Genomic DNA, 68321 nt, shown 5'->3' with positions numbered 1-68321 from the left:
GGCCTCGTGGGTGAGGCTGGTCCCATCCTGAGCTATGGGGGCAGTGAACACAATTGGGGGGAGGTGAGGCCCGAGGCCTGGGTTTAGAAATAGAGACTTCAGTGACAGAAAGGTCATGCATGAGAAGCAGGAGGTCCCTGGGAAGCTCGGGGATCTCTTCTGTATTCTCATGTGACTTCAACGTCTTACAATCTGGGGCCAGAAGGGGTCTCAGGCAGCATTCATTTAGCAGACGAGGACACTGACGCTTGCCCCACAGGGCCAGTCACAGTCTCAGGGCCCCAGCTTTTCCATCTATGAAATGACAGCATTGGACCAGGGTGGGGACCTTTTAGCCACAAGGCCACATATACCCTCTAGGTCCTCAACTGTGGCCCTTTAACTGAATCCAAACTTCACAGAACAAATCCTTTTATGAAGGGGATTTGTTCTGTAAAACTTGGACTCAGTCAAAAAGCCCCACCCAAGGACCTAGAAGGCCACATGTGGTCTTGAAGCTGTAGGCTCCCCACCCCTGGACCAGAGCATGGTGTCTTCCCCTTTTGTGTGTCTAGGGCCCCCTGGGCAGTCAGTCTGGGGAAACCTATGGACCCTTTCTCCCAGTCATATTTACAAATGCATAAAAATAAAATATAAAGGACTACAAAGGAAGCCACAGGCTAGTGAAAATAAAAATAAAATTTTTCCCCATCCAAGTTCATGAACCCTCTGAAATCTACTCCCAGACCCAGGGAGGTCCATGGGCCCCAGGTTAAGAACTCCTGGATTAAATTATCTTTAACATCTCTTTCAGTTCTAATAGTCCATGTTAGAGCTACATTCTAAGAGTTTATGTTCTAAGGTCCCTTCCTGCTCTGACATTCCATGCTTTGTGTTCTAAGGTCCCTTCCACCTCTGACATTCCATGTTCTATGTTCTAAGGTCCTTTCCAGCTCAGACAGGGCCTTCTACTTGTGACATTGCATGAGCCTTCCAGCTTTCATCATCAACCCTCATGTATTGTTTTTCTTTCTTGGGGCCCGGGTTGAGGTTGTACCTCCCTATCTTACCCAGGCTGGGGTGCAGCTGCCCCTCCCCTCAGCCCACAAACTCTGCCCTGCTCTGTTTCCAGCCTGGGTCAGCTCCTGCCTCAATTAGGCAGCTTGCTGCCAACCTCACCCCCCCGCCCCTGGGGGATCATCCTATTGGTACCCGATTTAGCTCAGACACCTGATCAGCTTTAATCCTTGGGCAGCTCTGGAGCTCAAGCAAGGCGCCAGCCTCAGGCTGCAGGGTTGGAGGGCTTGCAGGTGTTCATGCTCCCCTCCCCCAGCTCTCCTTCCTGTTCGGAGGCCCCATCCACCTCTGCTCTTCTCTGGTGTATGTCCCAAGGGGCCTCCACTTGTGACATCCCATGCTCCTCCATTCGAGTCTGCCTTGTTCCGAGTCACAGCTGAGGCTCCTCTCAGCCTCTGCCTTCATCCCAAGCTGGTGAATGTATGCCACGGTAGAAGGTAGCCCTCCTCTCCCAGGCTTCAGGGCCAAAGGCCATCCTATTAGACCGTCCCATTAAAGCACATGTCCATGGCTCTGATCACCAAGGTAAAAGGCTGAGTACTTCTTTCTTTTCTTTCTCTCTTTTTCCTTCTTTTCTTTCTCTCTCATTTTTTTATTTCTTCCTTCTCTTGCTCCCTCTCTTGCTCCTTCTTTTCCTTCCCCCCCTCTGTCTCTCTGTCTCTGTCTCTGTCTCTCTCTCCATCCTCTCTGTCTCTCTCTCTCTCTCTCTCCCCCATCCTTTCTGTCTCTCTTTCTCTTTCTCCCCCCATCCTCTCTGTCTCTATCTCTCTCTCTCCATCCTCTCTGTCTCTCTCTCTGTCTCTCTCTCTCTCCCCCCATCCTTTCTGTCTCTCTTTCTCTGTCTCCCCCCTCCATCCTCTCTGTCTCTGTCTCTGTCTCTCTCTCTCCATCCTCTCTGTCTCTCTCTCTGTCTCTCTGTCCGTCTCTCTGTCTCTCTCTGTTTCTGTCTCTGTCTCTGTCTCTGTCTCTCCCTCCATCCTCTCTGTCTCTCTCTCTCTCTCTCCATCCTCTCTGTCTCTCTCTCTCCATCCTCTCTCTCTCTCTCTCTCTTCTCTCTCTCTCCCCATCCTTTCTGTCTCTCTTTCTCTTTCTCCCCCCCTCCATCCTCTCTGTCTCTGTCTCTCTCTCTCCATCCTCTCTGTCTCTCTCTCTCTCTCTCTCCATCCTCTCTCTCTCTCTCTCTCTCTCTCTCTCTCTCTCTCCCCATCCTTTCTGTCTCTCTTTCTCTTTCTCCCCCCTTCCATCCTCTCTGTCTCTGTCTCAGTCTCTCTCTCTCCATCCTCTCTGTCTCTGTCTCTCTCTCTCCATCCTCTCTGTCTCTGTCTCTCTCTCTCTCCATCCTTTCTGTCTCTCTTTCTCTGTCTCCCCCCCTCCATCCTCTCTGTCTCTGTCTCTCTCTCTCCCTCTGTCTCTCTCTCTCTCTCTCTGTCTCTCTGTCTCTGTCTCTCTCTCTCTCTCTCTCTCTCTTCTCTCTCTCTCTCTCTCCATCCTCTCTGTCTCTCTCTCCATCCTCTCCCTCTCTCTCTCTCTCTCTCTTCTCTCTCTCTCTCTCCTCTCTCTTCTCTCTCTCTCCCCCCATCCTTTCTGTCTCTCTCTGTTTCTGTCTCTGTCTCTGTCTCTGTCTCTCCCTCCATCCTCTCTGTCTCTCTCTCTCCCCCCATCCTTTCTGTCTCTCTTTCTCTTTCCCCCCTCCATCCTCTCTGTCTCTGTCTCTCTCTCTCCATCCTCTCTGTCTCTCTCTCTCTCTCCATCCTCTCTCTCTCTCTCTCTCCCCCATCCTTTCTGTCTCTCTTTCTCTTTCTCCCCCCTTCCATCCTCTCTGTCTCTGTCTCAGTCTCTCTCTCTCCATCCTCTCTGTCTCTGTCTCTCTCTCTCCATCCTCTCTGTCTCTGTCTCTCTCTCTCTCCATCCTTTCTGTCTCTCTTTCTCTGTCTCCCCCTCCATCCTCTCTGTCTCTGTCTCTGTCTCTCTCTCTCCCTCTGTCTTCTCTCTCTCTCCTCTCTGTCTCTCTTCTCTCCTCTCTCTCTCTCTCCATCCTCTCTGTCCTCTCTCCATCCTCTCCCTCTCTCTCTCTCTCTCTCTCTCTCTCTCTCTCTCTCTCTCTCTCTCTCTCCCCCCATCCTTTCTGTCTCTCTCTGTTTCTGTCTCTGTCTCTGTCTCTGTCTCTCCCTCCATCTCTCTGTCTCTCTCTCCCCCCATCCTTTCTGTCTCTCTTTCTCTTTCTCCCCCCTTCCATCCTCTCTGTCTCTGTCTCTCTCTCTCCATCCTCTCTGTCTCTCTCTCTCTCTCTCCAACCTCTCTGTCTCTCTCTCTGTGTCTTTGTCTCCGTCTCTCTCTTTCTCTCTCCCTTCCTTTCTTTCCTAAGTCACCCAAGGGGATGACTTGGGTGATAGGCATGGCTTCTCTCCACCGGGCACCTTTCTATCATCATTCCTTGGGGTGGATTTATTCTCTGCCCCATGGGCTCTTCCTGGAAGAGCAATATTCAGTTTATTGACGCTTCCATTTCTGGCTGTCCTGTACTTTCCCCTTCTCCTCTGGGTGGACCAGTTGATCTCACAAAGGTTTAAAAATTCATGACTAGTTACGTAAGAAGCAATAAGCCTGAGCCGAGCTAAATACGAAGATTGCAAGGCGCAGCCTCTGAATCGTGTGTTATGATGCGCTTACATGGCAGCGTACAGAGTGTTGGAGTCAGGAAGACCTGAGTTCAAATCCTACCTCAGATCCTTGCTAGTGACGTGACCCTGGGCAACTCATTTAATTTATTTGAGCCTCAGTTTTCTCATCTATAAAATAGGGAGAATAATAGAACTTATGTCCCAGATTTGATCTGTGAGCCAAATGAAATAATAAATATATATGTGTATATATGTGTGTGTATATATACATATGTGTATATCCATATACATACACACACATATAGATGTATATTGCTGAGCAAGCCTTAAAGTGCCATATAATGTTGTTGTCGTTATCTGTGGACCTGGGGATGAGCAGAGTCCAGTCACTTACCTTTTTGATCCGTCATCGCCCACAAAGATGCCAAAATAATCATCTGAATTCACAGTCAGTCAACAAATATTTTTATGCACCTACTACATGCCAGTCACTGTACTAGGCACTGGGGACACTAAAAGAGGCTAAAGACGGTCAAGGAGCTTCCCAATCCAATGGGACTCGGTCGTTCTTCTGTTCAAACACCTTCTGCGGTTCTTCATCGTCTCTGGGAAAAACAGACTCCCTGGGCAGGTACTGAATGCTCCCTCCCTACGTCTCCAGTGAGGTCGTGTGAGGCCTGGATGTGAAGCCGGAGCACCTGGCAGTTTACTCCCTGTGCGGCCTTGGGGAAGGCACGGGATTTCTCCAGGCCTCCTTTCCCTTTTCCCTCCACTGTCATTGTTGTCTGTCCTTTGTTCTTGAAGAGGACCGTGAGGTCAGGGACGTGATACCACGGGAATTGGATTTAAGTGAGGCGGGGCTGTGCAAGGCCACCGGCCTCCCTCTGGCCTCTGGAGCCATCTGGGTCCGGGGACCAGACAGAGATCAGGACGACTGGAGAGGGAGACCTCGGCCTTTTCCAGGTAAGGCCTTGATGTCTGCACCAGATGACTGTTAGGGTCTAGTCTTCCCTGATCCTGTTTTCCACGTGGAGGTTCACATTTCTCCAATGCCTTCCGATGCCATACTGGACTGTGCGCTCTCCTCCAATCTCACCCTGCAGGCTCTCTTTCCTCATTCCCGGAACGCCCTCCCTCCTCCTGTCCATAGATTTAGGGCTAGGCCTTCCAGACCAATCCCCTCATTTTTACATATGAGGAAACTTCCACAGAGAGGGAAGTTGGCTCCCAAGGCCATCATTTTACAAATGAGAAAACGTAGACCCCCCAAGTCAGAAGGCAAGATTTAAGGCAGGGCCCTTCCTTTCCATTATACTCCACTTCCCGCCCCCACAGTTTGGGGCTAGGTTTTCTTTCTTGGAAGCCTAGCTCAGCTGCCTCTTTGCCCAGGAAGTACTCCTGGATCATCCCAAGGTGCAGATGGTCCTCTCTTCTCCCAAGATATTCTCAAATGAGACAGTGTTTGTAAGAAGTGCTTAGCACATAGTACGTGCTCTAGAAATGATTATTCCTTTCCCTTCTGGACTCTTAATTTTTTTTTTTAACTTTTTGTTGTTGTTTTTTTGCTAGACAATGGGGCTGAGTAACGTGCCCAGGGTCACACAGCCAGTAAGTGTCAAGTGTCTGAGGCCGGATTTGAACTCAGGTTCTCCTGACTCGAGGGCCGGTGCTCTATCCACTGCACCACCTAGCTGCCCACTAGCTGCTTATTTCTATATCTTCTTATGGCTGACAAAGAAGTCTCTTCTTGACCGCAATCCCAAGAGGTTGATTATGTAGGTGGAATTCGCAGGATTTCACAGAAGAAACTGAGTCCCAGAGAGATTAAGTGATGTGTAGATCTCTCTGCTCTAAGACAGTCTCTCCATCCACTCACGGCCTAGGGGAAGGGACAGGAAGGAGGCTGAAGCAGGAGATCCCCCCACCCAAACCCTTCCACTACTCTTCAAAAATTGCCTATGTAGCTACCTGGAGAAATAGTCAGTGCTTACAGCTGGGGTCCTGCTAATGTAATAAAAAGTGACAGTATCTAACGAAGCTAATTTTCAGTTTTAATGCTATGCCAATCAAATTATCCAAGAGGTACTTTTCAGAACTCAATAAAATAACAAAATTCATTGGAAAAACAAAAGGTCAAGGATATCCAGGGAAATAATGAAAAGCGGTAGAGAGGAAAGGGAAATAGATCTTCCAGACCTCAAACTATATCAGAAAGCAGTAGTCATCAAAACCATTTGGCACCAGTTAAAAAATAGAGAGAGAGAGATCAATGAAGCAGACTAGTCAGGGAGAATCAGAAACAATGGAACTCAATAACTGAGTGTTTGACAAACCAGAAAACATAAATTACTTAAGAAAGAAGTATTTGATTTTTTTTTATTTTTAGGCATTTGGGGTTAAGTGACTTGCCCAGGATCACACAGCTAATGAGTATCAATTGTTTGGTCTGAGGCCAGATTTGAACTCAGGTCTTCCTGACTCCAGGGCCAGTGCTCTATCCACTTACTACCTAGCTGGCCCTTATTCGAATTTTTTTTAAAGTGCTGGAACAACTAGAAAACAGGCTGGCAGAAATTAGGCTGCTCCACAGAGGAGCTGGAAAGTCAGGAGCCCTCTATAATGCAAGGCTTTGGAAGGACATGGTGCTCTACCCTCCAGGCCTCCAATCAGAGGAGAGAGAAGGTGTCAAGTGTCAAAAACTGAATCCAGCTGGATGATGAGATTTCAGGTGATCAGCTCATCTTGGGAAAGGCGTGGATGGAAAATGGAGTTTGGGACATGTTGAGTGAAAAATGCCTATAGGACATCCAGTTTTAGATGTCTGATAGAGATTTGAGCCAGGAGGCTGGAAAAAGTCTGTAAGCAGATGTAAGAACCATCAGCATACAAATGATTGAAACCACAGGAGTCAGTAAGACCACCAAGTAAGGTAGGATAGAGGGAGAAGAGAAGAGGGCCCAGGGCAGAGCTGTGAGGGGCCCCTGTGGTTAGAGGGCAGGATCTGGAGGAGGATGCAGCCAGAAGACAGAGGAAGAGCCATCAGAGAGGGAGGAGGAGAACCAGGTGAAAGTGGCATCACAGAAACACAGAGAAAAAAGGATATCAAGGAGGACAGTTGACTGACAGTGGCAAAGGCTTCAGAGAAGTCAAGGCGGATGAGGGAGGACCGATAAAAGGCCGCAAGATTTGGCAGTTGAGAAAACCCTGGTAATTTTGGAGACAGTAGGTGTGGCTGAATGATGAAGCTAAAGTCAGATTGTAGAGTTAAAAAAAAACAAAAAGAGCGGGAGGAAAAGAGAGAGAAGCATTGATCACAGGTAGGCTTCTCGAAGGTTAGCCATGAAAGAGAGAAGAGCACCAAGACTGTAGCTAGTGGGGGTGGTCAGATGGGGAAGGCACGTGAGGAGGGGGGATACAGACCTGTTTGTAGGTAGCAGGGAAGCAGCCGGTAGAGGAGGAGAGACTGGGAATGAGTGAGAGTGAGGATGAGAGAGGGGCAATTTGCTGGAGAAGATGGGATGGAATGGGGTTACATGGGCATTAAAGGGGTTTGTCATGGTACCTCTTCACGTGGGACGGGGAGATTGAAATATGGAGAAGGGGAGAAGAGTGAGCTCTCAGCTGCTTCATTTGGTGGATGTACCAACTACTCATGACGTCACTTGGGGTAACCAGTCCTTCATAGGAGATGAGCAGTTAATGGGTAGCTAAGTATCCTCCCTCCCTCACACCTGTCCCTGCCTTAAGAGTGATCAGGGAAAGCAGCGCTGATCTTGGGCTCCCGAAGTATTGCACCTCTAGATTACCAGTCTTGGCAGTGCGGAAGTAGATAACTCCAGTCCAATACCCCTCTTGGAAAATGATGAAGGAAAGAGCTAGTACCTAGCTGTGGCCCTCCTCTTGCTCCTCCAAAGGCAGGAATCCAAGTTTCCCTCGGAAAAGGGTGAACCAGATTCCGGATTGGATACCTCTAGTGCTAAACATAGCCAGCCATGTCTTTATATTTAGCCAGCAACCACACATATTTCTCACACCTACTTCTTTTGGACATTTATTAGGCACTTACTCAGCACTGGGGGATCCAAAGAAAGGAAAGAATAGGTCTTACCCTCCAGAAGCTCACATTCGAATAGGGCAGCCACCATCTGGTGACCAGGCATCTGGTTGTCCGCAGAGAGGAGATAAGGGAAAGGCACTAGCGGCTGAGGGAGATAAGGACAGGCCTCTCGCAGAAGGCACCCTCATTCTTCCAGTCTCCCAGGTCTTCAGCCTCGGTGTTGGCCTTGACCCCTCACTTGCCCCTGTCCAGGCACATGTCTGTCAGTTCTGACCTCATGGCCCCTTTTCTGGGCCTCCCTGCAATGGCCTCCAAATCCATCTGCCTGCTTCAAGGTCCTCCCCACCCCAAGCCAAGCCCACTCCACACAGCTGACAAAGTGATTCTCCTTTACCGTAGCTCTGATCGAGTGGCCCTCTACTAAGTGAACTCCAATGGTTCCCTCTAGGATAAAACAAATCCTCCTGTTTGACTCTGAAAGCCCTTCCCCACCTGGCCACGACACCGATGGCCAGTAACCTCCAAGCATTCTCTAGCTTGGCCAACCTGGCCCTCTCTCTGTTCCTCTCATGCGGTACCCCCGCTCCTTTCCCAGCCCCTCGTCCATCCCTCAAGTCCGGAATTCACTCGCTCCTGGCCTCCCTCTCCTGGGCTATCTTTTCCTTTAAGAGGCTCATTGGGCCTCTGTCAGACTGCTTGCTGTCCTGGGGAGGGACAGAGGGAGAAAATCTTACCAAAAAAAAATGTTGGAAACTGTCTTTACGTGTAATTGGAAAAAGTGAAATGCTGTTTATGTAAAAACTGCTGTGAGTGTCAGCTTTTGCAAATGTAAACAGCATCACTCGGTCAAAAACACTGCCCGTGAAACAATGAAACAAAGAAAGATGCAGGCTGGACACCACCTTCCACACGAAGCCTTTCCTGACCTCCCCCCCCCTTCCTCCCAAACTGCCTAGAATGTCCACTCTTTGACCTGCATCAGCTTTGTCACCAATGATCATTTGTTTCAGTCATATCTGACTCTCCATGACCCCATTGGGGGTTTTCTTGGCAGAGACACCGGAGTGGTTGGCCATTTCCTTCTCCGGCCCACTTTCCAGATGAGGAAACTGAGGCAAACAGGGTGAAGTGACTTGCCCAGGGTCACACAGCTTGTAAGTGTCTGAGGCCAGATTTGGACTCGAGAAGAGGAATCTTCCTGACTTCAGGCCTGGCGCTCTGTGCACTGTGGCACCCCCTGGCTGTAGATTAACACATAGCATTCGTCCCCATAGACTACAATAGCAAGGATTGTTTATTCTTTCTATTTATCTCCTCCAGGACTGGTATAGTTCCTGGTATACAATAAGTGCTTAATAAATGCTTGTTGCTTGACTGTTGAAGGAAGTAGTTATAATGAAGGAGGGGGCTCAGCCTGCACCATAAACGTAGACGAGCCCTCCTTCTGCTCACTCCCCATCACTGCCCTCCCGAGTGCTGAGGAGGCCGTGCTGCTCAGTACCAGAAGCTGGACAGTCTCTGCTTTTGTAATCTTCCCCGAGCTCTGTAGTGGCAACGGCCGGCCCGCACAGCAGGGGCAGGAACCCCACCTTCTCATCATCCAAGTCACAGCGCTTGGCTCTGTGAACACCTTAGACTTCTGGGGAGCTTGGGCAAAGTATCAGGGAGGCCCAGACTGGACTTAGTAACCCTATCTCCCGATGCCTGTGGGCAGACACACCACAGAAGGGCTGAGCTCCTCCTTTGGCAAGGGCCCAGGTTCCCAGGGAAAGGGAGAAGTCTACTGCGGGCAAAGAGCCAGGGTCCAAAGGGGTCTCAGAGGGAGGGAAGGGGGATGGGAGGGAGGGGGGGAGGAAGGGGGGAGGGAGACAGGGAGGGGGAAGGGGGAGGGGAGGGAGGGCCTTTCCTTTGCTCAGATTCTGTCACCGAAGTTTTCAGCTCAACCCTGATGTCTCAGTCACCATTTTTTTTCATTAATTTAAGTTTTATTGTTGCCGTTTGTTTTTATGCCTCAGTGGTCTACATACACACACACACACACACACACACACACACACACACACACACAGCCCTCTCCCTTACAACAGAAACATTTCAGCAAAACTAAGTGATATCCCAGATTTTCCACCCTTAGTTCCCCACCTCTGCGGTTTTCCATTCTAACTTCTCCATGGATCAAGATGTTACTTATGCATAGACGAGTGTTCCAATGCCTTTGATCACGGCAGAGCGTGAAGAAAGCTGGCCTGGCCTGGACCACGCCATGGCTCCTGGACCCTGGTCTCCCATCTTCTTATCCCTTCATCACCCCAAGGTAATTAATTCCCTGGTGAGGGCTGAGTATTAGCTTCCTGTATCCCGAACCAGGATCTGATGCAAAAATAGGGACTTGGCAGTATTGGGGCAATTGTGTGTGTGGCTTTCTCGCAGCCTCTTCTTTGAGTCTGGGTCACTTCCTAACAGTCTTCCCGAGTCTCTCTAAAATCCATTGTGTCTATGATGCAATAACTTTCCCTGTTCATCTGCCCCCATTGGTTTAGCCTTTCCCCAGTCAAAGGAGACACATTTAATTTCCAGTTTTTTGCTACCACAAAAAGTGCTGCTATAAATATTTTGTTATATATAGAACCTTTCTATCTCAGTGACCTTTTTTTTCCTTCAAGAAAGATTCAATTCAATTCTTTAACCATGTATTAAATTGCTGTCACTGGCAGGGTCCTGGGTGCTGGGCACACAAGACAAGACCAGTGGGTCTCAGCCCTGAAGGAATTGATATTCTGCGGAGGAAGAGGGGACACAAAATGCCTACAGGTCAGTCAACTTAACAGAGACAGAATCGACAAAGGGGAGGAGGGGAAATGGGATGCAATCACTCAGTCAGTCAATGCTTATCTTTTTTATGTCATTGTCCACTTGAAAGTGGAGGTGGTACATCTGTGGGATTGTATGTAAGAAATATTCATGTAAGGAAATCCAGGACCACAAGGAAGGGGAAAGCATTTGGTAGTGAGGTCAGAAGAGGAACCAGAAGGACTCTTGTCATGGTGGCAGGCTCCAGCCCCGCTGGAAAGGAGTTAGAGGAGGTGTCTGAGAAACCGCTCACAGCTCTGGCAGGGAGGCCCGCCATTTTGGTGACAGAAGATGAAGGCAGTCTCAGTACAGCTAAGAACTCCTTAGCAATGGGGATGACTGACCTAGGCCAGGGTCATTCTAGCTCCCTCTGGAGAATGGGCCCAGCAATGAACCCAATAGAAGGCCAGCCTAGCTGAGCTCTCAAAGGCCCAAAAGACTATGAATTTAGGGCCATATCAATTCATGTGAAGGGGTCTTTGGATGTAAGTAGGTATCTCTAACAACCTGGTTAAATCACAGGTCTTTTGACTACTGAAATATATGGTAAGCAAGCCTGGGCCCAAAGATGATATATCAGAAGACACCTCTGCATAAAGAGGTGTGGGATTATGGGCATAGAAGACTGCATATAACTTTAGACCTCTCAAATATGTTGGTTTAGCTTTGCTGAATTTCCTGCCCCCCCCTTTTTACTCTTTGATAAAAGGGATGGACCCCTGGGAAGGGTGAGAGAGTGGCACAGTGGGTTTAGGGCAGATGGGAAAACAAAAGGAAACAATAACATTTAAAAAAAAAAGAAATACATACAGCATTATGTATTTCTGTACTGGGTCTCTAAGATGCCTAGAACTGCTGTGCCCTGAGAGAGAGAGGGAGAGACAGAGAGAGACAGAGAGACAGAGACAGAGACAGATTAGCCATTCATGAAGCCCTTACACGGGATGAGAAGCTCTTGTTCTGAAGAGGAAAGACCACATACAAAGAGAAGGAAGCTTGCAGCCCAGAAGGCCAAAGCCGGTCTTTCCAAGCCCAGGGTAGATGAAGGAAAGGGGAGAAATAATTTACGTTTGCAAGTTAAAGAAAATCCTTTCCAGGCTTTAGGGCATCTTCATTCTGCACATTTGAGCAGGCCAGGCAGCTCCCGGCAGAGGCCTAGCTGGAGCTGCTGGTGGGGATACCCACTCTGAGAAGTTTGCATTGGTTGGAGGAAGATTCCTGGAGGGCATGGCCCGTCCATTTTGGGCTGGTCTGCATTTGGAGTAACACGGAGCCTAGCACCAAGCTTTACACATAACAGGTGATGGAGAAATGTTTGCTGAAATGAATTCAGCTGGATTGACTAGTGGTGAGGGCTGGGGAGCAGGAAGAGAGACTGCAGAAGTCGGCAGAAGACCCAGATTTGAGGCCAGGCTCTCTCTTGTTTCTCACTAGCTGGGTGGCCATGGGGAAAGGAGGAAGCATTTATATAGTGCCTGCTATGGCCAGGCATTGTGCTAAGTGCCGGGGATACAGTTAATAAGAAGACAGTCCCTCCTGTCAAGGCGGTTACAATCTAATGGGAGGAGACTGCTGACAGTAAGCCCAGTCCGTTTGGCGACGTCTCTTTGGTGAAGAAGCCTAATGCCGCCTCTCTGCAATGGGCTCTCTGGTTCTCCAGCCTTTCCACGATCCTAACAGAGGCTTGCTAGATCTTCCATCTGGGCCAGGTGACTAGACCTCCTCCAGGGTTTGGCTAAATGGTCTCTCGTTATCTCTGTCATTATCATGGGTATCCACTTCCTCTGAGCCGTGACTGTTCAGCCTTTCCCCCCGTCCAAAGTTCATTCTTGGAACTGAAAACAGAAGCATAATTTGAATTCAGCAGCTCTGCCTCCTCTCAGCCCCCTATCATGATCACCCGGCCCATCCATTCCAGATCTGCCGACAAATCCTCTTCCATCACAGCGCAGACACCAGGAGGGGTCCCCAGGAGCAAAGGGCTTTTGGGAGTTGGGGGAGAGGGAACAGATTCTCATTTGAAAACACTGGTGCGCCTCTCCTCGGCCCAGACTCAAGGGGACATAAACAACCACTTGCACTGATTACTTAAGGTGACCAAGGAAACCCAAAGAGGTTCCCAGCAGTTTGACAGCCCGTCCCTTCAGAGAAGCAACAAACAGCCATCTGCCCACTTCCTGACACTGCTTTCAAGCAGGACTTAGGAAGGGAGGTTGGTTTTCACTCCTTGAAGCTCTGTCAATCAAAACCTTTCTTGAATACAAAAAATCCAAAAGGCGAGCTTTACTGGGAGCAAGACAGTCCCATCATCTCGCCGTGGAGAGAGATGAAAATTGCAAATCCTGGTACACTGAGCTTTCAAAGGATGCTATCAAATGCATTAATAATAATAAAAAATAATAATACAACATAAATACATTTAATAATAATAATAATTAGCAATAATAAAAACATTTATGTATGCTTTAGGGTTTGCAAAGTCATATATTTATATACAATTATTAAATAGCTATATGTACATGTATACATGGCCTCAGTTGACCTTGATGCTCCCAAGGGAGGTGCTATTATTATTCTCGTACTATACAGGTGAGTAAACTGAGGCAGATGGAGGTTATCATCTATGCAGGATCACATAACAACAATAGTAGACCATAAGCTCTTTGAGACCTGGGACTGTTTTGTCTTTGTATCCATAGGCTTAGCATAGTGACTAATGTATGTGAATATGAACACTGAAGGAACGAATGTTGTACCCCATTTGAGGTTTTCTTGGCAAAGATCCTGGAGAGGTCTACCATTTCCCTTTCCAGCTCATTTAACAGATGAGGAAACTGAGGTAAACAGGGTTAAGTGACTTGTCCAGGGTCACACAGCTAGGAAGTGTCTGAGGTCACATTCTAACTCAGGAAGAGGAGTCTTCCCACTCCTGCCCCGTGCTCTGTGCACTATGGTGCCACCTAGTGGCCTTCATGAAGGAATAGCAGAGATTTAGTCACAGCTCACCAAATTAAAGGCCACAGATGTGTCTTGTCCATGGTGTGGTTGAAGGAGAACTGGATTTGAGGAGGGAAAGAGGAAGAAAGGGTGGGAGGAAGGGGGAGAGGGAGGAAGGAAGGGAGGGAGGGAGGAAGGAAGGGAGGGAGGGAGGAAGGCCTGCTTTTTAATTCCCCTCCCCACCCCCATGACTCTGTGTGACCTTCAGGAAGTCACTTCTCTCTCTAGCCCTTAGAGTCCTCATCGGCAAAATGGGGGCTGAATGACTGAAACGCCTTGTGCCTGCATCTCTTCTCCATAAACCCAGGTGTTTAGAGGTTTCTGAGGTCCTTTGCAGCTCCTGGTCCCACACCATTGAAGGCTGGCTCTGTTTATGTGACTGGACTTTGGCCTTCTTCTTCTCTCCCCTCAAGCTTCAGTGTGACTGGATTGGCCTGAAGGCAAATGAAGTCACTGTTAACCACCAACATTGTCTCCAGATGTTTGTGAAGCTCTGCCTATGTGCTTGGCACTGTGCTAAATGTGGGAGATACGAATATAAGACCTCCTGCCTTCAGAGAGCTTTCATCCTCATGGCAGAAGACCACACATAAAGAAAGATGAAAAGGGGATGGGTGGGAGAGAAGGTGGCAGAGTACGGACAGTCAAGAAAGGGGCCTGTAAAAGAGTGGAGAATGCCCAGCTTGTGTACTTCTTCAAAATGGAAGCTCCTGGGGGGGTGGGGGGGGGTGGGAATGATAAAGGGGAGGGCAGATTGGGGGAGGGAGTAATCAGAAACAAACACTTCTGAGGAGGGACAGGATCAAAAGAGAGAATAGAATGAATGGGGCCAGGATAGGATGAAGGGAAATATAGTTAGTTTTTCACAACATGACTATGGAAGTGTTTTGCATGACTACACATTTATAACCTGTATCAAGTTGCTTGCCTTCTCAATGAGGGTGGGTGGGGAAGGAGGAAAGGAGAAAGTTTGGAACCCAAAGTTTTAAAAACAAATGTTAAAAATAGTTTCCACATGCAACTGGGAAATAAGATATACAGGCAATGGGGTATAGAAATCTATCCTGTCCTACAGGAAAATAGAAGGGGAAAGGGATAAAAGAAGGGGGGAGGGAGATAGAAGGGAGAGCAGATTGGGGAAAGGGATATTCAGAATGTATGCCATCTTGGGGTGAGGGGAGGGACAAGATGGGGGAAAATTTGGAACTCAAAATCTTGTGGAAGTGAATGCTGACAACTAAAAATAAATAATTAATTAAAAAAAAACCCAAATGGAAGCTCCTGGAAGCTTGTCTTAGCTAGCCTTTAAATCCTTTGAAAGGCTTAAAAGCAAGACTCATTAAATACCATTTCATGCTCTTTGGAGGCAGGGCAGTAGGGAGAGATGATGGACTGGAGAACTCTTCAAATGTGAGCTTATCTACTATGACCTTCCAAGAGAGCAGAGCATTTTGAGTTTCTCATTAGAAAACCATGGGGGAAAGAATTTTCTGGCTCATCTGAAATTCAGTTGCATTATGGGACAGAGAAACACCATAGCATTTTAAAAGATAATAAAAACCAAGATGAGAGAATAGGAATAATTCCCATTTACATAGCACTTGTGGGAATTGAGTGAACCACACTGACTCCACCCTGTGACTCAATTGTGGACCTAGCTCAGTTCCCTTTTTATTCGATTATGGGTCTAGTCCAATTTCTGTCTTGTGAGACTTTATTCAATTTTGGCAACTGTGAGAAAACTTTGTTACATCATTTGAACCTAGTTTTGTGTGGCTGGGAAGCTGGATAACTTCTACTTGTGGCTTAGACACCTTTAACTAAGGACCTAGGACAGAAACCTAGTCAGGTCTGAAGATCAATTCAAGGAGGTTTTTAATTTTTTTTTCATAATTATACATCTCAACCAACTCATACATTTTTTTCTGAAGACTGGCCCCATACTGGTCAAGCAGTTACTGTTTCCACGTACCTTTGACTGAATGCAGATGCTTGGGGGGGAGTGAGACATCTTTCTCTGATTTCAGGGAACTGCACCTGTTTGCCCTACCCCTCCCAACTTGGAAAGTCCCTAATCTTTCCCCCAATTAGAAATCAGATTACCTAATCTTAGATTCCAGTTATTTTTCTTTCAACACATAAAAATCTGTCTCCTACAACTCTGAGGTACCACATCACACCTATCAGAATGGCCAACATGACAAAACAGGAAAACGATAAATGTTGGAGAAGATGTGGAAAAATTGGAACACTAATGCATTGTTGGTGGAGTTGTGAAATGATCCAACCATTTTGGAGAACAATTTGGAACTATGCCCAAAGGGCCATAAAAATGTGCATACCCTTTGAGCCAGCAATAGCACTTCTAGGGCTGTATCCCAAAGAGATCATACAAATGGGAAAAGGACCCACATGTACAAAAATATTTATAGCAGCTCTTTCTGTGGTGGCGAAGAATTGGAAATTGAGGGAATGCCCATCAGTTGGGGAATGGCTGAACAAGCTGTGGTCTATGAATGTAATGGAATACTATTGTGGTATAAGAAATGATGAGCAGGAGGACTTCAGAAAAACATGGAGAGACATGTATGGTCTGATGTTGAGTGAAGTGAGCAGAACCAGGAGAATGTTGTACACAGTACCAGCCACGTTGTGCAACGACTAACGTTGATAGTCTTAGCTCTTCTCAGCAATGCAAGGACCTAAGACATCTCCAAAGGTCTCATGATGGAAAATGCTCTCCGCATCCAGAGAAAGAACTATGGAGTTTGAATGCAGATTGAAGCATGCTATTGGCTATTTTTTTCTTCTGTTTTGTTTTGTTTCCTCTTTCTGATGGTTCCTCCTATTGCTTCTAATTCTTCCTTATAACATCGCTAATATATTTAATAGGAATGTATATGTATAGCCTATATCAGATTGCATGCTGTCTTGGGGAGGGGGGAGGGAGGAGAAAAATTTAAAACTCGAAAGCCTATGGAAGTGATTATTGATAAATCAAAATAAATTAATAAAAAAAATGTTTTTTTAATCTGCCTCCTCCTGTTTTAGGAGGTCCAGTGCCAAGCCGAGGAGGCCTGATCCCAATTTGTTATGCAATTGGCATGCACTGCTTAATAAACTGACATGTTTGGAAGCTCAAACCTTTGTTTCCTCAATTACTTCAGATTTCATCTGTCCCACGCTGTACAGTTTACATAGATCATTGCATTGTGAGCCCAAGGACCTCCACCCAAACCCTGGGTCCACTGCTTACCACCCCTATGTAGGCCACTTAACCTCTCTGAGCTTGGGCTTCTTCACAAGCCAAAACACAGGCCTGCATTGGATGGTCTCTCAAGCCCCATCTGAATTTAAATCCAAAGATCCTGTGTAGGGAGCTTGAATATCATTATGCTTGTTTTTCCACAGATGAGGAAACTGAGGCTTTTAAATAAGTCACTTGCCCAAAGTCCCCTTTCTAGTAAGTAAAAGGGCCTGTTCTAAACTTAGTTCTTATTTGGCACCAAATCTAGTGTTCTTTTCCATTACCCTTTGCTTCTTCAGTGCAAGACGGGAAGCCAGGCAGACTTCAGGAACCCTGGACACTCGCAAAATTTGTCCAGCAGGAGCTTGGGCAATGGTGCTTAAGAGCACAGATGCACAGGGGCCGGAATTTGAGCAGACACAAGTTTAGAAAGCACACGGATGTGGGAACAAGGGTAACAAACAGCTATTTGTCAAACAGAAAAGGTTGAACCTAGTTCCTGTTCCCTACCGCTCTTTGGTGTATTCCTGGCACTGGATATGTTTGTTAATAATACCTAAAAAAGCACTGTAGATGGCCTATTTTTATTTAATGTCTAATAAAAGGGAAAACTTTACATTGCACCTATCAACCAGATATTGCACAACAGATGGCGAGGCCAGTCACTTCCAAAGGCGACCAAAAGCCAAAGCTTTTGGAAATACCACCCTTCACTCAGCCCCTTTCTGTGGGTGAACTGAACAGTGGTGAAACACTCCATTAAGCTAACTTCTAAGACAGGAATGGAAAAGGAAGTAGTTTAGGGAAGTCATGAACTTGGCATTCTTGGGTACAAAAGTAGTGGGAAATTGTGAATTCCAGAATGGTCTACTTGCATTTCTAGCAGTTTGGAAGCTTCTTGCCTGTGACCTCAAAGGTCACCCAATCAGAGCCACCTGAGTGGAATCTTACCTCTCCCAACAAAACACCTGTGTGGCCTTGGAGACCGGAGTGAAGAGGAACCCAAAAGGCCCAGCAAGATTGCTACCAGCTAGGTTCTGGGAGCAGTCTCTCCCTAGAGCATCGTGGACCCGCTCTGCCATCGTGCCCGAGGCTCCCTGGATGCATCCCTTGCCTGCCCTTCCCCTCTGGACAGCTGGTCCTGGAACCCAGGTAGGAGACTGGTGAAGTGCACTGGTTTAGAGGTATCAGCCCTGGACTAGCTACCCTAACTTGGGAGGTGTCAGCTGTTACCCTAAGGGGGTGGCAAGGCTTGCAAACTGAACCCTAACTGCCCTTGCTGCCCTCACCTCCATCTCTGTGCTCTTGCAGGTGTCCCCCAGCTGGTAAGAGGGCCATGGACTGGTTCTTCTGGTAAGTATTTTGAAGTTCTAGCCACGGACACGACAGTGACCTGGAGCAACTCATTGCCCCTTTCATAAAATGAGGGCTTGAGCAAGATGACCCCTCTGGTCCTTTCCAGTTCTGTGGTTCTGATATCTAATGAGTTAACACTGAATGGAGATGCTGGGATCACAACACAGTAACCTTCCTCCAGGTAAGCTTTTTCTAAGTGAAGTAAGGCTTGAGGGTGGCCTGGGTAGGGAACAGTGACCTGGGGCTGCCTGGTCTGATGGCTGCCCCTTTCTCTGGCTTGGGTCTCTTGCCCAATTCTACTTCCCATTCCTTTCCAGGACCTTTACTATAGATGTCTCATGAGCCCACATCCCAAGATGGGTTGTGTCTTGTTTTTCTTCATCGAGTAAGTGGGCGTCATTTGATTTTCCTGGCTCTAAGGTGAAGGGTTTGGTTGAGCTGTGGCATCCCCTTTGGCCCTGACACCTCTGATCCTTAAGGCTTGTCCTGTCTGTACCACCTTTAGGATCTCCCTCTTCCTCTCCCTTTAAAACGGCAGGACCTAACGCTCAACCGGGACCTGGAGAGTTTGAGGTAGAATCTCCCTTCCTGAAGAAGTTACTTTCACTTTCCTGTCCATTGTCCTGGCTCACCTTCCCTCTGGTTGTCAAGGCAATCCCACTGGCCTTGCCAGCAGGTTGAGGGAACTTCAATTAGACAAAGATTAAGTGTCTACTAAGAACAAGGCCCTGTGCTGTGTGGGGAATGCCGAGATGTTAAAGGGCAGTTTTGGAATTTAACAGGTGGCATAGGAATGTACTCAAATATGATGTGACCTAAATGTGTTTGGGGCAAAAGGAAACCTTTAGAAAAGAGGCCAGGAGGGAGAGAACAATTTGAGCTGGAAGCTGAGGGGAGGCTCAGAGAGCCTTCACCGGGCCTTGAAGATGGAGGGCTCCACGTAAGTGCAAGCTCCAGATCCATGGGAGTACCTTGGGGCATGCGGGAAGGGGTGGGAATGGTCCCAGGAAAACACAAAAGCAGTGATGATGGGGGGCTGCAGCCTAAGGCAGGTTAGAATAAGCTGGAGGAGCCCTGACTGCCAAGATAAGGAGTTGATACGTGAGGCATGGGGAACCCACAAGTTTCTGAACGGTAAAGCCATCAAAGCAATGTACCAGCTAGACTCCACCGGCAGTACTGTGCATTTGAGAGGAATCCCGGCAGGCAGGAAGCCCAGTTTGGCTTATGCTGTTCCCTGGAGGCCACCAACTCCATTCTTACCAATCCTGGCCTTGAAGTCTGTCAAGGCCATCACAACCTGCCTGGCCCAGAAAAGCAACACAAACAGAAGGCGGCTGGGTAGTCCCCGGGCCCCAGCTCCGGAATAAGAAGCCCCTTGAATCTCAGAGGAGTGGAAAGGGGAAGCTTCCTAGCATTGAGCCTGAGGGGATGATCAGGCAGTGGACTGTTATTAAGAACGGAGGGGGGAACACAGCAGAACTGGCCACCAGACCCAACACCCAGTGATGGCTCCTCTTCTTTCCCAATCCAGGCAGGAATCCCCCCAGCTTTATTTGCTCCCTTTGTGTTTTGTCTTTCACATGCATCCATCCCAATGGTCTAGTTCTTGTAATCTTGCTAATTCTAGGCACTTTGTTCACTCACATCAGCATTTTTCTTGAATTACGAGCTATTAATAATCAGCCCTTGTCCAGATGCAATTTAACAAGCATTTGCTTAGCACCCATTACGTGCTGGGCTAAGGTAGGACCTGGGATATGAAGATGAGGAAAAAACTCAACAATGCCTGCCCTCAAGTTCATAATCTCCAAGGAACAGGACTGCAACATTCTTTTTAACTCCTGTGGCTCTTGTGAGGTAGGTATTAGCACCCAGTAAACATGGGGAGTGGGTGACTTGTCCAAGAGCACAAGGCTTATCACTGGTGGGGCAGAGACTTGAACCTAGGTTCTCTGCCCCCCTGATTCCAACTTCCCGGCTCTTTTGAGAAGAAAAGTTAGTCAGTCAATTGGGGATTTAATATATTAAGATGAATATGGAGCACTTCCCTGGCCGGGCACCCTCTTATGATCATGTCCAGCTTGGTGCTTGGCTGTGCTCTCCCTCCCACAGGGCAGAAGGGGTGAAATTAGCAGAATGTCTGGTTAGGTCCTGGCTCCATCATGGCGGACAACTTACCCTCAGCCTCTTTCTTCACCTGTAGAACGGGAAGGCCCGTCTTCATATAATCATTGTCGGGGGAATGGGGAGGTCAGGACCTGTAATGTCATCCATACCTCCCCCTAACCCCACCCCCACCCCAGAATTCAGAGCCTTACGGCAGCCACGGGTACTAAGAGCTGCTGAGCCCAGGGCCCTATGCCACTGGGCCAGCTTGGAGGACCCGCTGTCGCCCAGCAGCAGACATCCCTGTCATTGATCGGTTCATCTCAGATGTTCAGCTGTCTCTCTGAGGGGACATCCTCTGACTACAGAAATGCCAGCTCAGTATCTTCCTTTCCATGTCAGTGGGACAGAGAGGTGACCCCGAGGCTTTCAAGCACTCTGTCGGGGGGAGCAGGCCCTGGGAGGTCCTACCAAGCTGCAAAAGATTGTGAATGGTGCCTGGGGACAATCACTCGTCTGAAAACCAGCTGACCTAAGGGCAGACCAGACCATCTTCAAAAGGGTGGCCATCAGGCAAAGGATTTTTCTGCCCACAAAGATTCATATAAGCATCTACTAAAGCACAGAAGGGTAGTGACCTGTAGTCATGAAGAGAGCAACCATACTGATGAAATCACAGATTTTTGGAAGTAGAATTATTCTAACAGCTTGGAAGTAGGAAACGAGATTTCTACTTAAACTAAGCCTTGAGATGGGCAAGAAAATGCCCGTGGGCTCTGGGCTCCCCGTGGGCCGACCTGATGAGCTCTTGGGTTGTATTCTGGAGTCTAGAGAGGGCTGGGCCATGCGGATAAAAAGACAGACCACCACTGAGGCCATGCAAGCTGAGATACAAGGAGCCCTTTTATGAGAAGCGGTGTGAGTGAGGGCCCTACTTTGGGACATGGGGCCTGCCACAGCCCGGCTTGGTGGCGGGAAGCAGCAGGTAAGGATTTCCCTGAGCACTGCAGCCGTGACCAGGGTCTAATGTTTGTCCTTGTAGGGCTGCCCTTGGGCCAGGTCAGGATAAAGCTCAGCTTGGTTTCTCAAAGAGGTACTCGAGATCTGGGGCCCGCAACCTCCGCTCCTTATTCTTGTTCTTGGCAAAGTCTCTCAGCATCGCCATGACATCGTTTTCAAAGATCTCGGGGGCTGGCTTTGCTTCTGCAGAACAAGAGAAGATGAAGGGGATAAGAGACAGAGCTCAGGCCTGAGTTCTCAGCCCTAGGGCTCAGGGTGCGCTGCCTCTGCAATGACCAGGCCCAGACCTACCCTAGCCCAGCTGAGTCCGGGACTGCCCTCAACCTCTCTTTGTCCCAGGGACACATTCCCTGCTTGTTTCCAGAGTGTGTAAAATTCCCCCGACTGTGCCTTTTCTTCAGGCAGGGACTTTCATACGGAGGCAGCTATGGGCGGAGGAAAGTGAGAAGCACCAAAGTGCAGTGTTGGGCCTGCCTGGAGTCAGGAAGACCCGAGTTCAGATCAGCTTCTTCCTAGTTGTGTGACCCTGGGCAAGCCACTTTACCTGTCTGCCTCAGTTTCCTTAACTATAAAAAAGGGGTACCAACAGCACCTACCTCACAGGTCTGTTGTGAGGGTCAAATGAGATGATACGTAAAGTGCCCGGCATTGCACTCGCTATTACTAGTAGTTGTGGTTTTCAGTGTTATCATATGGTGCCCTGCCCACAGATGGCACCGAGAGGATTAGAATCGCTCCTGTGTCATGTTCTCCTTGATCCTATTTACAAGTAACTACTTATAACTGCCTAAGTCACGATTCTTTGTCTCTGCACTTAGCTGGCCTGTAATGGGCTACGTCAAAAACTCCAGCTCCCCTGCTCAAGGCATGTTGCTGACCCTGGGGAATGTGTGAGGAAGCCAGGGAGTCTGGGCCTGATAGCTTCAGCCCACCAAGCTACCCTCCAAGGGTGTCTGGGCCGCTGTCTCACACCTGTACTCAGACAAAGAACGCTTCTTAATCTCATGAGAGACGAAGGGGGGGCACTGCTAACCCCCATTACCAAACTTCCAACCAATTGGTGCCTCAGCTCTGTAACCAGTCAGGTTGCCCTCACTGCCATGATGTCCTCTACCCTGCTAGGAAAGGGGAACTGTCCTTTTACTCGGGGTCTCTGGCATTAATGGGGGAAAGCCACTGACCCATTTACTGACAGGTAGCACATCCCAGCTAATAAATATTATCTTGGTCAGAGATCCACCTCAATTTGCCCTGTTGTTGAAATCTCAATCACAATAGGACTGATGTCTGATTTGATTAGAAAAACAAATCACATGGGTAATTTGGGAAACCAGTGCCAAGTGCTTTCTTATTCTAAGAAGCCCTTTCTGAGGGCAGCAGTCTTTTTTTTTTTTTTTTGGTTAGGCAATGAGGTTAAGTGACTTGCCCAGGGTCACACAGCTAGTAAGTATTGAGTGTCTGAGGCTGGACTTGAACTCAGCTCTTCCTGACTCCAGAGTTGGTGCTCTATCCACTGAGAGAACAGCAATCTTGTTGCTTTTACTCCCCCTGTTGGATATATAAGTTACTTGAAGGCGGGGACTTTCTTGCTTTTTAAATGTGCCCCCATGTGGAAAAACTGGGACACTAATGCACTATTGGTAGGGTTGGGAACTGATCAAACCATTCTGGAGAGCAATTTGGAACTGTGCAGAAAGGGCTATAAAACTGCACATGCCCTCTGACCCAGCAATTACTAGGTCTGTATCCCAAAGAGATTAAAAAAAAAAAGGGAAAAGGACCCCATGTACAAAAATACTTATAGCAGCTCTTTCTGTGGTGGCCAAGAACTGCAAATTGAGAGGATGCCCATCAACCGGGGAACGGCTGAACGAGTCGTGGTATATGAATGTAATGGAATATTACTGTGCTATAAGAAACGAGGAGCAGGTAGACTTCAGAAAAACCTGGAAAGACTTGTATGGACTGATGCAGAGTCCAGGGAGCAAACCAGGAGAACTCTGTACACAGTAACAGCAATATTGTATGATGAACAACTGTGAACGACTTAGCTCTTCTCAGCAATACAATGATCCAAGACAACTGCAAAGGACTCATGATAAAAAATGCTTTCAGTCTCCAAAGAAAGAACTGATGGAGTCTGAATACAGATTGAAGCATACCATTTTTCATTTTCTGTATTTTGTGTGTGTGTGTGTGTGTGTGTGTGTGTGTGTGTGTGTGTGTGATTCTTCCTTTGGGTCTGTGTCTTCTTTCACAACATGACTAATACAGTAATATGTTTTGCATGATTGAATATGTATAACCTATAACAAATTACTTACTATCTTAGGGAGGTGAGAGGTGAGGGAAGGAGAGAGAAAATTTGGAGGTCAAAATTTCTAAAAAGGAATGTTAAAAACTGTCTTTACATGTAACTGGGGAAAAACACATTATTTTTTAAAACCTGTATCCCCAGGACTCAGAACAGGGTCTTGCCCACAGTACCATTTAACAAACGCCTTTTCATTCTTTTGTTGTCAACAGAACAGTGGTGACATTCTTGCCAGCACGCTCTTAGGCAGCACTGACCGCAGTGTCTGACGCTGGTGTGGCTTAGTGGACTGACCCTGGGCTCGCAAGTGAGAACTGGACTCCCGTTAAAGCTGACACGCTTATGAGTGGGGTACCCTTGGGCAAGCCCACTATTCCAGAACCTCAACTCCCTCATCTGTAAAATGGGGGTAACATCCACACTCACAGTGAAGGGGGCTACAGGAATGGAACCCAAAGCCTGGCTAAGGAGAGAGACGGGTGAGCTCTCCTGCATTCCACCCTCTTCCTCAGCCAGCACATCCTGGGTCACTGTCATCCACGCCTTTCCAGAAACACTCCAGAGGATCACGGTAGGGTGCTGTAGGCCTCTGAGTGGACATAGCACAGTCTGATCCCCTCACTTTACATCTAAGGACACTGAGGACCACAGAGGCTAAGTGATCTGAGTTACCCAATCAGGATGAAGCAGGAGAACCTGAATTTGAACCCTGTTATTCTGACTCCCAATCCAGCTCTTCCCTGGATACCAGCAGCACCCAAAACAGCAGGAGCTATTACAGGAGGCTTTCCAGGTCCTCTAAGTAACAAAGTGCATTTTTTTAAGCTTCGTGACAGATTAAATAGAACTTGTCTGAATGATGGGACAAGGCTCAAGCATAAAATGAGATGCATTTTAAAAATGTTCTTTTATGCCTGAAAAACAAATTTTATGCCTTGGTGGACTGTCCCACAGGCTAGCTAAAGAGCACCAGGCTCAGCTCACAGGGAACTGGTGATCACAATGGCTGGAGAACCGGATGAGCCGAGTTAGCAGCCTGGCTTGCCTCCTGCTCATGTGACCTTCATCGGGTCACTGAAATCCCAAGGAGGGTTGGCCCCTCCAGTTCTCACCTGTATGATGACACCATCTATGTCTTCGGTGCACACGTATGTAACGCGGTAGGGGCAGATCAAAGCCCGGGGCTACTGTGTCTGTTCTGGGAGCTGAGATCAAAGAGGCAGCTTGTTACCGTAGACAGGGCCAGAAAATATGGGTTCAAATCCTGGCTGTGCTTGTTAAAGTCAACCTGATTAGACAAGTCACTTCCTCTTTAAGACTGGTTCCCCTGCTGTGAAACAAGGAAGCTGGGCCAGACAACCTCTTAAATTCATTAACTATAAAGGCATGTGGGCCCAGTCTCTGGTCAAGGACCAAAGAGAACACAGCCTTCAAGACAATGGCTCCTGGTGTCAGCTAGCTCCCAAGGACCCCCATTTTGCTGTGCTCCTGGGTTTCACCAAGGGAATGTAGCTTTCAAAGCAGAAGGGCCCTTGGGCCATTTGTCAGAGGAGGCCAGTTCAGTGACACATCTTGTGTCAAAGCCAAACTGGAACCCAGGTCCCTGACTCAGGCCTAGAACCCCAGGCCACGGTGGCCAGCTGGCGGTACCTGTCGCCCAGTAGTAGATATCCCAATCATTGCTGGGCTCATTGATCAGTCGATCATAGAGGTTCAGCTGCCTCTCCGTCATTTGGTGTAGATTCTCCTTGGCAAAGAGGCTAAAAGAGGAGAAGAAAGAAAGGGATTCAGGGGGCTGTTTGTGGCTGCCGGGCTGAGTGGGCTCAGCCATCCAGGGCTTCCACTTCCCCACCTGAGCAGGATACAGTTCTCTAGCATGCCTCGCTTCCTGCTCTCGTAGAGCAGGCGAGCCCTCTTGGTTTCAATCGGCTCATCTGTTCGCTCCTCCCAGGGGGGTAAGGGGATTTCAAGCATATCCTTTTGAGAGTCTGCTGGGCTCTCCCCTCGGAAGAATCGTCTGGACGATGAACCACCCACAAAGGGAGACATGAGAGTGTGCCTGGACAAGCAAGAGGCTGAAGGAAAAAAACAAAACAAAAACAAAAGCCAGATTGAATCAAGCTGCATGCAATTCAATTCAATAAACATTTATTAAATCCCTACTATGTGCCAGGGACTGTACACTGAAAAGAATGTGCAAATTCATAAAACGCTGAATTTAGATGTGACACAGCTGACCACAGGCAGGATGGACTGGAAGGTGAGTAACTGGAGGCAGAGAGAATAGCTAGCTGCTAAGCCAGGTAAGAAATGTGCTAATTAAATTCAACAAACACACAGCTGCTAGGGTCAAGGAACAGTGCTAAGCACTAAGGATACAAAGGCAAAGCTGGAACGGTCCCTGACCAGGATCGACATCCATTCTACAAGAGGATACAACAGGGTAAACAGAAAAACCTAACAAAAGAGATGTGAGGAAGAAGGGAACAGTAACAGCTGGGGTGAGGTGGGAGGGGGATCTGAGTTGAACATTAAAGGAAGAAGAGGACTCTATGAAAGGCCAGGATGAAGAGGGAAAGCACTCCAGGCATGGGGATGGTTTGTATATGAATGAATGCATGGCCATGTGAGATAGAACAGCCAATTGAGGGAATAGCTGGTAGTCCAGTTTGGCTGGAATAAAGAGTGTGTTAGGGGACAATGCTGAAGCTAGAAAGGTCCTTTTTTGGTTCTTCGTATATGGAAATATTAATGTTTGTCAAGTCACCATAATAAAGAGAATTTACAGGATCTGAAAAATAAATCTGGAAAGAACGGTTAGCGCCAGATTATGGAACGTTTTCATTGCCAGGCAGAAGAATTTGAATTTTCTCCTAGAGGTAAGAGGGGTTCGGCTGCTAAGGTTTCAGAGCTGAGGAGTAACATGGCCATGACTCACGGAGGATGGATCTACACGGCGAATGAATGGAGAGAAGACTGGAGATGGGAAAATCACCTGGGAAGTGATAAAAGTTGTTCAGGGAGCAGCAATAAGGGCCTGAAAGAGGAAAACACCCACGGGAAGGGAGAAACAAGAATAGATGTGAAATACCGCGAAGAGAGAATTGACAGGACTGGGGAAATGATCAGATAAAGAGGCTGAAGAAGAGTCAAGGTTATGGATCTAAGTAAACTTAGTATGGAAGATTTTGGCGTTTGGAAGCAGATGAGAAAAGTGCAGTTTAGTGGAAGAGAACCTGGGTTTGACACTCCGATTGGATATTTACTATCTCCGGCCCTGAGTTTCCCGTGTATCAAAGGAGGCTGGACTAGTAGATAATCTCTAAGGGTTCTTTCTAGGTCTAAATTCTGATTGCCCACCATTCCTACTAGCTGTACCTCCCTCTATCTCCTTTTCTCTCTCCTTAGTAGAATTTGGTTTGGGAGCAGCAGGCTTAAGGTCTAGCTCTGCCCTTATCTCACTCAGGCAAGCTATTTAACTTCTCAGGACTAAAGCTGATCAGTGGCCTAAGGAGAGGAACAAGACAGCCCAAGCTATCTATCTATCTGTAATATCTATATCTAATCCAAGCTATATGGAAAACTGCTCTAAATCACCAATGATTAGATGCGCAAATTAAAGCAACTGAGGCTGTACCTCAGACTCATCAAATTGACAAAGGTGACAAAAAAGGGGAATGACAAATGCTGAAGGGGCTGTGAGAAAGGCAGGTCCGTACGTGTGGCGTTGGGGAAGCTGGAACCAGAGCCTTTGACTGCACAATACTATTCTTGGGCAGCGCTCCAAAGACGAAAGACAAATGGACATACATAGACAAAAATGTCTGCCGGTGCTAGAAGGTACCCATCAACCGGGGCACTGGAGAACAAACCACGGTGCATGAACGGAATGGAATACGATTGTGCCACATCGACACACCTCTTTCGAGGCACGACCAAACAATAAGCTAAGGGCTTCACAGACATCCGATTTGATCCTTACAACTACCTGGGAGGCAGGTGCTATTATTATCCCCATTTTACAGATGAAGAAACTGAGGCAAGCAGAGGCTAAGTGACTTGTCCAGAGTCATACTGCTTGTAAGTCTCTGAGGCTGAATTTTGAACTCAGGTCTTCCTGACTCCAGGACTAGTCTTGAATCCACCCACCAGAAGAACAACTTGTACAATAAACACGAGGGCCTGAGGACTGAGGGAAAAGAACACCACCTCCTGATAGAGAGGGGGGACTAAAGATGCAGAAAGAGACATTTTTGGACTTGGCCAAAGTGGCAATTTGACCATGCACAGAGAGTGAACAAACAAATGCTTAAGTGAAGAACAAACAAACCTAAAAACCTTCTCCAGGCATTGGTTTCCTCACCTGTATTATGTATGAAAGGGCTGGGCTAAAATGGTCTCTAAATTCCCTTCCAGCTTAAAACTCCTATGAATGACCAAGATTTGGAAACTGAGTACCAAAGGTGAAGTGATGTGCCAGGGAGGAAATTAAAATCGTAGCTTCCAGAATAATTGGGTCCCACAGGAAACAGGTCCTGGCCTTAGGTATGTAGGCACATGCCAGAAAAAGACCTAGCTCCCTGCCGGGTCCTGGACTGTACAACCTCGGCCCACCTTTACATAACAATTCAAATGCTCAAAGCCTTGGGAGGGTCACTTCCTCTCCCAGCCTTCGCAGGGGCTAGGCCTCCTTTCTCTTGGGGCATTCTCTTTCAGTGACTTCAAATGGACCACCACAACACGAAAGAATTTGAAGAGCAACGGATAGTATTACAGTTGAGGGCTCTCACGAATAGCTCATGTTATTTATTCCATGATCTTGGCTGAGAAGCAAAGCAAGAAATAGGAGCTATCCAAGTACTTCCCCTTTAGCCTCTAGGTCAGGGTGAGGAACCTTCCGCCTCCAGGCCACACGTGGCCTGCTCTGGGTCCTGATCCCTAGGGTAGATCTTTCTGAAGAGTCTTCCCTCCACTTCCAGATTAAACCTCTTTTTAAAAAAACAAAAACAAAAACACGAGGAACCACGCACGTTTCTTGTTTGAGCTTTGAGCCGCTTCTAGGTTTCTGGCTGAAAGTACCAACATCCTCTTGACTCCAGTACCTTCCTTACCAAAGCAGTGATTATGTTCCATCCACCGACCTAAGCCAGCCACTTTCCTCCTCCTCCTCCGGTCTCCAGATAGCTGTTATAGCTGTTTCTGAAAAAGGCATTCCAGACTCCTCTTCCTTCCCCTTTCCACCCAACCACCCGGCATCCCCTTCCTGCACCCCTCTGACTTCTTATTAAAACTATTCAGACTTCACACAATCAAAGGATTCTGAGTTTTAAGTCCCTAATTCGACAGTGGCAGAAAGTTGGCGGCCCAGAAATTCCATTAGAATAGGCTCCACCATTTGCATGTTAAAGGCAAACTCCACAGCTTCCATTCAATCCAACGGCTATCTGCATCTCAAAAGAGTCATCCCGGCTGGGGGTCAAGCTGCAATTCGCCACCACTGGGGGGGGGGGCAGGGATTATTTAAGGGACTCTACCAGAGGCGGTTCAAACAGAGGTTCTAAAGCGCCGAGGTAGGAGTGTGGTCAGTAAGATCCAGGCACCGGGGCCTTGATCTTAAAGTTTTGTTGTTCATCACACACTATCTTGTGTTTTCATCTTTGTCCTTGTGGTCGTCACGTCTGACTCCGTGACCCCATCAGGGGTTTTCTTGGCAGGGGCACTGGAGTGGTTTGCCATTTCCTTCTACAGCTAACTTGACAGATGAGGCAACTGAGGCATACAGAGTTAAGTGGCTTGCCCAGGCTCACACAGTAAGCGCCTGGGGCTGGATTTGAACTCAGGCAAGCAAATCTTCTGGATTCCAAGCCCAGCCCACCTAGCAAGACCTTATTTACGTCCCTGGACAGCCTACTGAAGGCCACTTAGGCTTCATCTTCCACAGCACCGAGCCAGCACAGTGGTCCAGTCCTTGCTCAATTCATTCATTTATTAACATTTTATTAAGCAGCTAAAAGCCATAAAGTAGGATAGTGCCAGGCCCCTCATTTCTAATGGAGCTTCCCTTCTGGGAAAAGGCTCGATTGGGGAACCCTGCCTTCTTCCACGCATTCATCAGGCGCAAAGTCCGTGCTGGGCACTGGGCCCCCCTCCAGGAGCTCCAGGACCCCGTACGAGCCGGGCCGGGCCGGACACCGGGCAGGGGCGTCAGTGACCCGTCAGTGACCCTGGAAGGAGGGGGGTGGGGGACTCGGCTTCCAGGCCAAGCCCGGACCGCCCCCCTTTACAAAAGCGGGGACCACGGGGCCTTCCCCAGGGACGAGCGCAGCCGGTGCTTCGTGGGACCTGGGCAGAGGCCGCGGGAAGGACGGCTGGGGGAGGGGCGCCTGGCCCCCGCGCCCATGTGACACAGAAGCAAACTGAGGCCCAGCCGGCAGGCGCTGCCCCCGGCGCTCTCCCAACGTTCACGCACGTCACCTCCCCCATCCTCGCAACCGCCCCGGGAGGGAGAGGCCGGCGCATCCCCACCGGACCGAAGACGAAGCCGACGTAGCGCCTGGTGCCCGGGGCAGGATCGGACCTTCCGGAGCCGGAATCGGGCCGGGGGCGTCTTACAAATGGGGAAGCCGAGGCCCGGCCCTCATTCCGGGCAGGGCCGGCCGGCCGGCCTTCCCTCCGGAGCTCCGCGGCCTCCCCCCGCCCGGCCTCGGCCCGCTCTCCTCACCCGAAGCGCGGACGCAGCCGCCCCCGCCGCCGCCGCCGCCGCCGCCTCTGCCATTTCCGCTCAGGCCCGGCCGGAAGCGCGTCCGCCCGCCACATCCGGGGACCTCGCGCCGGCCCCGACTCGCTCGCGGGGCCTCGGAGGGGAGGTGGGAGAGGCGGGGCTGGGCGCGCGTGCGTGCTGCGTGTGTGCGTGGGGCGGCGGCGCGCGTGACGCCAGCGCGTGGCGCGGGGAGGGGGGACCGCGGCGGCGGCGGCGGCGGCGGCGGGAGCGGGGGGCGGGGCCTGCGGCCGGGCAGAGGTTCGCGCGCTTCAGGCCTAGTCCGGACTCGCCGCCGCCATATTCCCGGTAACGGGGGCGCGCGGCGGGGGGCTGCGGGGGCCGGGGCGCGGAGGCGGGGGCGCGGCGGCGGCGGCGGAGCGAGGGCGAGCGGGGCGGGCGGGGCTCGGAGGGCGGGCGGCGGGGCCGGGCCTAGGCCCAGGCTGGGACGGAGCCCGCGCTGAGGCGGCGGCGGAGGCGGCGCTGGGGCCCGGTCAGTCCGGGGCGGCGCGCGGCGCGCGGCGCGGGGAGGCCCGCGAGCGCCGAGAGACCAGGCGGGGAGGCCGCTTGACGGCTCGGGCGACGGGCGGGCCTGGCCCCCGAGGAATGGGGGAAGGGCGGGGAGAAATCAGGCTGCGTGGAGGGATTCTCCCTTCTCCCCGGGAAAGCGGGCGGCGGGCGGGACAAGGTCCGGAGAGATGGGGGGGGCGGAGAGAAGGCAGGCTGCGTGGAAATCAGGGGGCCGCTGCCCCCCGCGGAGGCTCGGGGGGGCGGGGAGGAGAGAGCGGGGCTGCGTGCAGAGGCGGAGCCGGCCCCCTCCCCCCCCCCGGCCGCGGCGGGCAGGGGTGTCCGAGGACGGGGCGCGCCCCCTCCCCGCCCTCCCCGGCCTGACTCGCCCCTTTCTCCGGACCGCAGCGGCAGCACTGCCAGCTTTCTTCCTCGCGGCGCCCCCGGGGTCCCGGAGCCATGTCGGAGGGAGTGGACCTGATCGATATATACGCGGACGAGGAGTTCAACCAGGTGAGGCGTCGGGAGCGTCCAGCCGCGATCCCCCCCCCCCCGACCCCCAGCCTGGTGTGAGGGAGGGGCTGGGGAGGGACTTCGTGGCCGGCCTGGAGATGCCCCGGAGCCGCCCGGGGGGGGGGGCCTCGCTGTACCCCTCGGTGCTTTGCAGTGAACTTGAGCCCCCTTTGCTGGCCACGGTTAACTGAGGCTGGGGGAGGAGGGGGCGGGGACCCAGGCGGTCACACCTAACTGGGGCTCCGGACTGGGGGGGGGCTCCCGAAGAAGATCGTGCTGGGAGAGTGCGTGCCAGACTCAGCCGCGGTGCCGTGTTCCGTGCCCCTGTTTCAAAGAACGGTATCGAAAACGTTGGGAGGGTTTAATTTTTTTCGGAAAGAATCTTCTTTGTGATGTAGCTGTGAACTTTAATCGCCTGTCTCAAAATCCATGAACGTGGCCCCAGCTAAAATTTTATTTCGTTGTGTCCCGGCCGAATCCATCAGGAACAATTCTGCTTTGGCCAGTGCTGGACCTGGTACCGGGAAGACTTGGCTTCGCATCACACCTCCATGTTGTATGGTCAAGGCTAGATCCCCTAAACTCTCTGAACCTCTGTTAACTCGTCTGGAAAATGGTAATAATGGTAATGCTCTCCTTTGCAGAGAGCTTCCCAGGTTCCTGGAAGTATCCGCTTCATAGGGTTGTCTTGGGGCTCAGATGAGAAGTCCTGTCACACTTTGCAGAACTTTGAAGTGCCACGCAATATGATTTTGTTATGCCTTGAAATTTCAGCTGTGGAAGTTACTCTTTCCATTGTTATCTTCCAGACTAACCTGGTCTAGGGACCAGAGAGAAAGGTGGAATCTGCCCTAGGAAGGGGCAGAGAAGGGCAGGGGCAGTTTCCTTCGAGGTAATTGTGAAGAATGGCAAGGATATCTTGCCAACCAGACCCTGTGGGAAAATGCCTCTAAATTACGGATACTCTGTTTTGAACTTGTGCTTAGTAAAATGACCATTCCCCTCCCAGGTTAGTAGCCTACACAGGCAAAGACGGCAATAATGATTTTTTCCTTTTTTCAAAAATGCCCAGTAGTAGAAAAATGAGGAAAGTAGGGTTATGTGGAAGGGAATTTATAGATTATGCAGTCTAACCCTGATTTTACAGATGAGGAAACTGTGACCTAGAGAAAGGGAAGTGGCCACCCGTGGTCATACAGGTAGTAAGGATCCACTTAGGTGTCATTCACGTCTACCGTGTAGTGGCCGAGAGCTACTACTTTCCTTTTATGGCATTTAGTCATGGCTATTAATACAAAATAAGACACAGTAATTTCGGGCCAGAGCTGAGAAGAAGCTCAGAACTTAGCCAGTTTTTGCATTATCCAGGGAGGAAACTGAGGCTCAGATGAATGAACTTAAGGTCATATAACAAGTCAGTGGCAGGGCTGAGGCTTGAATAACTCGAGACAGGCCATTTCCTGATGCTGCTCTTTTCCTTATCTTTTAAAAGCCTGATTCATAGTCAGACTGTCTCAAAAAGATGGCAGGAAAGGAAGAATTGGAACATTCTTCCATTTCTCCTGTCAGGTGGGCACCAAATGCTCTTTGTCTAGAAAGTTTAAAGGACTATTCCTTGTTCATGGAACTGTAGATTTGGAGCTGAAAGGGTTCCTGGGAGGCTTCTGCTTCAACTCCCTCATTTACAGGTGAAAAAGTAAAGGTTTTAGCTTCTCAGTCTCACCTAAGTATAATGAAATAGTTGAGTCGTCTTTGAGCCCAGGTCTTAGGACTCCAGCTAGGGCCTTTCCACTACGACCCATTGTCTCTACTGGAAGAAGACTCAGAGCGGCCCATCCATCTTGTCCCTGCTCTGTCAGGCATTTTCACGTTTTTCCCAAGCTCTGTAGTGATGAGCACAGAAAAGAAGTGGGTCTGGCTCTGGAGTAGTTTTCCCATGTCTCGGTTTGATTCTCAGTTGCATGCAGCTTGGAAGGGCTCTTTTCTAGCTCTCCCAGAGACCGAGGATGGATGTGGGGCAGTCCTACTGATAGCCATGTGGCACCGGGCACTGAGCACTCACTGATGGAGAGCCAGAAGGGGTCGCAGAGGTCGTCGAGTGGAAAGAGGGTTGATTGTGTTTGTTTGACTGCTGTGTATTTTGGAGGAGGACGGGCTCCTTTTTAAAAAGGCAAGCTAAGCAAATAAATTTGTGAGACTGATTTTCTTGTGATCTGGACCTGCTGAAAAAAGAATATAAATTATCTGCCTCTTATTATTAGATAAGGGGTTGGATTGAAGGCAACCAGAGTAGATTGAATGTAGGCACACATTAGGCGTGGTGTGCGTGAGGTATTGTGAACTGGCCGAGGCTCAAGAAACCCACTGAAGTCTAAATGGAAGCTCCTTCCCATGTGCACCCTCTGGTTCCCAGGGTAAAGCTTGACATTATTCTGTGACTGTCTCATGCAAAGCAGGCAGCAGCAGCTGCCTTCTCACAGGTATGCTTTGAAATCCTAGCTTTTCAGAGATTTTGTTTTTGTTTGGAAATCTGGGGCCCATATCAGCTCCTTTGATCTAGGGATAGGTGCTGGAAGAGCTCTGATTTCCTATGTTCTGCGCGTGGGTCTCCAGTCCAGTGGCCTTGACTGGCTGCTTTGTTGAGCCATATGTCCCTGTGATTCTCCTCCTGCTAAGACAGTTTGATTGTAGATGCCAAGCTCCTTGACAGCAAGAAACCGTTCTGAGCTTGGTCCCTGCAGTGAGGCAGCATCGTCCAGCTCTGCTACCTGCAACCACGGCACTTTGGCTTTCCTTTTAAGTTCCTTAAGACTGTCATGTCGGGTTTGCTCACCTTGGCTGTAAGGCCGTGGGTCTCAGGAGTGTGGGTGGGGGCTGGTTTCTGACTAGCTGCTTGTGGGAGCCCTTGCTCTGCCACCATTATGATCACCTGACACATTTCTGGATCATAGATGTTGCTGCCTAGTCCTCATATGTGGAAGGAGCTTCATCCTCTGGCTTCACAGACGCCAGTGACTCTGAGTTCATTTTACTTTGCATTCTTAATTCCTTGGGTTTTTTTAAAAGTGGGTGTGGGGTCAAAGGAACAGGCATTTATTAAATGCCAGGCACTGCTTGCTTTATGCAGAGTAAGGGTTAACCAGGAATGAGAGCTTTGGGTGAGAAGTGAAGCTCTGTCAGGGCTAGGATGTGAGGCTCAAGAGAGCAGAGATTGTTGTTTGTGCTGGGCACATAGTGGGCACTTAATAAAGGTTTGTCAGGTCGATTAATGTTACAGTGTTCCTGTCCACAACCATGTGGACAAGTCACCGTTTGATCATGTTAGACAAAGCAGTAAGTAATTCTCGTTTTAAGTTTTTACGTCTAGGAACATTCTGAAGTTTTGTGACATCAGACCCATGTGATGCTTTATGCAGAACTAAATAACGATAGTAGCTGCTTGGGCCCCAGCCCGCTCCACCACGTCTCCATTCATGTTGCCACTGTTCCTGCTGTCCTCGTCCTCCTATTTCTTCATACACTGAGCCTGGTTTGGGTGTAAGATCTTGATCTACCATCTTGACCACCTGAAATGACACCTTGTTTTTTGCCTCCTTGATTCTGTGTCTTGTCCCATGTCCCAACTGGAGATTCTTTTGATTTTTACTTTGTATTCTTTTCTTCATTTTACTGTGCCTTGTTCTGATTCGAGTTAGCTGGACTATAGACTTGGGAGTGCGTTTGGAACTGTTTTTCTGTAGTACAGGAAACAAAACACCATAGAATGCATTTTACCCTAAGAGTGAGTATTCTTCCATTACATAATCCAGAAAACTGGAAAAGTAAAGAGGTCTTTAAAAATCAAAGGAAGCCTGTGATGAAAATATGAGAAATAAAAATAAGGGAGAAAGGAGGGTTTGAATTTAGTTGTAGTCTGCTCATTTGGTCCTTGCTAAGGTTTGATGTCTCATTTCTGGTTATTACTGATATCTTATGTTTGTACATCACTTTTACCTGCAGATGTAGTCTTCTTCCCTCCCTCAAAAGTCATCCCTTGTAACAGAATGAAAACGAAAAGGCAGTTCTGTAAAAGTAACCAATATATCAGGAAGGTAGCATGGGGTACACAGTGAGTAGGGGGATTTGTGGCTCTGGAGTCAGAGGATCTGTATTCAAATCTTCCTTCTGATGCTTAAGAGGAGCTTGGGCAACTCTGGACCTCCATTTCCTTGTCTGTAAAATGAGAATTGGGCTGGATGGCCTTTCATCATCTGATCAGCTCTCTCCCACCCCACCCCCAAATTCTATAAAAAAAAAAAAAAGATGGGAGGTACATCCCTTCCCCGGACCAACTTTGCTTTGATTTCTCCCTCCCACTCAGTTACGTTGTGGACATCATCGTGATGTTGTTTTCCTGATTTTGTTCATATTGTTCTGCATCAGTTCATAGAAGTTTTCCTTGCTCAGAATCTTTATATTCCTGTTTTTTACAATATGGTGATATTACATTCTTTATGTACCACAGTTTGTTCTGCCATTTCCCAGTTGATGGGTTTCCACTCGTTTCCAGGCTTTTTGGTTTTTTGCTACCATAAAAAAATCCTGCCGTGAATTTTTGAGTGTTTGTGACTTCATCTTCGGCCTCCTTAGAGGATATGCATAGCAGTGAGACCTCTAGGTCAGAGTTTATTGTACATTTTAGTCACTTTTGGCCCAATTTCAAATCACTTTTCATAATGGTTGAGCCAATTAATGCCTCCTCCAACAGTGTGTTAGTAAGCATGCTTTCCTTTACCCCTCCAGTGCTGGGAGACACTACCAGCTCTACCTGTCCTAAATGGAGTTGGCCTGTAGAATTGGTAGCATTTGACAGAGGATGTAACTGAGGCACCTTACTTCTCCCACTCATAGAATGCCCCCCACACTAGCACCTAACTCCACGGCGTGTGGCTCATGCCATGGGCGGTTTATCAGTGTTTCGTTGCTATCTCCTCATGATTTTGTAAGACCGTCTTGTCCCTGGCCCTGAAGGTGAGATGGCAAGAATTGGTTTTTCTCCAATAGAAGAGTGGTGCCAGCTTCCCTTCAGGAAAACCCTGCTGTGCTTTGTTGGTTATTTCTTCCATTAGGTCAGGTTTTCCAAAGTTTCCTCACATATGACCTTCTAATAAAAGCCCATCATAACAGTGTCTGGGCTGGGTGTTGGAGCTCCTGTGATTGCTGTGTTGTGAAGTGTCTGCTGCCTGGTCTGTCATCTCCTGCAGGTCTGAATAGGCCAGAAGGGAGATCTAGGAGGGCAGAGACTCCTCAGTGATGCTGCTGTTGCTACCTTTTAATGGTTTTTGTTTGTTTTATTTTAATGAACTGGTAGCTGATGACTCTTGAAGAGAAGAGGTTATTTTGTTGTGAGCTTTGAGGTTGGCTCACATTTATTTGAAACGTATTTTCTTGTTGATTGACCTGATTTAAGGCAATGATTCCGAATTCCTCTGGAATCATACCATGCTAAGGAAACTGCTCTCTCCATATGGCATTTACTACGTAGAGTAATTTATTTTTGAGAACTTGATAACATAGTATGAGAAACATTTTGGAGTGTTGCAAACGTAGATTTGTATATTTGAAACTTTATATTTAGAAAGAACTACCTATGATGTGACTTTTGTGAGTGGTGTTTTCATTTTGTTTCCTTGCCTTAAGAGAATTCATGTCTGATTGCCAAGTAAATTTTATGCTTGTTATTGTCTTCTTTATCCATAGTGTACCCACTCATTCTCACTGCCATTATCTAGAACTGTGTTAGAGACCATACGAGCTGTGCATTAATAGATTTTTTAAAATTCAAGCTAAGTTTAATTAAATTATATAATTGGGGCTGGGGGTGGGTACAGTTCTTCTCACCTACATGCCCTGGAATAGGAGGTGACTATCTCACAGGGGAAAGTCAGTTTTACACTTTGTCCTAAACAGTCCCTCACCGACCTTGCCCTGTGTGAGTGATTCTCTGTTTAGATGGTGAGTGGGAATGAAGCAGGAGAAATGGACTTGAGGGGAGATCCTCCCCTATTGAGGTGGGGGAGGGTCTTGGGTCAGTTCGCAAAAGTGTGAAGAACATAAGTTCCTTAAGGTCTGGATCCCCAGCACCTCGCACATAGGAGGTGCTTCTTTTTGGGGGAGGGGGGTGAGGCAATTGGGGTTAAGTGACTTGCCCAGGGTCGCACAGCTAGTAAATGTCAGGTGTCTGAGGCTGGACTTGAACTCAGGTCCTCCTGACTTCAAGGCTGGAGCTCTCTGCACTGTGCCACCTAGCTGCACTGAAGTGCTTCATTTCTGAGAGGGTGCGGACCACCCCATTGTAAGTAAGCCGCTTGGGCAGTGCCGTCTGGTCATCTGCCCCACAGGGCTGGTGAGTTCCCGTTTGGGGAGCTCACTCTATTCGCCTCTCGTCCCCTAGGATCCAGAATTCAGCAACGCCGATCAGATCGACCTGTACGACGACGTGCTGGCCGCCAGCTCGCAGCCATCCGACGACCGCAGCAGCAGCGCCGAGCCGCCGCCTCCCATCCGACAGGAGCAGTCTCCCAAGCCCAACAGCAAGTCGCCGGCGATCCTGTACACCTACAGTGGGCTGCGGAACAAGCGAGCCGCGGTCTACGTGGGCAGCTTCTCCTGGGTGAGCCTGGATAGCCGGCAGCCAGCAGGGTGGCCATGGGACAGACTAGCGCCTCCTAGAGCTGCCTTGAGGTTGGTCACGGAGGGGATGCCATCCGAGTCTACTCCCAGATGAGCTCAGGTCCTGAGAGCGGGGTCAGGTTGGATCAGCCTCTGGGCGGAAATCCTCAGGATTTGAATGGTGCTGGAGAAAGCAGTGCTTGAGTGGGTGTGGCCATTTCTGTCATCCTCGCCGCCCCTGACCCTGGGGCTTTATATCTAGCAGGGTCGTCTCTGGGACGAGCTTTCAGTGAACACCTTGAACTCTTGGTGGTCATTAGATGGTCCTGTGATAATGGTGGGTGACGGGGATCAAAGGCCCTCGTAGCTCTAGTACGCTCTGGGTAGGTGGTGACTCTTGTTCTGCAAAAGTCCTTTCTGTTATGTGGCGTGGGCTGGTGGGGGTGGCGTGGCCGCGTGAGCGCTGTTCTGTACTCGGGGGAGAGCTCCTGGCTCTGCTGCATTCTTGCTGTTCAGAGGAGCAGCTTCGGAGTCTCGCGGTAGCCACCTGATCGGTTTACACTGATGATTGTTAGCCAAGGCACTTTGGAGGCCAGTGGTGAATCAGCCTGCCGCGTCCTTCACCTCTAGAGGCGGGAGGGGGGACGGGACGCTTGCCTTGACTGAAACAAAACTGGTTTGGGGCCGTGGTGGTGATTGGAGTTGTGGCTTCAGGGAGAGGGACTTACAGGGAGCCTCTGGAGGAGATCCCCAGCCCTTGACTTGTCTCTTCTGCTCTACTGGTCCCAGTGGACAACAGACCAGCAGCTGATCCAGATCATCCGCTCCGTGGGGGTCTATGATGTCGTGGAGCTGAAGTTTGCAGAGAATCGAGCCAATGGCCAGTCCAAAGGGTAAGAGCCGAGCGGAGGAATTTCCCTTCCAGGTGCCCGCCCCAGCGAGAACCTTCGTCATCTGGGCTCGTGGGACAGAGCCCTGCCCTGCTGCCCATCCCCGCCCCACACGCTCTTCCGGGCTGTCGGCTCTGCTTGTCCTCACGGAACGTGCCCGTGACTTGGTGACCTGGTGAGGCCAGTGTGGAGTCGCAGCACCGGTGTTTTCTACTGGGCAGCAGAGGAGCTGGGAAGACCAGAGGCCAGAGGCCTTCCCTGGTCCTTTACCGGCTTGGGAATTTGGCACTGCGGGTGTTCAGAGTCTTCAGTCTCCCCGTTTATTCAAGTGGTTGCCATCTCTTCCTTTCTTCTCCCTTGCCCTTGCCCAAGGTATGCTGAGGTGGTGGTGGCCTCTGAGAACTCTGTCCACAAACTGTTGGAACTCCTGCCAGGCAAGATTCTCAATGGGGAGAAGGTGGACGTGAGGCTGGCCACCCGGCAGAACCTGTCGCAGTTTGAGGCGCAGGCTCGGAAACGTGAGTGCGTCCGAGTCCCAAGAGGGGGTACGTGGAGATGGTCTGTATGGAGGGGGAGAGGGGGGGGAGGGCTTTTATACCACGCTGTAGGATTAGCCTACAGCGTGAGGGAGGCTGGGTGGAGGGCGGGGATAGTCTGTGGGAAGAGGGCTGGAGCCACTTTGCGAGGGAGGGTACATCCCCAGATCTGGACACCAGCTGAGCAAGTTCCCCTCGCGGTCCAGCAAATCGCTCAGCATGCTGAGGTGGAAGGGCATTAGGAAAGCCGGGTTCTAGTCCTGACTCGCATCAAAACGAGCCGTGAGCTCGTGGACAGATCAGTCGATCTGGGCCTCAGCTTCCTCATCTGTTAAATGACTGAGTTGGATTAGATGACCTTTAAGGTCCTCGCCAGCTCTGAGAATTGACTTACAATGGATGGAAGTGGCCGTGACCCATCCTACATTGTAATGTGGAAATAGTGTGGTTAGGAGACTACTGTGCTTTCCCATTTGTCTTTGGGAGCAGCCACCCAGAGTGTCATTTCTGTTAAGTGAGCTGTAGTCTTGGAAGTTGTCCTGTGCCCAGAGGGTACGCAGAGAATAAAGCTGGTGCTGTTGTAGCTACACGTGCAAGCAGAAGGGGAGTCTGCACGGAGAGCTGGAGCATCTCCAGCGTGGTCCAGGGGGGAGGGAGCCCTGACAGCCGACCTAAGTGTCCTGGTCCGCTTGGCAGGTCTAGCTTGGTAGTGGAGAAGGGGGGGTCGGGCTTCTAGAGCTTGGCCAGGCTCCCTTAAGTTCATCTGATTCTGTACTCACCAAGCAACCTTCTGATCTTGATCTGATTTCCCAAATAGGCTCTCCTACTGGGAAGAGAATGCGCTGACCAGCCGACACAAGTACGCCGGTCCGCTTGGCAGTCATATTTCTCATTGTAAATTAATAAATTGGCATTCTGGCTTATGAATCAGTCTCTTGTGACTTTGGTTAGCGTGAACCAATCCCCAGGGTCCGATCACCCCTGGGTGAACTGATAAAATCGAGTTTCTGAACCCGCAAAAGCTGAGGCCCAGACCCTGGGCTTGTGGTGACCCCACCAAGATGCAGTCCCCCTTGGAGGCCCAGCCTGACACAGCCAGCCAGCCTTAGCCACAGTGGGGAGGTGTCTGAGGGTCACTAGGTGACCCTCACTGCCGCTGTTTTAGGGCCTACTTGCCAAGCCCACGTTGGGTCTCTGCCCCCAGGTACGAGGATGGTCCCCTCGCTCTTTGGTAGGGATAGCTCTCCTGTGATGTGATTTAGGGGTTCGATTCCTCGGGTCGTAGTCACATGCCTCTTCTTGGCCACTTAAACCTTCCAAGACCCTTTGGTTCCAGCATCACTCCTTCCTGGCCAGTCTCCGATGGCTCACTTTGCAGCAGACTGAGAGAGCAAACCCGTTCCTCTTTTCCGCAGTTCCCTCGGGGGGGGGGCCTTTGCCTTGACCGAGGCGATGAGGCGACAGAGCAGGGTTTTCTGTCTGCCTCGTCTTCCCGTTCAGCCAGAGGAGCAGGTTCTGCACGATCGATGCGAGGCGGCTGCTCTTGGGCCTGGGGAGAGCTCAGGCACACAGTGAAGACCTCCGAGGTTGGAAAGCTGATGCTCAGGAAGGGGAAGTTGATAGCTTTTCTGCAGGTTTGGAGGCTGTCGAGAGACTGTGAAGAAGCGGGTCAGTGAGGCGGTTTGCAGCATGAGAGGGTCAGATGCTTGGAGGTGTAGTGACCACTGAGTCAGTGGGGAATGGTGTGGCCTCCGGAATAGACCGGTCAGGCAGGGGGTGGTACTAGTTAGGCATCCACGTTCGCTAGTTGGAAGATTTCTTTAGCTTTTTGGTGAAGACTGCTGTTAGTGACACCTGTTGCCCTCTCCTAGGATACTTCCCCCAGATGTCTTAGCTCCGCTCTTGTATTGAAATCCCTATCTGGGTCAGGGCTAGAGTGTCTTCTGATGTAGTATGTTGACAGCAATGCTTCTCAGGCAAGGAAACATCTTTTTGAGTACTCTGAGCAAAGCAGCGGACTGGTGTGCTCTCAGCTTCCTGTGGCCTGCTTTCCTCTTTCTCAGGAGGTGTAGGGCATGAAGTGGGCCTGTGGTGTTCTGTAAGCATCTTCTTGGTCCTTTCTGCCGGAGGTGCTGGCAGCGACCCTGGGCAGAGGACCTCACGATAGCATCTTCTTCCAGTGTGTCTCCACGTCACCCTTTCTCCTTTGATTTTTGTTTGTTTCTTTTTGGTGAGGCAGTGGGGGCTAAGCAGTTTGCCCAAACAACTTCTCCTTGTGTTCCCCCGGCAACCAAACCTTCCCAAGCCCATTGCCAGTTTCTTGTCCATAGGTGGGCTCTGTCCCTCTCTCCAGTTGTGTTGTGGCAAATAGATAAGTTTGTCGGGGTAGGTGCAGCAAGATGAAAATGCTTCAGTACTGACCAAGAGAAAGGGTGTGGGCTTGGTCTGAGTTCTCGTGTCAGCTCAGTCTTGCTGAGTGATCTTACTTACCTTCACTTGCTTGCTTGGCTCCTTTCCTCCTTCTTGAAGGAGATGCCTTTATGGAATCTTTGGAAGTCTCAGGATAGATGAGTGACTGGTGAACCATGCCCTCTGGGTGAAAGGCCCCACGAGTAAACGGTAGCAGCAGTGATAGGGATGACATCTGCTCCCGGAGCCTGTGGCTTCACTGAATTGTGCCTTGAAAGCCTCCTTGCCAGGAGTTCTGCTATTCTGCAACGTAGGCACCTCCTGAGTGAGGGGCCACGTCAGTCCTGTCCTTCACTAGATTGAGACAGTGCCGTGGTTTTGTCTGGTGCCTGGGGCAGTAACGCTGGCTCTGTTTTGCTTCATAGGAGTACCGCCACGTGCCCACTCCCGAGATTCTAGTGATTCCGCTGATGGACGGGCCACACCCACTGAGAACCTTGTGCCCCACCCCCCCGTGTGGACAAGCCCCCCAGTGTGCTGCCCTACTTCAGCCGCCCTCCCTCAGCTCTTCCCCTGATGGGTCTGCCCCCACCACCCATCCCACCCCCGCCACCTCTCTCCTCGGGCTTTGGGGTCCCTCCTCCCCCTCCTGGTATCCATTACCAGCATCTCATGCCCCCGCCTCCCCGACTGCCTCCCCACCTGGCTGTGCCTCCCCCAGGGGCCATTCCACCTGCCCTGCACCTCAACCCCGCCTTCTTCCCCCCACCGAATGCTGCAGTGGGGCCTCCGCCAGATGCTTACATCAAGGCCTCTGCACCCTATAACCACCACGGCAGGTAAGGACTGCCTTGTTTCCTTCTAAAGAATTGGGCTGGGTGTAAGGGGAGTCCACGGGCCAAGCATCATCTCTTGGCCTGTGCTGGAGAGGAGGGTTTCTCCATTCTGCCTGGGGGAGACGAGCACGTGACCCTCACCCTTCCCTCCTGCATCTCTGCTGGAAAGATGCGCTCTGCCGCCTCGCTTTTGTATTGCCCCTCCATCGGGGCTTTTCTTGTCTGCTTGGCCTGGGCCCCGTCCTTGTCGTTCAAGGACTTGGTTGAATTTAGTTCCCTGGGTGTTGGGGGGGGGTGGCAGTGGGGTACAGTGCCAGCCTGTTCTCAGGAAGGGTGTGTTGTCTTGGAGGAGGGGTCAGTGCAACATCATACCCAATAAAGTGCCCTGCTGTACGGTACAGATCTAAGTGCCACGGGCGGTCAGGGATGGTGTTGTCTCCGTGCAGCCGAGAACTGGGCCCCCCACCCCCAACGGCATGTGAAGCTGAGTTCGAGGAGATCATGAATCGGAACAGAGCGATCTCTAGCAGTGCCATTTCCAAAGCTGTCTCTGGGGCCAGCGCAGGTAACTTCTTTTACCTTTGCGTCCGTCTCCTGTCTCTCTTCCCTTGTCCTCTTCTCTGGGGTGGGACTGCTTGTGTAGGCCATCTCCCTCTGCAGGGGTTTTGAGAGGGATAGATAACTTGGGAAAAGACGGTTTGCTTTTAGGCATATGTCCGGGAAGGTATTTTTTGTTTTTTTGTGGGCTGGAAGTCATTCCCAGATGTACTTTTGCACAATAAATCTAGCTTTGCACCTGGGATGGAATGTTACGTGCAGCATTCCATTGTTGCTCTGGGCTATAAAAAGACATCTTTGCCTTGTAAATGTCTGCCTTGAACAAGGGACCACCCGACATGCAGAGGTGGAGTGCTCTAGGATGACAGTGCCCTAGGTCATATTTGCCATTTTTGTGTAGACCCCTAGGATTATGAGGGAGTGATTTCTGACTGGCTTTGACTGCTTGATCACAGTCTTGGAGTCAGATGACGCAGAACGTGCCAGGCCATGTCAGCTGTTACAGGCTAGCCTGGTGAATCTGATGGAGCCACAGGTGGGAGAGGCCTGGCCCTTGCTGCGCCCACGCCAGGAAACCAGGCGGTGCCGGGCTTGATGGCGATTCTCGCTGCTGCCTCACAGGGTGACTTGGGGCGAGTAGGCAGAGGTTTATTAAACAGACGTTCACGTGGTGATGACCTTTCTTATTCTATGCTAGATCTAGGGCTTTGGGCAAAATTGACAGGCCGGGACGCCAAGAAGAGCATTGGCTGGGAACATTAGCGTCATCCTTCCCGGGGTGGTCTTTTCCTCATCTTGGGCCACGAAGCCTAAAGTGCTCCGCAGGGCTCTGTGTTGGATTTCTTTCCCACCTGCTAATGTGGGTTAGAGGCAGGACGAGTAGACCTACATTTTCCTCTACTGCTTTTTTTTCCTGAAGAATCTTCTTCCACATTTGATTAAATCTTTATCCAATTTTTCTTGCTGTCCTGCTGTATTTCTTTACTATTGTATCTCCCCATCTCTGGGCTTTGCTTTTCTGTCTTGCACAACTACCTTCAAGTCCTCATTTCTGTTCCCTCAGAATATCCTCAGGACTTTGTTATTCTCGGACTCTTTCCTTCTTGACCTTGCCTTCTGTCCCAGAGGGTCTTGGTTAAGGCCTGATTGCTGGCTCTCTGAGCGTGAGTCCTATGCTAGCCAGGGCCAGGTGGGAGCTGTGGATGGCTGCGTGGCTCTCAGGCAGTCCTGGGGCACGCACGGGCCCCTCTGGTTTGGCTTGTCTTCCGTCTTTTCCCTCTTGGTCCAGTTTGCTTCCGTTACTCTCCTACTCATTCTTGGCCTTTCCTACCCATCCCGCATCAGGGGATTATAGTGACGCTATTGAGACGCTCCTCACAGCCATCGCTGTCATCAAACAATCCCGGGTCGCCAACGACGAACGTTGCCGTGTGCTCATCTCCTCCCTTAAGGACTGTCTTCATGGCATCGAAGCCAAGTCCTACAGCGTGGGTGCCGGTGGTAGCTCTTCCAGGTGAGTTCCCGATGGGTCTGCTGGCCTACCAGCCCCCACGGCCCTCTGCTAGGGATTGGTGAGGGGGGACAGGAGGCCTGAGGAAGGTGCCTGTTAAAGTCACGGCTGTCGGCCCTGACCTCTCTAGGAAGAGTTCGGGAAGACAGAGGAAGTCAGAAGGCTTTTATTAATAATCATCGCAGGCTAACTAGGAGCTACCAAAGGCAGCTCCGTTAAGAAAATACATTGCAGTTTGCGTAGGCTTTGTGTTCTGACGTAAACGGAGGCTGTAGCCTCCAGGCAGGTTAGCCAAATGCTCATACAAACAGCAACGCCAAAAAAAAATTGTTCTTGAGCACCTTGAAGAGAGAATGCCATTGAACCCCTCTGGAGAACCCTGAAGGAAGAATCTTTTCCAACAGGAAAAGACACCGGTCCCGTGAGCGATCACCTAGCCGGTCCCGTGAGAGCAGCCGAAGGCACCGGGACCTGCTCCATAATGAGGATAGGCACGAGGATTATTTTCAAGAAAGGAATCGGGAGCATGAGAGACACCGGGACAGAGAACGGGACCGGCACCACTGAGAAAGGTGAGACGGACTCCACTCTGGCTGCATTTCTTTTGGGGCCTCTGATGGCGAGAAGCCAGAGTGACGTCTGCCCAGCTTGGGACGAGCCTGCTCTTGGGCTGGCTCGAAAGGTGGTAGGGAGTTGTGTAGGCGTGGCCTCTGTCTTCCCTGCTGCAGCCTCTTGGGACTGTCCGCTGTCTCACCCCTCGCACTGAGTTAGGAAGCCAGGAAGGAAGGACAAAGATGCAGACCCAAGGCCACTCATCCCACCCTGTGCGATGAGCTTTACTCCTGCATGTTGATCTGTGGCATGCCAGCTTAATGATTTTGAACACAGGGCCTGTGTATGGAAAAGATGACAGTAAAGAAGGGAATGGGGCGGGGGGGGTGACCTTTAAGAATACGGGATTATTTCACTGTTTTCCCCTTTGAGTATAGCTTGAGAGAAAAGGGTCTTCAAGATGGCAGAAGGAAGGATTTAGGTTCGTTTACAGGAGGAGTATGTGCTGAAATATGAGATTGCTGAAACGAAAGTTATCCAAGAAGATTATTGACTGCTTTCTTTGAGATCTTAAAAATAAGTTAAATCCCCATTTGTCTTGGATGGACTTTACGCAAAGCATGCACTGGAGGGGCTTCCGAATCCCTTCCCAGCTCTGGGGTTGGAGACTTTTGAAGCCCGAGCATGTTTTCCCCACTATTTCCCAAACAGGGCATTTACAGCCCTGTTGTATCGTGTGTGTCGTGATATTTCTTTGTTTGCTCTTCTGCTATATCCAGAGCTGACAGGAAGGCAAGAGTTGGAGGTGAAAGGGGTAGAAGTGGTGGTCACCACGTGAATGGGGGGGGCAGGGGAGACACGTGAGGTTTTGTGTGTGTGTGTGTGTGTGTGTGTGTGTGTCTGTGTGCTCGCTTGCGAGAGGATACAGGTAGATGACTGGTTCTGGGTAAATTAACACATGTGTAGCAGACTTTAAAAAAATGTCCTCACCTTGCTTACTGACAAGAGCTCCTCTTGTCTGATGGTCAGGGACGGTCAGAATTGACACTGAGCAGTCTCCAGGAGCTGGCCTCCCCCCTGCCCTCAGAATCACCAGGGGCATTGTCTTCCTGACGTGATGAGGGCGTCACTTGGTGTGTTTGGAATTAGGAGAGTTCCTACGTTACGTACTGATGCATTTCTGAGCTGACTCATCTCTGCTTTGAAAGTGTCCTTGTCGTGCTCCGTAAGGACCAGTGGTGGTGGATGGCTCTGATGCTGGCTGCACTGCTGTTCAGTCTTGTCCGTGTCCCCAGGAACCCTTCTGGAGTTTGCCGCTTGGGGGAGTTTTGATAAAAGAATTTTGAGGGCAAGTCCTTGCCTAGGTCACGTCTCCAGGGCAAACCGAGGATTAAACTCCTGGCCTTTTTAAAAACTTGGATTCTGTGTAAACTAGGCACCCCTTTTTGATTCACGCTAAGCCTGATCCTTTCCTAGAAGTAAGTGCTGGCTTCTCTTTCTTTGGCGCATGCCCTGTGCTGCCTAGAGCAGGAAGATACTTTGAATGAAACCTGGATGCCAGCGTGCTTGGCCTCCGTTGTGGTGGAGTTGTGTGTGTTCCCCTGTGCCATCTCCTCTGTGCACTGCTGGCCTGCAGCCCGCAGCCCCTGCCTGTAAGATGAGACATTAATTCTTACTGTGATTAGGGTCTGTTGTGCGTTTGTAGGATTTAGAGCTGGAAGTCCCGTTGGTGATCACCTGGGCCAGCCAGGAAGTGACTTACCCAAGGTCATACGGCTAATACATAGTGGAGCTGGGGTTTGAACCTGGGTGTGCTATGCCACATTGCTTCTTAATTGAGGGAATAATTTAAGATCTAGTAAATTAGCTAGGAAGAACTACTGTAGCAACTTATTCAATAAACAGATTAAGCATCTGCTCTGTGTGGGGCACTAGTAAAAGCCCTTTGGCCTTGGCAAAGAAAAATTCATGTTGAACTGCTTTTAGAAAGGTGATTTGATTATTATTCTGTGCACATAATGGGAGTGAGCAGTGTGGCCTCTTTAATTTTTTGGTATTTAGTCTATAAGGCCCAATTGTCATTCATCATTGTTGGAGTGTTAAATCATTAAGTGCTCCTAATTAAATTTGTCATAGATTTGTGGGCAGGTTTTCTGCCACCCTAGGCCATCTTCAGATGTGGGTTCTTCATTAACAACAGGGCTTATCTCTACATAGGCAGCTGGGGTGAAATTCCGGAGCCAAATGTTCCATTTGTTGTTTTTATGGTCACATCTTCGGGTTGGCTCAGTGACCTGGCGGAGCAAATTGTTCTCCCTCCTACTCAGAATGAGCAGAGTCAAAAACCAGAATGCCTAGTTTTTAAATATTTATCACACTCTAGTGCAGAGGCAAGGCTGCAGGACAGCTGTACGTGCTGCCTCTTTCCCAGGGAAGGTTGGATCAGGCCCCACCTCCCTGCCAGGCCCTTTGTTCTGAGCTCTGTGGCCTCTTCCCCTCCTTGGAAGGCATCACCTCAGTCTGCCTTTGCTCTGAGCGGGTGATGGTGACTTTTCCTCTGCTCCTGGGCAGGAGGAGAAGTCTCATCCTTCTGTCCCACACGTCTGTTAACCCTTTTCCATTTTGGAGCCTCATATGTAGAATTCCTCTCCCAAGAATCTTTGGCCTTTGCAGCCTCCACTGAAAACAAACTCCAAGGGAGTCAGAGGTTGGTCTAGAATGAGGCTCTGTCTTATTCCATTCGAAACCATTGAGCTCCTTTTCCAGTGTGGCAGGGATACTCTGTAAGTAACATGCAGTTTGTACAGTATCTGTACTTGTGTTTTGGCCGCTTGAGGACGATCTAATAGTCTTAGATCTGTGGGTAGGATCTAATTCTGATATTTGGCCAGTTGGCACATTATTCAGGGATATACAAGAATAATCGTCACACTCCTAGAAATATCATTCTCATTCCCATTTTCACCCTTTTGTCTCAGGAAAAACTATCAATTCCGTCTGAATAGCCAAAGCTGAAGACATTTGCTTTCTTTACTTTGCCTCGTTATTAGCTCACCTAACTGTGGAGTGTCTCTGCTTTCCCACCTGTAAAGTGAGCTCATACATTTTGGGATGCTTTGCTACTTTGGGGGGAGGGAGGGAGACTTTCGATAGTGAAGAGTTCCCATGTTGAAAGTAAAAATCAGGAGTGTACAGATGTTTGTGGAAGGGTTCAGGAGCATTTTCTGTCTCACGTGGATTCTTCATTGAATAACACAGGAGCCGTAGGGGTCATCTAGTCCGAGCCTACATTTCACAGAGGAGAAGGCAGAACAGGAAGGTCCAGTGACTTCTTGAAGGTCCCTGGGGGTGTCACAAGCAGAACTGGGATTCACACTCGGTACCCTGGGCTTGCTACCAGAAAAACTCACAGTGCAAGCTGCACACAGGTGGGATGATTGGCCTTCCAAAGCCTCAGAGGTGTTGCAGGAAGAGAAGGACTAACTACCCTTAGCTTGCAGCGTGCAGAAGCTTAGTGGGGCTTCTCTTCAGGAGTGGATTGGAGCAGTCTGGTTGCTAACATCCCTTCTGCCTCTCTGTCCTGACTTCCAGTCCTGTCCTCTTTCCTTGGCACCATCCTGCCTTATTTGACTTAGGAGGGAATGTGTTTCTGGTCCCTCTTTTGAAACATAGATCATCACTTTAACATTAGGGGGACTTGGAGCCTGTATGTAATTCTTTATCTAGAGGCTAATTAGTCAGCCTCTTCTGAGATTACCTGGGGCCTCCCAGCTCTGGCCAGAACTCTGCCTCTGAGTCTGAACAGGACATAGTTGCTAGCTCCTGCTCCCAGAGACAGCCCCTTCCTCAGGGAGCCATTGCAGCCTGGCCCCAGGCTTAGTGCACGGTGCTTGTTGGTACCGTTTGACTTTCAAACAGAATTTTAGTTCTGTTGCTGCTTATGTCTGCTCTACAATACCTTTTGGGCTATAACTCAGTGCTGTTGTCTGGGGGAGATTTTTGTAATCCCAACCAGCCCTTGGCCCTTGTTTTCCAGCCTGATTTGGAAATGCCTTTGCGCCTTTTCCTCCAACTAAGAATGCTTTGTTTAATCTACATATAGAACCCAACCTCCCAAGCTGGTGGCACCCTTCTTCTGTGAGCAGGGTGGGACTGTCCCCTGTTGGGTCTCCTTTCAGGTGCCTACTCAGTGCTTGGACTTCGTGGTTCTAAGCTTCTCTTGATGTCTCTGCCCTCCAAGGTAAGCTCTAGAGCCTGCTAAAGAGTTTTTCAGTGCCGAGCTTCAGGAGAGGCCAGAGAGCAGCTCCCCTGCTCCTGGCTGGGCAGAGGAGAGCGACCCAGGGCCAGGAGGCAGCTCCACGTTTCTTATCGTTGATACAGAGCCAGTTACCCTCTTGTTCTTTCTTCCTCCGCCACTGCCTGACCTTGCTGTCTGTGAGAGCTGGTATTTATACGGCCCTTTAAGATTTCCGTGATATTTGATCTTATTAGATAATTCTTCTGAGCTCTTCTCATTGTTTCTTTCTTCAGAATAGCCCAGCCAGGCCTTTTTCCTTTCTTTCTCCTTCTCAGTCATGCGTAATTATGTTCTCTCCTACTTGCCATAGCATCCTTTGACCTCATGGGTTTCCTGCTTTAGAAAATGCTGGTGTAATCCAGATAATCCCCAGATAATCAAATATAAATCTCTAACTTGTATTTTCTCTCCCTCCCCCCTTCTGCTGTTCTCATTGCAGGAGTCTGGTTGGAAGTAAATGTTTTTTTTAACGGACTTGCATCTCCTCACCTCGATCAGGACTAAAGGACGGAGGCCGCTCCACCCCTTCCCCCTCCCCCAAGCCCCCAATTCCCTCCAGACACCCAGGGAACACCCGATGCCCCACCAGACCGAAGAGAGCTTGGCAGCCCTCCCTAGCCCTACCCAGGCCCCGGCATGACCCCTGCTTGCCTAGGGAAAGGGCTGAACGACTTGGTGGGGTTGGGAGGGGTGAGAGAACAGAAAGGGAAGAATGTAGAATGTATCTGGGCCCATGATCCACCAATGCTTGGACTCCAAAAGAAGGTGCTTTCTTTTTCTTGGAAACTTGTGAGGTTCTTATTCTCTGGGAGTAGCTTGAGGCCGTTGGGAAAGCCTCCCAAAGACCTGCCGAAAGAGAACAGATCCTCATTGTGTAGGGGAGTGATAGCCAGAGGTGCTCGGGCCTCTACCACACTAGCGCTAGACTCGCGGGGCCCTCCGTGTCCACCTCGCCCTCCTCCCCACTCTGCAGCGTTGCACGCCTCCAACCCCAATTCCCTCTCAGCCCTTTTGGGAGGAACTACAGGAAGAAACATTATCTGGTGACAGGCTGCTTCTGCCCTAACTTGTTCTGCCCTCCTCTCTCGTTGACGGTTACTCTCCTGATCTCCTAGGGAAGGCTTGAGGCCTTCGTCACTCCCAGTTTCCTTGGTCCCACTGGTCCCTTGAGTAACAAGGGCCCTGCCGGGTGTCTCGGTACACCTGCCCCTGCCAGGCAGAGAGCATCCCCATAAGATGGCTTTCTCTGCCTCGGGTCCTCTCCCTGCTTCTCTTGCTTGCTGCTCGTGAATTAACAAGCTCTGATAGGCACTCTTCCCTCTTGAGCCCTTACCCCAAGAGGGCTGTTTCCTTGTTTTAGAGGAAGGCACTGCAACACATCCCCACCTTGGCAGCGGTGATCCCAACAAGAGGCTGCAAGAAGCAGGGGAGGGAGGGGGACTTAGTCACTGACCACTTCTCAAAGCTTTTCCTTCCAAAAGTTGTACGTAAGCATGCACCTTACATCAGGTCACTGATTGGTGTAGCCTGGTTCTAGACATTGGAAATTGTACCCTGGATGTCTTGCCTGCCTCTGGCTACTGGCAGACTGGCCTCCCTCTCGGCCCTCCAGGAAGGCCCAAGAAAGAGCTAGAGCCTAGCTTGCATCTGCTGTATTCTGAGCTCCGTGGACACCATTCCAATGGCCTGACTCCTCGAGAGGCAGGGCAACAAATCTGCTGCTCCCATAGATTTCAAATTGTGGCGAACAGGCTTCTTCATGCCGCTGGCTGTTCCGTGGGACAGGGCTACCTCCACATCACCCACAGGGCATCCAGCTTTTAGTATGAGAAAAACGAGAGACTCCAGTCTCAGGAGGTCCTTCCAAGGCACGAGGGAAGGGAGAGCCGCTAGGCCTAACAGACTTCGGTCAGGCACTGAGTGAATTTTTCCCAGGGTCAGAGGCACATTCCCTTGGGACAGAGGGAAGGGGTGGTGGCTTTCTCCCCTCATACCCCCACCCCCAACCCCTCACTTCCTCTAAGGAGCCGAGCATCCCCAGCCGGCGAGTGTTAAGTGATGCGCTTCTCCCAGAGAGCAGCTCCGGGTGTCTTTTTAAAATGTAGAGAAAACCAAATGAGGTGACTGTTGTTTGAGGAAGAAAACGTAAAATACCAGAAATCCGTTTGCCCGGAGAGTTGTTTTTTTTTTTTACTTAATGACACAATTTTTAGTTTTATTTCCAGATAGCAAAAGAAAAATACCTGAGGGAAAAAAAAAGGCCAGGCCCCGTCCCCCTGTTGTCGGTGATTCGATTTGTTTGTCTCTTTCTGATAGGTTGGAAATTGTGTAATAAACTTGATGACGCTGTCAATCTTTTATACCGTATTGTATGCTTTTTTTTCTTTTGTAACAAAATATTTTAAATAATAAATGGGGTGTGAGCTGTTTTATGGACCCTGCTTTGGAGAGATGTGTCTTGGCTCCAGCTTTGGGTTTGACTTTTAAAAGGTGGGCTCAGCTGAAGCAGGTGGTTTTGCTTTTAGACAGGCTTCAGGCATGAACTGCAGCTCCTTCCCTGTAAACAGGCCCAGGGGAAGCTGTTCTCTGGGGCCTTCCTTGAGCTCGAAGGAAAACAATGCAGAAGGCTTTACTGAATCAAGTGCTAGGCTTTTTCCTAAGCCAGAAGTACTTTTTCCTTTTTCTGGGTAAAACTGAAAAGGGCATGTAAGTGATGTAGAAGTGGTGTGCTAGAATGACTCCAGAGGCATTCCCCATCTGGATTTAGGGTTGGGGGGGGACTAACCAGAACACTTGGGACTGGGGGATGAAATGGAAGCAAGGAAATTTAGATTTTTTTTTTTTAAACAAAGATGAGACCAGGCAATCAACAATTATGGAACCTCTGGAGCTGTAAAATTGAAGGGAAGACCCAGGTAGAGCGCTGTAGTCTGTCTTCACGGGGCCTTCTGTGAGGGGTGTTGGGTCATTTCAGTCATGCCCGGCTTTCTTGGCAAAGATCCTGGAGTGACTTGCCACTTCCTTCTCCAGCTTGTTTAATAGACGAGGAAACTGAGGCAGGCAGGGTGAAGAGATTTGTCCAGGGTTACATGGCTTAGTGTCTGAGACCAGAGTGGAATTCAGGAAGTCTTCTGACTGCAGGCCCAGGCTCTGTGCACTATGGCGCCACCTAGCCGCCCCAGTGGGAGTTAGCTGGATTCTAATTCCCCATCTTCTGCCTTCCTGGTCACGTGGGCCTAGACTGGAACGTGTGAATTTGCAGAGGGGTTGAAGACAGTATTGAAACATCCTGAAACCATCTCATGTGAACAGAACCTGCTTTCACCCCTACCTAAAATAGTTCAAATTGAGAAGTTAAAATAACAAGAGCCAGGATTTTAGATGTGAGGTCACTTGGGTAACAAATGGAAGAGCAGAAATTGGGTCTTCTAAATCCAAATGAGGCACGCTGCCCCCTCCCCTGCATCCTGGTGGGACGGAACAGAAAGCACAGGATGTAGAATCATAAGACCGAAGGACTAGTTTGGGCGCCATTTGCCACCGTGCAAAACACTTTTATCTCTCTGGGTCTCTGCTTATCTGTAAAACGAGCCGAACGGTGTTAACTTCATCTGAGAATCCCTGGAGTGAATCAGGGAGGCCACAGAACACGGGTTGTCACTCTAGCTACACGCCAATGATTAGATCAAGTCAGGCCTCAAAGGACGTTGGGAAAATCAGCTGGTCAGGACGTTGTCCTAAGATGTTGGATTCAGGGAAGTCATGGTGAACTTGGGTGTGTCCGACAGTCTTTGCCTTTTTCGTTAGACTGCAGTGGCAACGTACAAATGAAATGAGGCTAGTCGTGCCCACTTTCACATTAGATAGTGGGAAGGCCTATGAACTGTTTTTCCCCAAATGAGCAGAATTTCAAAAGCCAGCTCCAAGTGTTAATGCCATAGTGGAGAAAAGCAAGAAAGTCACACCTTAAAGTACCAGAAAGGGCCCTAAGTGTCCAGAGTCACTTCAGGGGAGATGTGTGGATTTCAGGTAGTCCTCACTGCTACAACAGGTTACTAGAAAGTGACATGGGAACTGATTTGGAGGGGATGGTGGATTTGGAGCTAGAAGAGATCCTATGAGTGGCCACTGAGTCCATTTTACTGACCAAGAGACTGAAGGACAGAAGTCTCACAGCCTAGTAAGGCCTCGGGATTCTGTAAAGAAAGGAAGAGGGGGGCTGGCAGTTAAATCTCTGAAGAGGAACAGAAGGCAGACATGGCCGTCTGCAGCAGGAGAACCAGTGGCAGACAGATCAATCAGCTACAAGTGATGGTCAACAGATGACTTGGGAATTGCTTCCTCCCCCCAGCTGTCTGGCCTCTTCCTTGGTTTTTCTTGTCTTTAAACAGGGGATAACCATTCCAGTCTGTGTACCTAAAGAGCCTGCAGCCTCAGCACAGCATCAAATGAAATGGCCAACCTAGAGACCCGAGGTTTTTCAAAGGCCCTTGGTTCTTGGTGAGTACGTTACTGAACCAGGCCACAGCAGGCACTGACTGGTAAAGAAGACAATCAGAAACTCTTTTGGAGGCGAGATGCAGCAATGCCACTGCCTGCAGGAAAGACCTGTGAGGCAGTAGGCTCTGTGCAGGGGACAGGGCCATAAGGAAAAGGCTGCAGCCCCCGCAACAGAAAATAAATATTTATTGTAAATAAATAGCATTTGTTCCAAGACATAGCGTAAGAAAAAAAACACCCCAAGCTACTGAGCGTTGGTGCCTGGTCCCTTCTGAATGAAGCTCATCCCCTTCAAGGAATGAATGGGATGAGGTCTTGATTGGGTTTAGTGGAGGAAGACACCCTTGTGAAAAACAGGTGCTCGGTGCTTCTAGGGGCACAGACATATATACAACACACACACACACGAACAACAGGCGAGGGGCCTAGACAATCCACACCCAGTGCTCTGGTTGTGACAAACGGAGGTGCCAAGTAAGGACCACGCGCAACGGCCTAGGAGAGGGCCGTGTGCTCTGCTATCCTGAAGGAGACGGAGAACACGTTCTCTAGGCCGGTCTACAAGATGCTGCCAGACCGAGTCAAAGGACCGGCCTCCCCAAGAGCACGTGCCTCTGGGCGCCGGGGGCCACGTCACCAGGGCTCAACAGGCCGCCTATACTTCAGTATGCATCCATGCTGTGGGCAGGAAGAGACCACAAGGTTAAAGACCAAAGAGCAGCAGCTGAGCCCAGAGCCTCCAAGATCTCCCAGCTGTGGTGGCAGGAGCAGCCCCACATCCACCCCCATCCCCTTCCCCCTCCACAGGACCCTCGCGGAGGGCGGGCCTGACCTCAGGCTGAGGGGGCAGTACCTGTTGAAGGTGGTGAGTGTGATCACCTCAAGCAGCAGCTCTAAGCCGCAGAAAAGGAGCAGGATGGCACTCATCACAGCTTCGAGGCGCAGAACGTAGGTCTGCAGCAGGAGGTAATAGAAGGCCATCACGGCTGACGGAAAGGTCATGGCCAAGCTGATCGCGAGAGGCATCATCCTTTGACAGAGGTTCCCTTTCGTGGCTGTCAAGACAGGTACAACACAGGCCCTAGGAGGTCACCTCCAGTGGCCTGCCCTGAGCAACGAGGCCATGGTGGGAAAGTGGATCAGGGTGAAAGTCCGAGCGCAATTAGATGAGATTTTTAACCACTGCTCATTCCAAATTCATCCAGGCTTGTGGTGAGGGGAGACCTGGTCTCGGGGAAGTCATCAGTTAGGACCTTTGGTTCCGCTCTCTTCTCCAAGAGGGGCACTTGGGATGACTACAGCAAGGAAGTACGTCCCTGACACCCACGTGCATATGAAGGGCTTTGGAAAGGAACCCCCCAGCGGGCAGCTAGGTGGCGTAGTGGATAGAGCACCGGCCTTGGAGTCAGGAGGACCTGAGTTCAAATCTGACCTCAGACACATAACGCTTACTAGCTGTGTCACCCTGGGCAAGTCATTAACCCCCACTGCCCAACTAAAAAAAAAAAAAAAAAGGAAAGGAGCCCCCAGCTGCGTAGCCCACTGCTAGGGTGACAGGCACCAGGAGAACCACCCAGTGCCCTGGCTGCCACGTGTACAGAGGAAGGAAAGGAGGAAGTTCACAGAAGCCAGGGACAGTCCTCCAGACAGGCGGGCAGTAAAGGCTGGAGCAGACGATCCTCCGGCCCCCTGACCTTCCCTTGGGCCACACAAGGAACTTCAGGCCAGGGACAGTTTCTGGCTGTAAGTTGCAGGGATCAGCCACTTACCAAAAAAGAGGCGGATGATTTCAATGCCAAGGTAAAGGAAGAGCATGACCAGGTCAAGAACTAGGTTGGCGGTTGGGTATGGTAACAGGAGACCTGTGATCAAAGCCAAAGGTTGCAGGAGGCAGGGGAGAATAAAGAGGGAGAGGCCCTTATTGCGGGCACAAACACCTGGAGGAGCCCTCTCCAATATTCCTCAAGCACTGGGGTCCCATCACGACCTGGGGGGGGCGCGCCGGTCTCACACCCCAGCCCCTGGTCATTCAGGCTCTCCAGGCACAGCTTTGGGGGGGGTGGCCCTGGGGGAAGGGGCGGGGCGGGCAGGAGGGAGGGGGCCCGGTGTGATACCCCAGCCCCTCGTCCCTCAGGCTCTCCAGGCACACCTTTGGCAGGGGGCCGGGGGGGGGCACGCTGGGGGGCGCAGTCAGGTGGGAGGGAGCCCGGTGTGATACCCCCAGCCCCTGGTCATTCAGGCTCTCCAGGCATAGCTTTGGGGGGGGGTGACCCTGGGCAGGAGGGAGGGGGCCCGGTGTGATACCCCAGCCCCTGGTCCATCAGCCTCTCCAGGCACAGCTTTGGGGGGGGGTGGCCCTGGGGGGAAGGGGCGGGGCCGGGCAGGAGGGAGGGGGCCCGGTGTGATACCCCAGCCCCTCGTCCCTCAGGCTCTCCAGGCACACCTTTGACAGGGGCCGGGGGGGGGCACGCTGGGGGGCCAGTGCCGGGGCTCCACGCTGGGCGGGGGTCGCACGCCTCACCTTTGTACATGAACACGAAAAGCTCCAGCAGGAAGTAGGTGGCGCTGTACCAGCCATTGAGAAAGAGCAGGATCTCCAGGGAGATGGACGACAGCCTGCGGCCTGGAGGGGGAGGCCCGAGGGCGGTGAGCGGCTGGGCCGCGTGCCCCCCCACCGCCCTCGCCGTCCGTCCCCCGCCCGGCCGGGCTCCCCCGCGCTCACGGCCGCGGCCAGAGCACTCCTCGCCGTAGTCCCATGGGGAACCCGAGGCCCGGGCGGGGGTCCCCGAACGCGGAGACTCACACACCTCGGGCAGCTCACCTCGCGGTGCCATCGCCACTCAGTCCCCATGGAAACTGCTGGCGCGGCGCCCGGGCTCCTGGAGACCAGCTCGGCGCCCGCCGGAAGTGAGGGGCGGGGCGGGGCGGGGCCTGCCGGAAGGGCCGCTCTAGCCGGCGGCCGCTCGAGCTCGGTGGGTGTGGCCGTCCCGAGCACGCGCAGAGGCCTGCAGCGAGGCGTTCGGGCAGGGGCGGGGCCTCTCGGGGGCGGGGTCTCCGTCTAGGGAAAGGCGAGGCGGAGGGAAACTGGGTCGGCTCAGGGCAGAGGCATGGGGAGGGGGGCGCGCGGAGACGGGCTGGGACGTCCTCCCGGAGCCCAGCGGCCCCTCCCCGGACGTCTGCTCTCTTCTCTGCGCAGATCGCGGTGCCTCAGAAGGTCCGCATTTGTTCCCCCGACGACTCTGGGGGGCGGGGCTGCTACTGCCCCCCTTTTACACCTGGGGACACTGAGGCAGGCAGCGGCGAGCCCAGACACTGTCCTGCGCAGGACTCAGACCCACCCTCCCGTCTCAAAGTCAGGCGCGCCCCTCCTCCCCTCAGACCCTCCTCGAGGGTCCGCTTCTCCTCCCTCCCTCTGGACTCACACACGTGCCCGGCCTAGAAAGGGCCCCTAATTGTCGGGCCTCCCCCTCCCTCTCCTCCGAGTGCGTGCTTCTGAAGGAGAAGGCGGAGCCCCGTGTGCGCGTGCGCACACACACACACATACACCCGCCACACCGTCCGTGCATACACGCGCGTGCACACTCTCAGCACACCCTCTGTGTACACTCCACCTCAGCACACACACCCAACACACCCTTCGTGCACACAACCCCCCAGCACACGCTCTGCTCCGTGCACGCGCGCACACCCCTACACACTCTCCGTGTACACTCCTTCACCTCTCAGCACACGCCCCCGTGCACACACTCGCACCCCGAGTGCACACCCCCCTTCCACCCACACCCTGCACACCGGCCTCTCCTGCCTCGAGCCGTTGTCCCGTCCTGTACTCAGTGAAAGACAGCAGCCCCCTCCTACCTCCAGGGCCAAACAAACAGAAAACCCTCTGCTCGGCATCTAAAGCCCTTCACAGCCTTTACAATCTACAGGTCAGGCCAGGCTGGCCTTCCTGCTGCTCCTTGCCTGAGAGGTGCCTTCTCCCTCCTCCACGCCTTTTCCCTAGCTGTGCCCGTGCCTAGAGTGCCATCCCTGCCTTGACTTCCTTGAGTCTCAAACCTCACCTTCCCCAGAAGGCCACCCTGCGCTCCCCCCTCCCAGTGCCTTCTCTCTGGGATGGCCTCTGCAGTAGAGACAGTGTGTCCTGGGTGATTGCCAGGTGGCATTAGGCCAGGAGCCCCTTAAGGGCAGGCACTGGCTTGTCCACTTTCTTTGTATCTCTTCTCTAAGGGAAGACAACATTCATATATAAACATCATATACAAAAAATACACCAATGCAAGGTAATTTTGCAAAGGACTTTTCTCACAGTCTCGTGAGGAGGTACTGGAAAGCACTTTCCCCATTTTACAGAGGAAGAAACTGAGGCTAATAAAGGCTGAGGCCTGGCCTTGAGTCCAGCTCCCTCCCTGGGCTCCCCCATGGCGCTGGGGCTGACCACAGTGTGGTTCTGTGCACACAGTAGGAATCAATAACTATTCACTGAACTGGTGAGCTAGTCTAGGAGCACAGATGGTCAGCTGAAGCAAGCTTGCCAGGCACTGCAGGCAATCTCATGTTCAGCTTGAGGAAGGTGGGGGGGGAGCCAAGAAGTGAAATGGCCCCTCAAAGGCCGGGTCCACAGGGACTCTGCGGGCACCACCATGCAAAGAAACAGATAAGCCAGCCTCGGACATTTATGGCAAAAGGGATACATCTATTTCCTAGTTTCAAAAATACATACAAAAAGGCTCTAGGCGCAGCGCCTCCAGTCCCAAGTCTACGCGTGCTAGTGTGATTCGCTGCACAGCCTGCCCCCCAGCGGAGGCAGAAGGTACAAAAGCTTCAGTAAATGCTCCGAGGTGGAAGAGCCTGTCCTTGCAGGGACACGCGCTGGGTGGGAGAGGACTGTGGAGTGAGAGCTCGCCTGGCCCTCGCCCTCCCCGGGCCCCCAGGGATGCAGCAGGCAGGGTTCTCTCAGAGTGGCTGGCCAGGAGGCAGCTGAGCAGATCCCACATCTGGCTGACGGAGAAGAGGTCAGCTTCGGACCTGGGTGAATTCCTTACGTAGCCACAGAGAATCCTGGTAGAACCGAGGATCGCCCAGGCGGATGGCTGTCCTCTTGTAGAAGTAGCAGTAGAGAACAGCAGCTGGGGACGATAATGGGAAAAAGGCCTTGAAGGTCCTCGCCTCTAGGCTGCTTCTCTGGGGAGATGACGTGGGAGAAAACAGGACCCAGAAAGGGATCACGCTCCCAAGCACCACCAGGCGTGGTGGTGGGAGGGAATGGGATTGGGGAGTTCTCAACCTCCCTACCCCTGGAGGAGCCCGCTGCAATGCCCTGCAGGTGAGATGGGGAGCCAGGAGCATGGCAGCTATGAGGCCTGTGCTGCTGGGGCTAGCGGGAGGGGGGGGGGACGCACTGGGGTAGAGGGATGTGGTCCTTACCCAGCCTCTGAAACACAAACAGGGTTTGAAGGCCATCTGTCCAGATAAAATGCTTCGAGCTTTTCCAGCGCAGGTTCTAAAGGAGGGAAGCAATCATGGAAAAGCCAGCTATCAGCGGTGTCCCTTGCTCTGGCTGTACTCCCCCCCCCCCAGCATGGCTCGGCGTGCGCCGCCCAGCTCTTTTCCGTCCACAAACCCGTGATGTTCTCAGGCCGTCCTCCCACTGACTGCCCCACAGGAGCTTGGATTGCTCCACCCTGGCCACTCGGATGGCCTCCAATCCCTGGGGCTCACCGTGCTGAGGCCAAACATAGTGCTGACACCCAAGGGGCAGAGCCCAGGCGTTCAGAGCTCCCGTGCTCCCCTGGGATTACCGACAGCGCCGCTGTTCCTGGGGACACTTTCCTAATCGACTAACCAAGCTCCTTTTTACTGGGAAGGGATGATGGAGTGCAGCCATTCCCTACTCAATGCTTTCTCAAGCACTTCACTGCTTCCCTCACTAGGAAGGGATAGTGACTACGAGGCCCAGTCCTGGGACTCCTCCTCTTGTCTCGATGTCTGCTCCTGGTGGCCAAGGGCCCAGGTGTACTCAGAAGTAAACAGCTGGGCTCAGCAGCTTTCCAAAATAAAAGCAGAACCTATTTTGGCTTCAGCGCAAAGATCCCATAAAATCCTCTTAACCCCCCTGCCGGGGGGGGGTAGCACAAACTAAGGAGCTCTGCCAGCTTAGTGCCATCCCACCAACACTGGCTGGCTTCCTTCTTGTGAGCTCTGCTGCTCTCCTTCTGAGCAAACGGGGGAATGGGAGGGCTGGAGTCCTCAGAATCCAGGCCGTCCCCTAAGCCTCCCTCTCGCAAGGCTCAGGCAGACTGTCTTGGAAGAGGCTGCTTCTCCTCATCCACGACAATTCAAAGGGAGGGAGCTAACGTTCTGCCGGATGTCAGGGTCGCTATTCTCCCAGAAAGCTCAACGTGCCAAGTCAGTGGCCACCACCCGCATGTGAATGTTCCCACCACACCTGGCCATCCTGTGCCACTCCAGGCCAAGTCCTCCCATAAGCTGCCTGCAGTCTACCCCATGTGCTGGGGGCCTCCACCGGGAACAGGGCCTGCCCACTGATGCAGGAGCCCAGAACAGGGCACGCAGAGCTGACTTGTAACTAGCTGGGTTGTCCTGAGCCAGTCATCTCTTTTCTCTTAGGCCTCTGAGAAGGAGGAAACACCCTCTGCCCATGCAGGTTGGCCCCCTCTCTGTAACCTATCATCTTGGGGTGCTTCCACGAGCCTTGCTCCGGCTCACCCTGCCATGAGGCCTGTCCTGTAGCTCGTCATCATGGGCTGCACCAGCCAGCTCACTCCCACCCCGCATGTCTCCTCTGCCCTCGGAGGGAGGCGCAACTGAAACGTCCCAGGAGGACTCCCAGCCCTGCAAGATGGTGGGCACCGTCCATCTAAACAGGGCTGATGTTGTGTGGGCAAGCGTGACTGCACTGCTCTTTTCCTCTTTGTTTTTTAATCTCTGTTCAAAGGGAGAGACTGATGGGTGGTGATTTCATCAGAAATAAAGATGATGTAAAAAGCAAAAGAAATCATTAAATAGAATATTTTTTAAAAAAGAAAATATTAGAAGACGGTCCTTTGTTTCTGGTAGACGACTGAAGTCCTTAAGAAAGCTTCGCTATCTTCTGGAGGTCCTCCTTCTGTTCAATTCGGGGCCCAAATCATTGCCTGTTTGCACCACCACATACATACATATACATAGACACATATATACATACACATATATGTTCATGTGTATATGTACAGAATGATGGATGCACGCTATAGATTGTCCATGTGACTGCCTATCACAATACGTAGTCTTCATTCACTTGGTCCTTCCTGTGTAGACAGTTATGCCAAACTCTTTTGAGCCACTGTGGATCTCTTCTAGGAGGCCCTGCCATGCTCTGGGGCTTCATGTAACCATGGTGTCATCCATAAACAAGAGCTGCCAGAAGACTTCCCGAAAAGAAATTGCCCTTCGTTGCAGATTCTGATCTCCTCTATGACAGTGGCCACTGTTTTCTTCTGTTTGTTGTCCTTTCATTTCCACCATGGATTGCTCTTGGGAAAACTTTTCTTTTTTTGGGTTGGGGGGCGGGGGAGGCAATTGGGGTTAAACGACTTGCCCAAAGTCACACAGCTAGTGTCTGAGGCCAGATTTGAACTTGCGTCCTCCCATCTCCAGAGCCAGCACTCCATGCACCGCGCCATCTACCCACCCCAGAAAACTTTTCTTAATCTCTCATCAGGCTTTCTTTAAACTGGCTTTACCCTCCAGTGCTTCTCTTTCATGAGTAAAAAAAAAAATCTATTAGAACTTTACATCATCTGCCTTGGTTTCTATAACACTGCTTTCTCTTCCTTTTTCTAACTCTTTGATTAACCGTCATCAATGCCCTCCTCACAAAGGTTGTGTTCTGGGCCCACTTTTCTCCTCTCTCTCCCTTCCCTTCTTTGGCGGTCCCATCAGCTCCCACAGGGTCTGTTATCATCTCCAAGTGACTCCCAATCTTTAAATTCACTCCAAATCTCTCTCCTGAATTCCTGTGTTATTAATTGTCCTGGATATCTTGTATGCACCTCAAACCTAACCAGGAAAGAGTGGAGAAGCATTTACTAAATGCTTACTAGATGCTGGGTACTGTGCTAACAGGTTCAAAATAAACCTCATTATTCAATCTTCTCCCCTCCAAAAGGCAGCCACGTCACTCCATCCTCCTCCAGACGTCTTCCAGCCAGCTGGGTTCCCAAACTAAGAGTCCTCCATGACTGTTCCCCTTCCCTCGTCCTCAAGCCCCCCGCACCCAGTCCTGCACACCCATGGCTTCTAACCGGGTCCAAGGCTCATCACTTCCTACTTGGCTCTTGGAAGACACTAATGGGACTCCCCACTTCTGGTCTCTATTTCCTCTGCCATCAGTCCTCCACATAGCTGCCAAACCGACATTGCTAAACATCACTCCCCTCCTCAAAAATCCTCAAAGGTTCCCACTACCTCTAGGATCAAATGCAAAGCCCTCCGTGGCAGGGTTTCCGCTTAATTTTCCTCTTATTTCTCATTACTCATGTTCTTCTCTGGCCCTGATATTCCAACTCGCCCGCGTTTGCACAGGCTGACCTTTCCACCTACAACTGCTCTCTCCTGAGCTGCACTTCTCATCATTTCTACATTCCTTCAGAGCACACCTCAGGCACTCTTCCCTCCTCCACAAGGCCTTTCCTGACTCCACCGGCTGCTAGCATCGTCTCCCTCGAGAATTTACTTGGGGTTTCCTGAAACCATACAAAAGGGAGCTCCAAGTCGTGAGTAAGAGGAGAGATGAAGAACGCTGAGAGAACGCTTTCAGCTCAGGCCTAGTCACGTGGCCGAGGTGCCATGACGAGGCCACAGTCAACAGTGACAAAAAGACAGACAGATTAACGCCCTGCTGGGCCCAACCATCCGAACAAGCAATTTGGAGTTATACTCAGAAGGTGGTTAAACCATTTCCCCCTTTAGCCCAGAGATTTCACTGCTGACAGAAACCCCAAAGTACAAGGAGACCACAGGCCCAAAGAAAGACTTCCAGTGCACAAAAAACATGCACAACTGTTCTTCTTGCAGCAGCAAAGAACGGGGAACCGAGGAATGGCTCAACACACCACGGAGCATGAACGTCAACAAAAATGACTACCACGTTATACGAAACGAGGACTTGAGACACGGGAACTGAGGCAAAGCGAAGAAAGCAGGACCAGGAAAAAGTCACCACGGCAAAGTCAGTGAGGAGAGCCATGACAACCACGAGGGCAGTGAGAGCAGCGGCAAAGCCAGCACAGTCTGTGCGGAGGCGGGCTAGGAGGAGACCGGAGGGCGTGCAGCCTGGCATAGCTGGCTGAGGTCGTGTTCATTTGGTCCAACTTCCCCCCTCATTTTTATTCTGGACCGTCCAGTGTGGTCCTCTGGGAGAGGGCCACGTATAGGGGGTATAAAAACAGACCAAAGACTGAGCAAACAGAAGAAACCTTGGCCCTCTGAGGACCTGCCACCCTGCTCCCATCCTGGCCCCCCACTCACCAGGACCCAGACATGGAGGGGTATGCTGAGAGACAGGTAGATGGCAGTCAGGATGATGGTCCCTTTGAACTTTCGGAAGAGGAGGCTAACAAGCCCAGCCTGGAACACGAAGGTGTTGAAGAACATGAGGAAGATGATGATGACGTTGAAGAGGATGGCGATGTCTTGGATGCTGGGAAGGCACAAACAGCGGATGAGCGGAGGGGTACACGGGTAGGTTCAGTCCATGGAGCCTGCCCTGGCCCTCCCAGGGGTCACAGCGGTGACCTGCAGATCGCGGGGCGGGGTAACTCACATGAAGAGCACCAGCTGGACCACGGGCGCCACGCGCAGCAGCTCCGAGAAGGCGTTCACGAACAGGTCGTAGAGCAGCAGCACGAACTGCAGGGCCAGCACCAGGCTGTAGTTGCTCGTCTGCAGCATCTTCCCTCTGCAGGGCCCGGCCCGCGGGGCGCATCCCCCACGGGGCAGCGTCAAGCCTCGGGACCCCCTTGACTCCTCCTGCCCGTTCTGGACCAAGAGACTGGGGCGGGGGGGGGGGGCAAGAGGGAGCGTCGGTCAGGAACCTCCCCCCTTATTGCTCCAATCCCTGGGCACCGGGGTGGGGCGGAACGCCCCAACACTCAGCCCAAAGCCGTCCTTAAGGGCTCAGCTTACACGACCCACGCAATGTCCCAGGGTGAGCACACCGGCCTGGCCGTGGTATCCCGGTCCGAACCCCGGCTCTGACGCTGATGTCCGGGACTTGCGACTCGTGCCTCCGTTTCCCCATCTGTCCAAGGACAGCTCCTACCTCCGAGTGTGGAGCGATAGCGCTTTGCCAGCCTTAAAGCGCCACGAAAACGGGCACCGCCGCAGCCACAGTGCAGAAGGGGAAAGTGAGGTTCGAGAGGGGCAGCGCCCGGCCCAAGGTCACCCCGCCGGGCTGCGGGGGGGGGGGGCAACAGCTCACCGAGCCAACTGACCTGGCCGGACAAACCTCGGCAGCCCCAAGGTCCCTCCTCCCCTCCCCACTGCCTCCTTCCCCCGGCGTAGAGGATCTCGCTCTCACCTGGGGCAGCCATCCTAGGTTGTCATGGAAACTACAAAGGGCCCGCCCCCCCACTTTCCGGAGGTAGCATTTAAATCCCGGAAGTGCGTAGGGACGCGGGCTCCGGGGCCGCTCTAGCCGCCAGCCCCAGCGCGCCCCTCCATGGTCGAACTGGCGGCCATGTTCATATCCTCTCAGACAAAAGCGCCCAGCAGCCGGCCCCTTTTACCTTCCCCCCACCTAGCTAAAGACCCTTCCGGCCCACTTCATCTCCGCCCGCCTCCTAGTTCCCCGTCCCGCGCAGGGTGCGGTGGGAAGATAACTGTGAGAGGAGCAAAAGGAGGCGGAGATGGGTGGGGCCCAGCGACAGTTGGAGCGCCGGAAGGGACGGAAGCGGAGGCGTAGGACACCATTTCCCAGGCTGCCTCGCGCGGGACCGGAAGCTCTCTAAGGGAAGGGGCTTTCTGGGTGGGTGGGAACCTACAGGACTGGTATGTTATGAAAGGGAAAGGCGGGGCATTCTCCCCTCGGCTCTTTGGAGGCGGTCTCTGGTAAGTAGTTGAGGCTATGGGACTCTCTTTCCCAGAAGCCCCTGGGACGGCCTCTAGCTGTCACGTGGATGGAGTGGTGAGTTGGGGAAGGGGGTGGTGGAAAGGAATGATGGTGGGCTGTCCCAGTTGGGCCATCCGTGGACTTGGGGCGAGGCCTCCTATGGGATCACAAGAGTTAGGACCGGGAGGAACCCTGGAGGCCCGAGGGCCCATCGTACGCTTGGGGAAACAGAGGAAGGCTGGGGGAAAGACCGCCGAGCCCACCTTCCTCCCTGCTCCAACCAGACAGGCCCATTTAACTGATACAGTCGAGGCCGGGAAGGGGTATCGGGCGCGGTGTAGCTCCGTGTCGGGCCGCCAGGGGGTGCCGCAGTGCTCCGAGCCTGGAGCCCGGAGCCCGGAGGACACATCTCTGGTTCAAATCCGACCTCAGACTCTTACTGGCTGGGTGACCCTGGGCAAGTCACCTAACCCTGTTTGCCTCGGCTTCCTCGTCTGGCAAATGGGCTAGAGAAGGAGATGGCAAACCATTCCAGCACCTCTGCCAAGGGAACCCAAATAGGGTCACGGACGCGGCTCTGTTCCGGGCTGCTGCGGTGACGGAGACCCTCCTCCCCCCTCCTGCCTTCCCTGTCCCTGTCCAGGGCTGCCCCCCAGCTCCCGGCCTAGGCCTCAGCCCGGACTCCCCCCTCCCTCCCCCAGGGTGTCGATTTCACCCCCTGCCGCATCTCCCGGAGGCCCCGTGCCCCCTACCTACGCTCTTCTGACACCGTCCCCACCGGGTGCAGGCCGCTGGACTATGGCAACAGCTGTTGGGGAGGGGGCGCCTCTGTCTGTCCCCACTGCGGCCCATCCGAGCGATTCTCCTAAAGTACAGGTCTGACCAGGTCATCAGTAATGCCCGATGGTCCTCTGCTCGGCCTCGAAGCCCTTCATAACCAATCCCTTCCTGCCTTTTCAGTCCTGGCCAAGTGCGCCCTCAGCCGGTAACACTGGCCTCCTGGGGCGTCTTTGAACAAGACCCTCGTCTCTCCGCTCTTCAAGGCCCAGCTAAAATGTGGCACTCTGCAGAAAGCCTTTTCCGAATCTCTCTCGGCTCTAGTGCCTTTTTTTCTTCATTATTTCCTCTTTATTCTCTAGATAACTTGTTTGTACCTGTTTGATTGTTGTAAGCTCTTTGAGGGCAAGCACTATCTTTTGCCTCCTTTTGTATCCCCATGTTTGGTACATACCTACCCTGGAGTAGACGTTTAATGGCCATTGACTCAGAGACCAGTGTTAGAATGAGGATCTCACATAGCGAATACCTCTTAACAACAAATGGCCATTCAGCCTTGGCTACAAGACCTCTAGCGAGGTGGAGCCCTCGGCTTCTTGAGCCTGCCAGCCAGCCTCCTCTTCTCTTGGAGAGCCAGGATTGTTCAGGAAGATTTTCTTCTTGTGTGAATCCTAGCCCTGCCTCTCTCTCACTCCCCCCCCGCCCCTTCTTCAACCTTCGGGACCCCAAAGGACAAATCTAGTTCGTCTTCCACCAGACAGCTCCTCAGACACTTGAGGTGCTTGATTGTGCCCACAAAGTCGTCTTCAGGTTTAACATCCTGGTGCCTTCCCCCGCTCCTCAATGTGACATAGTCTTCAGATCCCTCACCATCCTGCTTTCCCCATTCGGGCTGTCTCTAGAACAGAATCGGCTCTGGCCTTCCCAAAGTGTGGTTTGGTTCAGTAGAACCTCAGGGATGGTCGAATGGGCCTCTCCTACTGGTGACAACGTGTCCTGCAAGCTGCCCTCTACCAGGCGGGTGACTCTGGGAGAAAAAGAAAGAAGCAAAGCTTGGGAATTTATGCTGGTTCTCTGAGACTTTGCCTTTTTTTTTTTTTAAAACTAGCTACCTCTTGAACAATTATTCTCTGGAGTCTAGAATTATGTCAGCATTGAAGTGAAGCCCACAGACTCAGCTAACGTTGGCAGGCTCCCATCTTCGAGCTTTTGTTTTGTTTTGTTAAGAAAAGGGGAAAGGTTACTATTACTTACCCTTACTCCTCCGGCAGTAACCCAGGCTTAGCCTCTTGCTACAAGCATGAGTGTCTTGTGAACTATATTGTAATTTTTAAGAATCCCCTGAGAAAAAGTAGCCCTATCGGATGGCTGGACCCAGCATTGGTTCTGCCCAGGGATTTAGGATCCTAGCTCCACAATGGCCCCTTCTGATGACCAAGGGTAGAGTTAGCAACTCTTAAGCCAAATGAGAGGTGAGCACACCCCCCCAGCCTGACTGGTCACACCTTGTCAGTGACATGCTTAGATCGAGACACCTTAGAGGGTTAGAAAGTTCAGTGATCTTGGGTGAGACGCCTTCCTAGTGGTACTGATTCTAAGTCCTCTGCTCCTTCTCAGCTTCCACACTTCCCATCCACAGCTCTCTTTAGACCTTCCACAAAGGACCCAGGCCATCCGCTGGAGGCTTGCCTTGCCTTGAGGCTGTCTGTCAGTTCAGACACGCTTGCTTTCAGGCCTGCTGTACAGCAGTCTAAAGCCGGCTGCTCAACACCCACTTCTTGTGTGTGCAGAGCTGTTTCCACCAGCCAGCTTTTGAGGGTGACCCTTGTATTAACAGGCCTGGACTTGAAGAAGACCTCAAAGGACCAAGCTGTGTCGGTTGGCCCAGCACATTTGCACGTACAGAGCAAGATTAAAATTGTTATTTCAAAGTAAAATTAATGTTATTTTCTTATAATTATTTGTATTCACGAATAGGGACATTGTAGTAAATGACAGTAAGATTATAATTATTTTAAAATTATTTAAAATTCTTCAGTCCCTTGACACAATTGACAGGCTTGATCCTTCTAGGGCTAAGTGCCTTCTGTGTGCTTGGCACTGGAGACAGAATACACCAGTGAGTCAGTCTCTGCCCTCCAGGAACTTACATTCCAAAAGTGGGGGAGGGAGTGAATAGGGCTGTGTGACCTGGGAAGGCCCCAGGGTGGTGAGTGGGGCCTTAGGGCAGCTGAGTGACAGAGCAGTGGTACTGTTGATTCAGTGACTGTTCGTAGAGCCAGATTTGGAAA

General features: G+C 51.2%; 5 protein-coding genes across 8 annotated transcripts in view; 2 read left to right on the top strand and 3 right to left on the bottom strand.

Annotated features, from left to right (window-relative positions):
- Positions 1-21178: 21178 nt before the first annotated feature.
- Positions 21179-29926, bottom strand: SDHAF2 (succinate dehydrogenase complex assembly factor 2). 2 transcript variants are annotated; one of them, XM_078148989.1, is made up of 4 exons: positions 25480-29926; positions 25278-25387; positions 24740-24832; positions 21179-21496 (listed from the first exon to the last, which is right to left on the bottom strand). In XM_078148989.1, exons 1-4 carry the CDS (start codon positions 25773-25775, stop codon positions 21366-21368), a joined length of 630 nt encoding a protein of 209 aa, XP_078005115.1. In that variant the 5' UTR covers positions 25776-29926; the 3' UTR covers positions 21179-21365. The 2 variants fall into 2 exon arrangements, with proteins under 2 accessions (XP_078005115.1, XP_078005116.1); XM_078148990.1 differs by lacking the exon at positions 24740-24832.
- A 218-nt stretch (positions 29927-30144) lies between these two features.
- On the top strand, positions 30145-52003 carry CPSF7 (cleavage and polyadenylation specific factor 7). The gene is given in 11 exon segments (XM_078148988.1): positions 30145-30493; positions 31300-31404; positions 37838-38056; positions 38845-38948; positions 39318-39463; positions 42316-42393; positions 42396-42729; positions 43173-43291; positions 44629-44797; positions 45199-45366; positions 50083-52003. Coding segments are annotated over 10 exon segments (1689 nt in total). The 5' UTR covers positions 30145-30241; the 3' UTR covers positions 45362-45366; positions 50083-52003.
- Positions 52004-54312: 2309 nt separating this feature from the next.
- Positions 54313-57081, bottom strand: TMEM216 (transmembrane protein 216). 2 transcript variants are annotated; one of them, XM_020968285.2, is made up of 5 exons: positions 56965-57081; positions 56665-56766; positions 55913-56005; positions 54997-55198; positions 54313-54821 (listed from the first exon to the last, which is right to left on the bottom strand). In XM_020968285.2, the coding sequence occupies exons 1-5, from the start codon at positions 56975-56977 to the stop codon at positions 54806-54808; spliced, it is 426 nt and encodes a 141-aa protein (XP_020823944.1). In that variant the 5' UTR covers positions 56978-57081; the 3' UTR covers positions 54313-54805. The 2 variants fall into 2 exon arrangements, with proteins under 2 accessions (XP_020823944.1, XP_020823945.1); XM_020968286.2 differs by having other exon boundaries at positions 56951-57060.
- Positions 57082-58815: 1734 nt separating this feature from the next.
- On the bottom strand, positions 58816-65046 carry TMEM138 (transmembrane protein 138). Its single transcript, XM_020968137.2, has 5 exons — positions 64723-65046; positions 63967-64194; positions 63672-63843; positions 59568-59643; positions 58816-59269 (listed from the first exon to the last, which is right to left on the bottom strand). Exons 2-5 carry the CDS (start codon positions 64092-64094, stop codon positions 59157-59159), a joined length of 489 nt encoding a protein of 162 aa, XP_020823796.1. The 5' UTR covers positions 64095-64194; positions 64723-65046; the 3' UTR covers positions 58816-59156.
- A 106-nt stretch (positions 65047-65152) lies between these two features.
- The window catches only part of CYB561A3 (cytochrome b561 family member A3), a 10330-nt gene continuing 7161 nt past the window's right edge, over positions 65153-68321 (top strand). Inside the window, exon 1 of one of the 2 annotated variants that reach the window (XM_020968131.2) lies at positions 65153-65252. In XM_020968131.2, the coding sequence (XP_020823790.1) occupies positions 65200-65252 (53 nt within the window). In that variant the 5' untranslated portion in view covers positions 65153-65199. Of the gene's footprint in view, positions 65329-68321 lie in introns of both variants that reach the window. The other variant, XM_020968133.2, reaches the window with a different exon arrangement.

Source organism: Phascolarctos cinereus, unplaced genomic scaffold, assembly GCF_003287225.1.
Source record: "Phascolarctos cinereus isolate Bilbo 61053 unplaced genomic scaffold, phaCin_HiC Scaffold_9;HRSCAF=440, whole genome shotgun sequence".
NCBI lineage: Eukaryota > Metazoa > Chordata > Mammalia > Diprotodontia > Phascolarctidae > Phascolarctos > Phascolarctos cinereus.
Note: the sequence above shows the minus strand (reverse complement) of the source record. Positions and strands in the feature narration are given on the sequence as shown.

Coding starts and splice junctions, on each gene's coding strand:
- SDHAF2 (XM_078148989.1), bottom strand. CDS start 25,775: ATGTTTATTGAATTGAATTGCATGCAGCTTGATTCAATCTGGCTTTTG. Junction 25,388..25,479: donor GAGAACTGTATCCTGCTCAG/GTGGGGAAGTGG, acceptor CTCCTCTTTTAG/CCTCTTTGCCAAGGAGAATC. Junction 24,833..25,277: donor TATCTACTACTGGGCGACAG/GTACCGCCAGCT, acceptor CTTTGATCTCAG/CTCCCAGAACAGACACAGTA.
- TMEM216 (XM_020968285.2), bottom strand. Junction 56,006..56,664: donor TTTCGTGTTCATGTACAAAG/GTGAGGCGTGCG, acceptor CTTTGATCACAG/GTCTCCTGTTACCATACCCA. Junction 55,199..55,912: donor AATCATCCGCCTCTTTTTTG/GTAAGTGGCTGA, acceptor CTGTCTTGACAG/CCACGAAAGGGAACCTCTGT.
- TMEM138 (XM_020968137.2), bottom strand. CDS start 64,094: ATGCTGCAGACGAGCAACTACAGCCTGGTGCTGGCCCTGCAGTTCGTG. Junction 63,844..63,966: donor GTCCAGCTGGTGCTCTTCAT/GTGAGTTACCCC, acceptor GTGCCTTCCCAG/CATCCAAGACATCGCCATCC. Junction 59,270..59,567: donor GTTTGTGTTTCAGAGGCTGG/GTAAGGACCACA, acceptor TATCGTCCCCAG/CTGCTGTTCTCTACTGCTAC.